This window comes from Athene cunicularia, assembly GCF_003259725.1.
Source record: "Athene cunicularia isolate RWA chromosome 9 unlocalized genomic scaffold, athCun1 chr9_part1, whole genome shotgun sequence".
NCBI lineage: Eukaryota > Metazoa > Chordata > Aves > Strigiformes > Strigidae > Athene > Athene cunicularia.
Window position 1 is genome coordinate 17,272,025 of NW_020799110.1, and position 66,405 is coordinate 17,338,429.

Here is a 66,405-nt window from a genome sequence, read left to right on the forward strand (position 1 = left end):
TTGGCATGAATCTTACCTTACTGGAATAAAAATAATTTAACATGTTTTATTTTAAAGACTAACTAATTTATACAGTTTCATTTTTAAATACTACCTAAATTCTTCTGGTGACCGACTTTAAAGAATGAACTTAGATGTGATTTAAAAGTTGAGACCAGGTGTCTCAGTGTTAACAACCAATGTGGATACAATTTCATCAGGTTTGAATAAATGTAAATTCTATCTATACTGTGTAGACTTTACATTTAATTCCATAGGTACAGTGTTGTATTATTAGCTTGCTGAAATGCCTTGAGATGTTGTGAGTGCTAGAAACTGCAGGGAATAATTTGTCTGCAGCTCAGATCGTCTTTGGTACCAAAGACAGGCAATTGGAGGAGACAGATCCATTCGAAAGGAGGCTTTATTGATTACACTGATCAATATTTGGCTTGTTGCCTAGTTGTGGTCTTGAAGAAACAAGATGTATGTATGTAGGTACAGATCCTGTCTGCCATAGTAATTATTTCTGTTTGTATAAGTCTTGTTCATATGAATAATACAGTAACATGGTAAAATTAGTAGAAAACAGTACTGTAATTACTTACATGTGTGAGGATCTTCTGATGACATCTCTTCTGTATATTTTGACTGCAACTTGCATCTGGTACAGAATTGTTAGTTTTTTCTTAGTACCATGCTTATTATGAATTTTGGGTGGCAATATCTGTTTTTTCAAGAGCTGTGTTTTTATTTGTGGTAATCGCTCTTTTCTTAAGAGAGCTGTGTTTTTTATTTCCAAATTTCATAGATCATAAGCACATCACAAAGATTGACCAATTCAGGGAGTGTTCTGATTGGGAGTGCATATAACCCAGCTCCAACAATGGTCACACAGACACACATAACAGAAGCTTCTGGCTGGGTCCCAGGGTAAGATTTTTGGTTTATTTAAAGATGTTTGAGGATCTGTTCTGATTTCTTCCTTTATTTATACTGCTGTGTCTATATGTTGGCTTTACAGCTTCTAGTTCTTGCATAACTAAGAGGAGTATACTCTTCCGATGTCTGAAGCATGTAAATGTAGACATACAAGCACTGGTCACTTCACTGCCTGTTTTAATTTTGGTTTATGTCAGTGTCTATTTCTTTGTGAAAATGGAGAGTCACAAATTCATGAGTCTTGTTAAAAGAAGCCTTTATTTTTTTCATAAGTTCATGGTATATCCAAGCAGCTTTGCTGTTGAGTGTATCAGCAGGAGCGAACAGGGAGGGAGACTGTCAAAAACACTTCAAGAGAAATTAAAGAATAAAGCTCTAAGAAAATTTTTAACAACAATGTTGTATTTTTATTACTATTTTACAGTAGCAACAAGTTTTCATGGGATTCTGAGGTCCTCCAGAGTAACAGAGTTATCTCTTCTAAGGAAATCTGGTTCTTTACAGTGTTTCACGATATTTTTTTATGTTAGTACCAGTACTGCTGAGCTTACTTGTCTCAAGACAGATGTAGTGCTTTGCCTCTGAAAGTTAAAAAGTAGTTTATTTCCATATCTGGGTTAATTTTTCTAAACAGGTGATGAATGTCAGTAGTACCTTTACAGCTTTAGAGGTGGGAAGATGGAGCATCTAGGAAACAGCAGAAATGAGAGTATAATGTTTGTACCTTGACTTTCTTCGTTCCATGCTGTAAGCAAGGACTGTCACAGGCTTGTACTTTCCAGTCATTGTATTCCCACCATAGAGTCAATAAACTCCATGGCCAGCTGAGCCAACTCAAATACCTTTTGAATCCACTTCGTTCTCATTTTATTTGAAAAAGGAGTTGTCAAAGATTGCTTTGTTTCTGCAAATTTTGTGAAATGTGGTGGTCAGGCAGAAATTCTTTTAGTACATAGAAGAGGGAAAAGCTATCGTGTCTGTTCACAGCTTGCTAAACCAGAGAATCAGTGCCCATGAGCTTTCTGAAGCCTCATCCAACCCAGGTGATGGAGATTCCCAGAGGTCAGCCTAGTTGCAGTGCATTAACCACCACTGCCAAGGAGAAGCACCATCCTTCTGTTTGTATACCATCAAAATCTAGACACAGTATTTCCAATGAGCCTAACTATTGTTTCACTGATAAAAAAGAGCAAGATGTTCTGATTGGACAGTCAATACTGATACATGCAGAAGTCCATACAACAGGTCATATTTTCATCTGCAGAACAAAGGTGAGGTCTGTGGTATTGCTGAACCTAGGCGGTGAGCCCTTGCTGAAGACAGTTCCTTAGGACTGCAATCCACACTCCTTGCTTTACCCACTGTTTACTCCTCCTTGCAGATTCCAAATTGTTCCCAAAATCAAATGAGACTAGAGCATATTGGTTCTCGGAGCTCTGTCCAGCTGCCGGCAGCCTGGCTCGCAGACCATGCGCAGCTCCCCACTCGGGGCGGCTCCAGGCTCAGCCCCGGGGTGCAGGTTGCGGGTCAGCACCATGGACAGCGGGTGCCCAAGCCGGCAGGCCCGCCCTGCTGCACAGGAAGGCTGGTGGGTTCTGGGTGGTGCAGCCTGACACATGCTGACTGCCTGGCACAGGTCTTCAAATCTGTCACTTTTGTTCAGCGCACTTCGTAACACTGTCAGGTTTTTAGCTGTGTAAGTATCTGCTGTGAGCCCTGGTTTTGAAACTTCAGGGTAACAACGCAAAGTAATTTATCGACAGGTCTCAAGAACGTGCATTGTGTCAGCTGCAAGAATAAAAGACAAATTAGAAATACAACTTCTGAAGTCTGCTTGCTGTAGCTAATAAACAGAACAAGAAGGAAACCAGTGATTGGTGACTGCTACTCCTGTGCAAAATTCACATCACCTGCTTCTTCAGAGTATCTCTCTTCAGCTCCATATGCATCAGCTCTAATACACGTTTAGTGTTTTACTTTTTTTGTTTGTTTGTTTAAAGATACCAAAACATTCAATGTCCTGAAAATATATGCACTGTTTAAAGGCATTTTTCTTCCACATGGAGGAATTCTAAATAGGAATTTTCCAAGGACTCCAGCTTCTCCTTTTTGATGGAATTTGGTTATCTAGCTCACATCAGCACTTCCTGTAGTTTCAGATTAAGTGATTTCCCTAAAATCATGTGGTCAAAGCATGATAAAACTAGGAATAGAACTTGTCTGTCAGTGAGCTCAGACACCCTCTGAAGTCCTAACCACCTCGTCTCAAATTTTGTCAAGTTGTGTGTGCATTATTTTCCCTTTTCAGTAAACATGTAACAACAAACATTAGTACCTAGCTAGGCCCCAAATACATTGGTCTAAATATATGTTATTTTCATCTAAGTTTGAATTGTCTTTTCTTAGGGACAGAAAACGGACTCGAGAATTTATCGAATCAGATTTTTCAGAAAGGTGAGTATTACTGAACATATATTTTATGTATATGGTCATATGTGTTTCACTTCTTCAGCTTTGCCCTTCAGAGAGATGGGTGTCCAGTTCCCACTTTCAGTGGTTTTCACTCCTCCATGTAAAAGGTATTTTGTATGTTATAATTAATTACTCTTTGCCTCATCATGCCTTATAAATACATTTGCTGTTACAGATTATACTGTATTTTCACATCTGTGAAAAACAAACACAATGCATCTTCAGAAACAGGATTGTTCTAGTTTTCAGTGTGACAAATACTTGTAAACAGATGATCTCTTCTTTTACTTCTGACACCTTGAATGCATTCAGAGTGGGTTTATTTGTTTACCTTTCAGGGGTTACTCAAGTTCTCAAGTTGAATAACGGCATAAATATTAGGAGTGTTGGGGTTTTTTTAATCTTCCAGTGTTCCTTTCCACTCTTTTCTTCTGCCCTTCTTTCCAATGTTCTCTTAAATACATTCAAAATTTTCAAAAGCACTCTTGTATTTTAATGTTTTCCTTAGCTTGTTACTGTTGACAGAACTAGGCCTTTTCCTGCAAAATAATAGATCTCCCTGAAACATATTATCAAACCAACTTGTAAAACTATAATTAAAAAACCCACAACACAGCTGAGCTTTTTAAAGGCTTCTGTTGAAATACACATCCAAATCTAGCTCGTGTGATAAAACCAATTGCTCCTGTTTGTTCTATTACCATTATCTAAGCTCTTGCTTTTCTGGAGGAAGAAAGTGTATGGAAAATAACCCTGACAGTTACCACTTGTTAATTTGGCACCATAAAAAACAGTGAACTTACTCTCCACAAGAGATTCTTGTATCTCAGTCTTAACTATGACAGCACAGATACTAAACTTGGCCATTCAGAGAATTAAGCTATCTTTTGCTGTACTGTAAATAGGAATGTCTGAGCATTTCTGTTTTAAGCACAAACATGAGAGTTCCCTGTATATCTGACTTCCAGGCACATAAACACCCTGTGAGGTTTTCCCCCTTTTTTTGGCTGTTCTTTTGTGAAACTACCTGGAGATGAATTACAAATCCATTTCTTTAAACATCTGCCCAGCAGCATGTGTTCAAATATTATTAGTGTAGAAATCACGGAGAAAGGGAAAAGGGCTCCCAGTGTTCTGTTTTTCATTTAGGCAGTACATAATATCATGAGTCCTGATGCCTGTTGCAAAAGCTAGACCTTTTGCTGTGTAACTAAGTAGCTTACTGACATTCCGTATATTAAAATAATTAACTTTCTTCTTCCAGTAAGCGAAGCAAAAAAGGAGATAAAAATGGGAAAGGTCTGAGGCATTTTTCAATGAAAGTATGTGAAAAAGTTCAACGTAAAGGAACTACTTCATACAACGAAGTTGCTGATGAGCTGGTATCAGAATTCACAAATTCTAACAGCCACCTAGCTACAGATTCGGTAAGCAAATATGTATTGAAATTTGTTATACCATTACGAAATTGTCTGGTTTATCATGGAATTCTGTTCCTTCTGTTTCTGCACTGTCCTGCCGTACTCCGTACTCTTCTTCACTTACGTAACTGCTTCCCAAATACAGAGATTTACCCTCTGATATTTAAAAATGGAGAATTAAAATGAAGAATTGAACTCCCTCTAAATTGTAAACAAAATAGAGAAGTCTGCCAAAAGAATTATCTTTTAAAAATGGCTACTGTTTTACTCACCATATGTGGTCTTGTCAGGCTTTTCAACTCAACAGACTTGCCATGATGGGAATTTGCTACACAGAGGCTTCAAGCAGGTCTGAAGCTTCCATTTGCAACCAAACACACTCCTGTGGTATTCAGGGAGTAGCACAGATGAAGGCATCATGTTTTAATACCACTCTGACTTGAACTGACATTTTGGCTTTTTATCTTCATATCTACAAAGGGTGTGTTCAGTCTTTATTTCCTTTTTGAATTTTTTTGTTGTAATTAATGCTGCATTGTTTTCTTAGCAGGCTTATGATCAGAAAAATATTAGACGGAGAGTTTATGATGCCCTTAATGTCCTGATGGCAATGAACATAATTTCAAAGGAGAAGAAGGAAATCAGATGGATCGGTCTTCCTACAAATTCAGCTCAGGAATGTCAGAATCTAGAGGTAAAGTGAAGTAGATGGGAAATTCTGTATAGCTCACAGGTTGTGATAATGGTGCTGCTTTACTTTAGAAGAGGGTTTTTTTTCTCAGCTTGAACTTTGGCTTTGATTCTTGCATGTTATGAAAATACAACTAATGATACTTGAATAAACTGAAAAGCTATGTTTATGTATGCTTACTTCAGTTTTACTTAGAATACCTGACATGAAGCTTAAAAAACCCCTCATTTACCTTACAAAAATGGACATTGATTAAATCAGGGATTACTTTTAAGATTAAAGTCTGTATTTGCCTGAATCACTAGAAGAAAGTAAAAAGAATTTATGGTGAAGTTATGCTTACAAGATGGTATACATTTGAAATGAGACCAGTTTTATATTAATGTTTGTACTTGGAAATGCTGTTCAAAGGAAATTAAATTGAAAAGTAATTCCTGCTAGGATGTCAAATACTAGTTATGAACTGCCAGGGAAGTTATACTTACTAGTTATTTCCATTATTTTTCCAGCAGGCTAAGAGTTACCATGTTTTTGCAGGGATGCCAGAATTTATAAGCACAAATGTTGCTTGTCCTTCAGGCCAAATGCTCTATAAATAAAAAGCAGAAGTTACTGGATTTACTGCAGGGTGCTTTAATGACTGACTGTAAATACATCTTAATATGTATTATATTTGTGATACTTGTGACATTAAATATCTTAAAAGGTGGGTGGGGTGCCTCTTTAGTACAGAGCAATGTTTTTGTGCAGGTTCATTTACATCAATTGTCTTTCTAGGTGTGGTAAGAAAAAAGCTTTCACCATCCTTGTCCATTACAGCAACTTGGAAAATATGTCCACTCAATGAGTATGCATATGCTCAATCATTATACTCCAGGCTTCTTTTTTTTAAAAAAATATGGATAAACCTACAATTTCAATGCATTAATGTGAAAGCATTATCTGCTGTATAGGTTATTGTTACAAATATGGAACTTGAATTTCATTGTGTCACCTACAATGATCATATTCTGTTCATTGTTTCAGGCTCTAATTACATATGCACAAAATGGAAGCCAGGCATATTTTCTTAAAATGTTGGTTCCTATGACATAATAGAAAAGAATAGAAAATAAAGCTGCATTTTCGTGGTGTGAAAATCAGAATTAATTTTGCTTTTAAAGCTGTATTACAGTGTAATTCCATAATAAGATTACCAGCACAAAAATGAGGAATCGGTACAAAAAAGCATGTTATGTAAAAACCATGTCTAAATTATATCTGTACTGTTCATGGGTTTTATGAGTTTATATTTGTCCCAGCAGTGAAAGTCATCTACTATGCTCTAAAGGAAGCATTTTAAACATTAAAGTGTGTGTGATCTGCAGTATCAGCAGGCACACAGTACTAGTGCAGAACCAAACACTACTCACTTGGGTTGAAGATTGCTTTGCCCCATGAACTGGCGTTAACAAAACTGTTGCAGGAAATGGATTCTGTGCTCATATAGAAAATGTTACCTCTACCCCCTTTTTGTTGCTGAAATCTTGTTAGTTTAATCAAGTCTCAAATGAGTAGTCTAAACAAAAAGCGGAGGTCACTGGAAAGATGAAGGTGATGATCCTGAGCCCCCCCTCCACACATTTCTGTATAGTAGTTTGCAGCTAGAGTGGTGGAAGAGATGTGCACGCTTCCAAGAGTGGAGGGCAGGAGAAAAAAAAAAAAAAAAACCCACAACCCAAAGCACCCACTTAAGCAAGTGTTTAATTTGGTGCTAACTGGCACTCAGTGCCCAATACAAAAGAGGAATGGATGGGGAAATAACAGTCTCTTGTAAGAATTGATTCTTTACTGAAGTTAAAATTGTTGACAAAGAAATAAATTAGTTTGTCCCATCTGTTTTATGGAGAAACTCCTGTGGCTATGAGATTAGTCTGTCTGAAAAAGAAGAAAAAATATGGCAAATGGGTAGGGCGGAGAAGACTTGTGTGATTTACTTACCATGTGATGGAATGCACCACCAGTTACAAAGAAAGTACGGATTTTTGTAATGGTGCTATGCTAGCACACTGATGTAGCTCTAAAGCCTATTCAGTTTGGCACAGTGGAACAGACAAGGTAACTAAGTAATTATCTTGATACATTACATTTATGTTTATATTTTAAGATAGAAAAACAGAAGCGAATTGAAAGGATAAAACAGAAGCGAGCCCAACTACAAGAATTGCTGCTGCAGGTATATTTAACTTTATTTTTTTCTCTAAATTAAATTATCAAGTTCAAATCTTTGTCAACATTACTAGGAATGGGAACAATCCTGAATCCCCTTTGTTGTCTCCAAGTCCCCCGAGAGTTACCTTCTCTGAGTAGTTCTTTCTGGAAAATGTCTTTGATTCTAAACTATGAGATTAACAACTGAACTTGTGTAAATATGTACAGAGTTGCTTTGGGAGAAATAGACATTTCTGGATCCTAAGAGTGGAAGGCTGGCAAATCCAGCTCTTACATTCTGACATGCACTCCAAGATGACTTGAGTTTTGGTTTTGATTGCAGAAATATATTTCAGATGCATCTTTGCTTATAAAGTAACATTTTATAAATACAGTTATGAGCATTCTTAAATCTTTTGGTCTGTGCAGACTTCCAGTAATTGAAATACAATCAAACTTTTTAGTGAGGTTACAGGCAATAAGGCTATATTTTTTTTCCTGATGCAACTATATTGATAAAATTTCCATGTCATTAGATATGCACTAAAACTTCTAAGTATCTGATACATCTCCTTTTGTCATCACCAAAAATTGTTTCTATGTTTGGGGCACAACTCTGATTCTGTCTGTCCAACCTAATAAATTAGCAGCTTCTCTAAGAATAACATGAAATTATCCTGGTGAAAACAAGGCAACTATTAGTCTGAACAGAGTTGCATTCCCTTACTATTTCCAACTGTCATTTTTTCCTTGACTGTGTTCATTGACAAATGGTTTACCAGTCCTTTGGGGTTCTGTCTGTCCATCTTCCCATTAAGTGGAATAAGTAGTGCCTCAAAGTGGGTAAGTACACTTGGCTTCCAATCCCACAAATAACATTTCCTAAAAACGCACATTTTCATACATATGCAGTCAGATATAAGATTCAGTAGAGAGCGAGTGGTGTCACAAACATCTGTTGTATAAAAACTTTCAGAGGAAAATTTCAAAACTAACTCTGGAGAGAGAAAAGAGGATGATGAATGAGAAGGGGAAGAGAATACGGATCATAGGAAGTGGGGGGATGCTGTAATTTCTGTTAACTTTTGTTTCAGTGTAACTAGTTCCTAGCCTGAGATGTAATTATGCATTATACAAATAACAGAGGAGACCTCTGACTCCAGTGCCTTTTTAAAAGGAACGGGGGGAACCATGGGAACCAGCAAGCTTTATTGCTCCTTTCTTGTTTCTTCTCCAGGGATTGTGAGGGGGCTGTAGCCATTAGGATATGTGTGAAAAATTAGTGTTTAACTTCTGTTCCTGGTGAGCTTCACTAGTGCTAAGAGGAAGTCAGGCCACAGCTTCCTTTTTGACAGAAAAATACTGGAGGTATTGAGAGTTTGTAAATTAGAGCTGTGAAGTTCCACTTCCTAGAAACACTGATCTTTTACTGTCAGTGATTGTTTTTTCTTTCTTTCTACAGCAAATAGCTTTCAAAAACTTGGTACAAAGAAATCAGCAAAACGAACAACAAAATCAAGGCCCTCCAGCTTTGAACTCAACTATACAGCTGCCTTTCCTAATAGTCAACACTAGCAAAAGAACAGTTATAGACTGCAGCATATCAAGTGATAAGTGAGTGTTTATGGAATCCATTTTTAGAATTTTATTTTCTTTGGACTGGAATTTTTCTTTGAACAAATGAGAGAAATTTCTCTAGTTTAGTAAAAGCAATTACGTATTTAAATTTTCTATTGTCCCTTCAGGGGGGTGTTTTGGTTTTGGCTTTTTTTAATATTTAATGCAACCACAGTAATAATAGGACTGACTTTATCAACATTGCTTTACTACCTCTAGTTAAAACAGGCTGACTTTCACTGTTGTAAAAGGCACTTCAGACTGGCATTTCAGAGCATTCACTGCACAGGAGAAATAACTGAGTGAAATTACATACTAGGGCAGAATTAGCCATGTGGTAGTGCTTCTGAATTCTTATTCCTAATATGCCATAAGTGTATATAGTCAGAAACACAAAGTGATCCATGTAACACAAAAGTAACATCCTAGAGGAGATAAAAACAACTTTGAAAGTGTCTTTTAATAGCAAAAAGGTTGCACCTAACTCTTTGAAGGAAAAAAGGAAGTAAATTACATAGACATTTGAAATGCTGTCTTTGTAAGCAAAAGGCTATAGTTGCACTCCTACATTAATCTGAAAATCTTCCACTTACTTCTGGGTGCTTATGCTCTTCATTCTGTGAAGATATGGCTGGAAGTATGAGGTACTATTACATTAGCTGTTAATCAGATCACAACTAGTTTATTAGCTGAAAATAGCTGGCTTTGCTTTAATACTGTAGATTACAGATTTCACCCTGTGGTATACAAATCCTGTATTGAACTTCCAAGTCAATTAATGTGCAGCAAAAATAGACCGTGTCTAGTAACTTAAGAACCAACATGCAAAAAAGCAACCCTATTAAAAGTTGAGGTTTTGGAGAAAATTAGACGGAATTCCAGTACATTCTGTGACAAAACTTTTGGAATACTCCCATCAGCACTGCAGTTCAGCAGTTGGGAATTTTAGGATCAATATTGATTTAGCTTAACTATACCCTTATTTTATAGGCATACTGTACAGTTCTTGCTGCACTTGCTGCTGTGCTCTACATTTAGGTTTGAAGTTTTTGGAAATTAAGCTGGCATTTGGGATCTAAGAAGTGTAACATGCTTCTACAATCTCAAACTGTAAGAAAACACTAGTACTAAAAATGAGCACACCAAAATTATTGAGGTTGATATTCCAGTTTATGTAACCCAGCTTCAATATTGCTGTCAACTGGAGATCATTAAGTGTACAACCCAAATTAAACAAGCTTTCCACTCTGGGTATTTGTGCAACTGATGAGCGGCAGCAGCAGTATGTAGATAAACAGTGTCAGAAACTACTAGTGTTTAAACCACTGTTACGCTGATCTGCTAAACAAGGCAATTGGAAAAAGTAGTCACTCAGTTTGGAGAATTCAAAATCTGTACTTTATTGGGGAGTATTTCTGCTGCCTAACCACATTACTGGTCAGCTTGGGTGCTTGTCCTTCAAGTGGTTTCAACCTTACTTAATAACCCTCTCTTGTAATGGGCTTCCATTTACCGTTCTTCTACCAAGTCACATTTATATAAAGCACTGGTTGGTTGGTATTTATGATACAACAGCAGGTGATGTTAGAAAGTCCAATGAACAGATAAGCTCACAGCATTAGCTACTCAAAATTCTCTTTACAGAGGATCTTCCAAAAGAAAATAATTGCTTGGAAAAGTGATACATGTAAGGGGGATTTAGCATCATGAGAAACATAGGCTTGTGTCTTCTAAGTTTTCTCCTATGCAAAAATAGCGTTTATCTAGCCAAAACAGATTGTAATTTCTCACATGTGTAAAAAAGATGTTATTGGGCAAGTTTTGTTTAGTTTGAGAAGGCAGTTGGGTGCCAAGCAGAATACTGGGAATGACGCTTCTGAAGTTGCTGTAAAGAAAGCAGAGTCTTCAGATAGAAGGGAAGAAGTTAAAAATTGTTTTGAAAAGATGAGGCACCTGAACAGGAAAAATATATTTGGTGTATATGATGCTTTTATATAAATGCTGTAGGTCTTAGGAAAAGGAGAAAAAAAGGAACCAAAATACCTAGTTTTAAACAAGCATTCAGACGCAACAGATGTATCAGAAACTTGGAAAATTAGAACATCTTTATTCTGATAGGAAATACAGCTGATTTTGCCACTGGAGATACAGTGCTATACATTAGAGAAAAGGTGTAGGAAGTAAGCTCTTGTACCCTTAGAGAGAGATTTGTCTGCAAGAGCAGAAAATCCAGATTAAATTCACTGTTGATCAAATTTGCACTAACCATGGGAAAGGGACAGGAATCGTACCCAAACTACGCATACACAGCACTGGCCTCTGGACCTAGTCTTTAGCACTGAATAGTATGATGGCAGCCCAGTAGATCATTCTATGAGAGCAAAAGTTTCTCAGTAAGAGATGCTGGTAATTATTAGGAAAAACAGTAAGAAATACAATATAAAACTGTGTATGTATAGTGCTTTTATATCTGGAATACTATATGCTGTCTTATTCTTGGAAAGAGTTTAGCATAACCAGGAGAGAGACACAGGAGGGCATCAGGAACGCCTGAAGCTATGAAAAGACTTTAAGAGAAGGAACAGATGGACTCTCTGGCCTAGAACAGAGAGGAGAGTGCATCCATGGGTGTCTACAAAATCATGGATGACATGAGGAATGTACATAGAGAACAACTGTACACGGTTGCTTCTTAAACATAAAACTATAACTATAAACATAGTTATGTGACTTGCACCAGCCTAGGTAGCAGGAATGTAATTGTGCCAATTAAAGGTATGGTGACACATACTTTTTTTCCCTTTTAAAGTGGTTATGTTTAAATAAATACAGCTGCATAAAGAATAGGTTTTACAAATAATACCATATGAATCACAACAAAAATTATGTCTGTAAGTGACAATTCCACCTAGTACAAAGCATGTAGATTTCTAGATGAAAATTTTGTGTATAGGCACAAAAGATGTAACTTTTCCAAACTTACTGGATCAGGTATAAGAAAAACTATTAAGAAAATCCACGTTACACAAACTTGGAGAGCTAATGGAAGACCTGCCACTGAGTTATCTTTTAAAAATCTTACCTCATGGATGGGTTGCTTTTCCAGGGATAAAGGTTTTGTCGGCAGAAAATGTGGTAGTGGGAACTAGCCTCATATTGTAACCCCTGGACCAGTGCTGTCCAAAGTTTTAATAGCCTGTGATCATAGCATAAAGTCAGCCTAGGTGCCTCTGCTTTTCTTTAAGCTATATTAAGTTTATATCACTATTTCCACTTTCATATGCAATGAAAAACATTTTGAGAGTCCTGCAGCAGAAATGGTAGGTTGTTAACATACAGGACTCTGAACAGACTGCTTTACTAACTGCATCCAAATGCATCCAACAAAGCAAAGTTATACCAAGGTAAATAGGTCAGTTCACAGGAGGAGTGTTGCACATTAGAACAGAAAGTGAAATGTAAAAGAAGCAAAATTTGGTGACAGGGCTGCAGGTGACCTTTAAAAGTACTGGATTCAGTGGAAGTGAAGGTTCATGTTTAGTAAGGCCTCCCTCTCCCCCTTTGAGTCTGTTTAATGAGGCAGAAAGTATTAGACTTTTTTCCTGCAGTGGTGAAGTTACTTGAATTGAGAAAGTGCCATTTTAAACCATGTAGGCATGCCAGTCACAGAAGCAGAAGAGAAAAAGCATTTGCTGCACTTTTTTTTCCTTAAGAACTCTTTACAGATAATGGAAGAATCTAGATACCTACCTCAGTGCATACCAAAAAAAAAAAAGGGGGGGGGGGAAGTAGGCTCTTTTCAAAACAGTCTCATTTTGACATTTTACGTGCAGATTCGAATACCTCTTTAATTTCGATAACACCTTTGAGATTCATGATGACAGTGAGGTGCTGAAGAGAATGGGAATGTCCTTTGGGCTTGAGGCAGGCAAATGCTCAGCTGAGGACCTAAGAACTGCAAAATCACTGGTGCCAAAAGCTTTAGAAGGCTACATCACAGGTAAGTTAGGTAAGACTTTTAAATATTGCTCCTGATCAAATTCATAACATTAGTTAACTGAAGCGAACTGAATTACATTAACCTACATAGCTATGTAACATTTGAAGTTGAAGTTATGTGGGAGGTCGTAGGGTTGCTACAGAATGAGCTGGTTTACAGTGAATTTTGTAAGGTTCATAGTCGTTCTGCAAACTTAATTCACACTGATTTATAACAACAAACTTCTGAGTGAGCTGTCTTGTGAAGAAATTGTTTCTTAAATAACTGAATTGACACAAAAAATGGGTTTTCATGGGTCAGTATTAATTTTGAATAACTCTCAATGTGTGGAGGAGCAAACTGGAAGAAGGCAGCTCTTCTCAGGTTGAGGAGGAAAAGGAAAGAAAAAGGGGCATCTTTAAGTAGTTGAGAGTAATCCATGTGTGACCCAGCTGCATTTGCACTTTACTTTCCTGAGGTAGGTAATCTCTGCTAAGAATTGTCCAGATCTCTGTCTGTGCAGAGATGTTCAGTGTACTCTCAATACACAGTAGGGTCTCCTGCGTCCACTTATTTAGATGCTTACTTAACATGTAAACCAGGGATACTTGAATAAAGCACATGGGCAGCAGGTACCATATGAGAACTGAGTGGCTCTAAATAAAGCAAGAGGCTGCAAGAGGCTCCCAAGAGTTCCCAGGACAGGTGTCCCATGCAGAGGCTTTTACCTCCTCTAGTTACTGTTTGAACAGGTCACACTTAAACAGACTCAAACCTAGATCTCCTTCAGTGTTGCATCTTTGGACTAGAGCTTCTAAAATTATTAATGGCTTCCTTTAGTTACTGTCAGACTACATTCTTCTTGATCTACCCAAAGTTAAACTTAGCCCAACATTTTCTCAAGTTTCTGGAGGGACTTCGTCTGTAGAGGAAGTGTTACCCCATAAAGTACTGTATACAGACCTTCATTTTTGAGGACAGAGGGAACAAAGCTGTTGCACTGACTCCTCCACTGAATGGGCTTTGGTCTTTTTTAAATTACAGTAGTATGAAACAGTGTCTGTCACACAGGGAGGTCAGAAACTTCAAACGTTTCACTTAGTTTTTTGAAAACTTTCCTGAAGTTGATTCCCTTCTGTTGACAACACACAGTCTTCATTTCAGGATCTTTTAAATGCAGGCTTTATATTAAAAATGCTATTTTGTTTTACTAAGAAAAATACATTTAAGTAGTCAGGAAGCTGAACATGTATTTTTGTAGTTGTGTTTTCACAATGCAAGAGTTAAGAATGAAACATTTTCTTAAAATTTGTGATGTCAAAATAGTGCCAGATATAAATTAGAATTCAGTTACATTCACTAAAATTGGTATATTTATATTACTTAACATTTCAAACTACATCAAATATGCTTATGTTTATCAACACTTGTTTTGTGTTTTTCTGCTCCCTTTGTCCTGTGGGTTTTAAAACCAAGATTTCATATTTTAATTTCAGTCAATTTTGAAATTACACACTGGTGCCAAAAAGAGAAGTTGAAAGAAATCTTGATTTGTACTTGCAGGTTCATTCAACTAAAAATTATTTCCCACATGATGTACTACCAACCAAAAAGGGGGAAAGGAGCAGAACCCACATGTTTTAATAGTCTTGCAGTCTGCAAGACTTAATTACTCCCATATATCGAGGAGCAAACTAAAATTTCCATTTCATTTTAAACCTGCATTAATTATGTTTAGAGAATAGGAGTTCTTTACATTTGCAAAAAAACCCTGTGTCATTACACTGTTTACCGAGTAAAACCAGCCTTTAAAGTTCAGCAATAGAACTACATGTCTAAACTGGTGATCAGTAGTTCAATTTAGTTTCTTTTGAAAAAAATTGAGTCACACCAGTGTACTGCTGGTGGGGTTTTTTATTGAAAGCATTAAAGGCAAAACAACCGTGATGTTCCTGTGCAAGTGAGAAACAAGTAGTACTCTGTTTCAAAGAATCTGAACAGGAAAAAAACATTCTAAGATTGTATATTCTTAAAGAATGTTGTGGTTAAGGTTTTTTCCTTAGTAGCAGATCAGCAAGCCAGAAACCTATCTAGAATTTTAATCGTAAGAAATGTATTGATTTTATTGTTTTACTCAGAATGCACTGGGGCAAGTAACGTGCTCTTCAGACACGGGTTCAGCTGCTTGAGCCTCTGAAAAAAATAGTCCAGAAGTGTTACTGAAGGATGTACATTTATTTTAAAGGTTTCTTCTATCTGTTGCTTGATACAATTACACAACAGAAATCTACAGTTGAGAGTATGAATTGCACAGTAGAGGTTTTTAATGGCAGTAACTGACAAGGAAAAAATTTAAATGTTTTGCACACTTGAAAAGCCAGCATTTGCCTGATGATGTAGTTTCGGTTAAGTTTAACTTCCCATTTTACCCTGAGCAGTCTCTAGACACTGTTTCTTACACTGCACCAGTAGTGAAATGGCAGGCTCATCACTGATTTTTAGAATTCATAGTTATTTCCACAGCTCTCATGATGGCACTTTTAAGTACGCTGGCCTAAATTACCACTATACAAGAAAAGTAAATCAAGGTCTCTTACTTATTCACTGTGTAAATTTATTACAAACAAGATTAAAGTTCTCCCACATTAGCGGACTCCATGAACTCAACTGCAGTAGAAACGAGTCCTGTTCTAATGTGTCTTAAGTAGGTAAGTCATTTCCTGTACAATGTTAGTTTGACCTTAACCTGGCCATTACTGACTTCCAAATACTAATGATAGTTGGTACTGTAATGCTTGCTAATAGGACTGGAGAAACAGCTGGAAGAATCCAAGCAATGAAAAAAATTCAAAATGGTCCAAAAACTTGGACCATCTCAGCTTTTAAAAAAAAAAAAAAAAAAAGTAACTTCTAATTGCATTAAATATGCCAAACAATTTTCTTGGAACTGCTCAACTGATGCTGTGTGCACCAAAACTGTATTAGTGTGTTTTCTTTGCAGGAGGCTCTTATGTTTTAGCTATTCTTCAAGGGCTCTAATTTGATAGAAGTAGTGTCTTCTAGTTTTCTATAGGTTTCATGATGTTTTGGCAAAAAAGTTTTGGGTTCTTTTAATACATATTTTAAGTACTGCATTGGCATGATCCTTGGGTGTCTGACTGCCACAGTAATCAGTAGAACCTAAGGCATATTAATGCCATAAAGAAAAATATTACATACATCTTAAATGATATTTGTAACACATTTTTTGTTGTTCAATTGTCATAATTGATGCATATTTCTAACACTGACATGATCTGACCTTACTTTTTCTTGTTTCCCAGGAGGGAGCAAGAGTAGAGTATACAGCAGCTTAACCATTACTTACACTAAAAGTTAACATTGAAGTGTTGCATTAACTAAATTAGTGATCCAGAAGTGGTGGACATACAACAGGCTGCACTGCAACCACAGCACTTGCCAGCTTCTTACTAGAGGAGGAGCAATGTTCTTTCTAATACAACACTTGCACCAGCTTAAGATGGCATCCTTGGGCCACAATCCTAATTACACATTGCTGCCCATTTTTTCATTTTGACACAATTATTTCTTCTGCCCTCTTCATGAGCTGGTTCGGGGTACTGAACTGCAGGCTCTTTATCTGGTAGAGGAGTTTCTGGCAATCTGTCGGGTAGAACTGCCTAGCTAAGGGTTCAAAGCAGAACAGTTCAAGTGTAAAGGAGGGAGTGAGACTGCTGGGTGAACAGCAACTCTTGTAGAACCACAGCCAGAGTAGCACCCTGTGCCTTTTAAGCCATGTGTATACTACAGGCCATTAATGCAAAACCAAGTGCTTCCTTTGTCAGTTGAGTCCTCACTCCTAGAAAGGAGAGTACAGATTAAAAAAAGCAGCAAATAAAGATTCTGAGGCACTGAGTTGTAATACTATCCCACTTCTATGTATCCCACTAAGGCAGCAGGGAGAGAAAGTGGTGCAGTTTAGGACCTCTAGATTAGACTTCTTTACTCTTCCCTGCATGAAGTGCTCTGCGATCTACCTACGTAACAAGCCTTGGCTGGAAAATGGGCTGGAGCTGGACCTGAGGAGATAAGAGTTACCCACTGAATGAATGAATGTCCAGCTACCATCCGTAATCCTGTGCAGCTCTTTGGCTTTTGCAGCAACCACTAAAGCCTATTGCAGGTATTCCTTTAGAGCCTCCTCATGGAAAGGACACATTTCTACCAAGTCTATCTCCTACAAGATATGCCTAGTTCATAATAAGGATGCCACTCGTAGATTGGACAGTACCACCTTGGGAAGTTTTTTCTAAGCTGCTTTCCCTGGTTCATAACTGTAGCTATTAGCATCTACTCTGCTAGAAGTGGTCAGTGTTCTCACTGTAGGCAGACTTCTATTTTGACAGTCCTTTCCAGACCAGAAATGGCTTCTTAAACTCCCCATCTTTCACAGATTACTTCTTTTCCTTGGCTCCTCAAAGCCCACTGAAAAACAGATTTAGAAATACAAGGCAATGAAAGTACAAGGCAGGGTATGCATCTGTGAACCTTTTTCTGCCTTACATGCAAAATCCATACTTTCCTTCACCTTGATCTTCAAAAAGAAAAGCTAACTAGCTATTATCCCAAAACATTAATAAAATGCAAGATTACTAGCAGTGACTTGTTATTCTTCTGGAATATTAAGCATGTACACACAGGTATAGCCCTTCAAAAGACCAGGAAACAACCGTGTGATATATCTCTAATCCACTTTATTAATCTAAATACAATGCAGTCATTCCAAATGGTTCGGCCACCTGAAAAGACAGGAGGAGACTGTCAGAACACGTTCGCTGTAAAAACAAACCTGCATTTAGGGCAGTCTTAATGAAAGCCATCCAGCTAAGTCCATATTCAACTATTCTCATCTACTCATAGCTCACCCCAAAGCTGCCACTTACTAATGTTCACCATCATGTTCCAAAGGCTGTGCTGGCAGGACATCAGCCTTGCTCACCTTGCTTTGTAACGTCATTTAAATACCGCACTGCTAACAAGTCTCCACAGCACAAAGCAGGGTAGCCTGCGGGTCCCAGTGCATGGGGAGCCAATTTAATATGGCTGTGACAACCTGCCGGGAACAATCCCTGTGGGAGGCACTGCAGTGGCGTATCTCAAGCAGCCAAAGCTTAACAAGAAAACAGGACAAATAAGAAAGGGTATGTAACAAACACACATTTAGTTATTCCTCCTGCTATTAGGGAGCGATTCTAGGTAAAATATGAATAGTACAGTCCCATTTTACTGCCATTGTGCTGTACAGGACAGAGGTTTGGTTAGGCATAGAAACCTGTAAGGACTGTAATTCCTGGTTTAATGCACACAGCTGGAACCATATGCAAGCGCCATGAAAAAGAACTAGATGGTCCTGATAACTTGACTTTAACTTTGTGTTGAGATGGAATTTGGGTGGGTCTATAGAAACACCTTATCTAACAAAAACACCCCTGGTCCCCAAATCCTGTAAGAGTAATTGGGTCAATTAATTTTCTTTGCTGATTTTCTTGGCAGAAATGTGCATAACTGGAAACAACTGACGAGCATCACTTGTTAGGGAATCTGAAACCAAGTACTGTCAGGGTTGTAAGTAACCCATTCCTGTCCCTCAGGGCTTTTAAGAAATTAACTCAAGGAATTCAGCATTATTGCAAGACCATTTTAATCCAAAAATTTCCTATCCCTAGGGAGGAGACTGACTTAACACATCACACATGCAGTGTATAGCAGGGTCTTTCCTGCATACTCTTTGCACAAGACCTTTGACATGGTCTGTTCCTGTCCACAGCTGATGGTTGCCATCTCTATTCAGTGTCAGAATGGGTTAGGAGGATGCGTTACAGCAGCTACGAGAGCACCAAGATGAAACTGCCTTTGGCCATCAGAACACACATGACTGAAAGGCATCCTGCCTCGGTGGCTTCACTGCAGTATCTCCAGTCCTGACAAGTACAGTTCATTTATACCTTCACCAAGTGCAGCAGCAAAAGCACTTAGAGCTGTTGGGGCATTTCATAGGATCAGTCTGTAGGAGGAAGTTTCTGTGAAGGATTCCAAAACTCTGTTTCAGGTACCTCTGATTGATACGGCTACTAGCTGGGGTCGTCTGCAGTGTGAATTCTCTTCAGACAGAGGGAAAACCTTCATAGAAATAACCAGAGTTCTGAGTGCAAGGGATTGCAAGGCTTGAGTGCATCCACAAACAATGGGGTATATGTATGTATAATTACATCTTGATTAAACAGGACACATCTACAGTATAAAATAAACTCGAGCTACTGGTACCTCCTCTTCTAAACTAAGGAATCCTAACTGCAAAGAGAATGCAAAGTTTAAGATTATAAAAGGCAGGGAAAAAATGTAAGTAACTAGCATAAATAAAATTACGCTTTCTTCTAGATATGTCTGCAGGATTTTCGTGGATAAACCAAGGGTTACTTTCAAGTTCAGCACAAGCAGTTTCACATTTAGAGGTAGCAGGAGGCGCTTCTGATGCTAAATCAAGGTAAATAAAATGGGTTTTTATTCAAGGATAGTGACATATGCTTATGGTACTTTCAGTAACCTCCCTATTTCATACCATTTATATTCAGGAAATGGGTCTGTTATGGTTGATTTTTGATTGTGGGAAAGTCTCTTAATTCTGTCATCCTGGATAATAACATTTGAAAGATTAAATCAGCATGCTTTGAATTTTGAACATACTAGCTATTTTGTATCTATGTTTCAAAAGAATAGAATCACTTCCAATCCCACTTACTATAAGGATAGAGATTTCCTGATTAACCTTAAATTCCTGCCTGGGCATGGACTACAAATAGGTAATTACATGTGGAAAAAAAGGCTGATAATACTTCTGAAGAATACAAAAGAATGTTTGGTGTCTAAATGCACTACTGCTTAAGCTCTCACGAAAGAAGTTTAGTCCACACAGTCTAATCATAATTTTAAATTAAAAACCAACAACTAAACAAAAAACAAAAATTACAAAAACACAATCCAAAAAACACCTCAACAACCATACTTTGCTTGGAGGTTACCTGTACCTTAAAAAATGGAAGGAGGGGTTATCCTAGAACAGGGTCTTCCTCGTGGCATTTAATAGCTTCATTTCATATTACAAACAGTTCTGTATGTTGACAAAACTGTGATGGATTTATTCTTCTTTAAGCTTTTTTAAGCTTGAGCAACTCTACTAGTTGGTTATGGAAAAAAAGCCACCCAATAATCTTTTTTATATGACTTTCCAATATTTTAGCAGTTTTCATAACTACTAGCTGTGTTAAAGGTAAAGCTTTGGGGTTTTTTTTGGTTAGTAGCATTTCTTTAACTAAAGGAAAGCAGAGGCCAAAAAGAAAGCTTCAAACTTCATGAGAAATCCTCTAAACTTCAACATTTCTGTTGTTTTGATAGTGAGAATCCAGGGTTGTGTTTGGATGCTGAAGTGGCTTTAGCAACTGGGCAGTTTCTTGCCCCTAGCAGTCAGCAGTCCAGCAGTGCAGCATCACGCTACTCCGAATCACGGGGAGAAACTCCATGCTCATTCAATGATGAAGATGAAGAGGATGAAGATGACGATTCTTCCTCCCCAGAATAAGGACAGTAGAAAATGGAATATACAAAGTGCTGCTCATAAATATTCTTAATTGGGAGCTCCTGTTCAGATTTTACTTTTCTTGCCTTGGTTTACACTGTGTTCAGTGAAGCAAAATGGAAGCTTCAAAACAAATTCATCCACAGCTGAAAACTTTTTGTAACTGAACATGGAGTGACATGCCGACACAGAGTGAAGTGGTTTTTATCAACTATAACCAAGGAAAAGAACAAAGTCCCTGGAGATTTAGCAAAGTAAACATCGAGTTCATATTTTCCATTTTGGGACGTTCTGTCTCAAGTCTCTGTCTTCGCCTTATCTTTACCAGATGGAGAAGAAAACAGAGTCAGTCAACAAATGCCAATTCTTGCATTGTCTTTTGGCTGAGCTACCTTTAGAAAATGGGGGAGAGAGAGCACGCACAAATGTGCTAAAACAGCTATTTAAAACTATCTTCTATGAAAATTGTTCTAGGGAAAAGGGACTGTTAGAATGTTTGCTTTTTTCTGTTCAACTTGCTGTATAGAAGATTCTTAAAGTAATATAAATTACAAGTGATTAAATGAATCTTGAAATAGTTTAAATTCATTTTAGATACTCTAAAAGTAACAATAGTATGTCTCCTTTGAAAGGTTCATATGTTCATTTATACTGCAGACCTAATTTATTATAAATAAGTGATTATTCTTAGCCATTATTAAACAGTCAGGATAAAAACAGCAGTATTCTCTGCACCAGCTTTTTTTCAAGGAAAAAAAGTTTTTAAATTGTATTTCTAGATTATAGTGTATCCAGGATAGCTTCTCCTTTACTGTTCTAACTTTATAATCCCTTTGATTTTATAGCAGGTGTTGGTTGTTTTTCAAAAAGGCCTCTAAGTTAAAGATCTCAGGCAGAATGTTTTCAAGACAGTATTTTCAAATTCAGGGTGGGCAGGTCACATAATGTTTAAAATCATAGGCTGAGGTTCTTAGGAAAAAAAGTACATTTCAACAATACATTATTTCATGTTCTGCATTCTAGTCAGCTTGGATTATGATAGACTTTCTTAGAATGAATTTCTGTTGCACTTACCTTGATGCGCCTTTGAAGAAGAGTAGTATTGAGCCACTTCTTAAATAACTTGTGGCTAAAATAACACAATGTGACTCCTATTTGAACTGTTAAATTAGACTTGCAACAGGAGGTTCTGTGTGCTATAGTTAACATCACATCCAATTATAAAGACCTTTTTTTAAAAAACCTTGAACAACAGAGCAGAATACACTGTAGATACACTCTTCCTGTGATGTTCTAACATCCAGTGTTTTAACTAGTCTCAAAGTTAACTATTTTTAATTAGATCAATCCAATTTAAAATGGTGTCCTTTTTAGTTTTTATACTGTATGTAAATAGTTAACTTGTTTCTTAGTACCAGTGTATTTAGCTGTCAGAGCTCAACCATGCTGGCTCTGTTAGTTATGAGATTGGGCAGCTTGTCAAACCGTTACTTGCTTGAGCAGTGGCAGCAAACTGCATCCCTTGACTGCTGTGGCCATTGCTCTGGCACTGTGTCGGGTATGTCCACAAGGTCTTTTAAGACAAACCTGCACTTAAGCCAGCAAGATCCAAAAGCACTAAACCTGAGCTAGTGAGATAAACTGAGGCTCCAGCTAAACAGCTGCCTGGCTGTTGTGCAGGAGTTAGCACGTGACTAGCTACATACAGGACAGGTCAGACTGCAAGGAGCATATAAGCACACCTGCATGCTTGTAATTAAAAATTTAAAAACTTTTCAGAAACAGTTGGAACTCCTGCATTTGAGGTACAGTTAGGGCAGCACCACTGTTTAAAGCATAGCTCTTGACTGAGCAAGTAGAGCTATCAAACAAATGAGTTGCAAGTGCACAAATGAAAAGAATTCTTACGTGTCTCCCATGTTATTCACCCTCTGGGCAAGACTGTTAACACTGTCCTGTGCTCATAGTTCACAGGCAACAGCAAGGCTGAGGGATTTACACCACCTCGCTTCAACCAAATCAGTAACACTACCTCTACAGGAAGAAAAGCTTTACAAATACAGAATAATACTCTTGCTGAGACAGTCAATGCACTTGACTGAAGTGGCTCACTTTTGAAACAAGAGAAGGTAACAGACACACCAGGCATATCACTATGGAATTGTCAGCCTCATGAATGACACTTCATTTAAATAGCTAATTGCTTTTATTCTTAAAAATCCATTGTTTTTTCAAAAACTATGCTGTCAGTTTTCGTTGGAGAGGTATCTTATCAAAGATACCTGATATATGCAGGATCCTAAGGAACTCTTTAAGAGGGGAACATTTTCTAAAGTTATTATCCCCCCCTCCCCGATACATTAGGGGCACATTTAACTTTAAACTTTTTTCACATTTCCCACTCAAGATCTATGTAAAAAAAAATAAAACCAGCAAAACAGTAAACAACTGCTGAAGAGGAGTGCTTTGAACTATAAGAATCTGGCAAAAAAAGGCTTCCTGCCCAGAAATGGAATGTATTTTATTAGCAGTCAGTGTGCTTTCTGCTTTACAGGAGGCAGATCTTCACTGATACTTTCCTTCCATTGATGTCCAGGTCCTTCAAAGGAGGACTGCAGACTGCACAACTACTTGCTTTCTGGCAAATTTCAAGCTACCAACTTAAAAAAAAAAAAAAAATAGGAACACCTAACATTTATTTAGATAGTTGAACAAAGACTTTAATAGTTGTTTTTCCTGAACTATTTGAATACAAATGTTAAAACAAGTTAGAACATTTAGAAGACACTTCAAAAGGAAATTCTTTCCTTGGGATTCTTTGCGCCAAGTTCCAGTCGAGGATGAAGTTCAGCTAAAGCACTGTGGTCTTGTGGTTATGCTGAAGTCTGGGAACTAGGAGAATTTTGGACCTTGTTCAGCCATAGTCACTCATGTCTGATCTCAGGCAAGTTTCTCAATCATTCTTGTTGATCTTGGCTGACGTATTTAAAAAAAAAAAAAAAAACACAAAACCCGAAACAAAACAGGTAAATGCAGGACCTCACAAAATGCAGCTGTTGCATCTGAACTGAGCGCTGAGCGATTATGAGTAACAAGGGAGATGGAGAATATTAAGCAACCGCACAGCTCCCCCTAAGCCAACGTCCATAGTTGTGCTCAGTTGCTTCAACATGCAGGCCCTCCCTCTGAGAGCCAACTGCAGATACTTTCCAGAATAAAATGGCCATTAGCAAGCCTGGTTTTCCCATTTTCTATTCAGTTACCATCATCCTCTCCTGTCTCATGCAATACCCTTGACATTCACTGGTATGAAACATGTAGCAACTGGTACTAGATGGTATCTCTTAGAAGACGAAGTTAACATTTAAATTTTCATGTGTGACATGTTTCTGTGTCTTGGAATTATTTCTTGGTTATACACTCAGAAAGCACTTAGCTGCAAGCAGTATAATGCTTTGTGTAAATGTTTTTTTATATATTGCAGTAAACAGCTTTATTTCTGGGCTTACTTTATATAGTGCCTGAAAAATCTAAATTTGGCTTAGAAAAACTTGTCAGCACCACAAACTACATGAAAAAATATGAGTGGAAGACAAAAATTTTCTGTTACATGGAAAGCTGACATAATGTTTGTGGATTTGGGGTTTTTTAAGTAATATTAAGGTGTGCCAGTCTTCTCATTTCAACACTGGAATTAACGGCAACAAGCCACCTAATCTAAGTGTGTGTATTTACATAAAGACTAAAGCAAACAATACGATTTTAACTGAAGGTATGATTTTTCACTAACTTCATTAAACCTAATACAAGCCACACTGTAGATATTTCCATTCTGGTTAAGGGTTTTGTTTAGTTTTTTTATACTATATCTTGCAAAGTTCACTAACCCTTTGAGCTGCTGGAAATTGCTGAGCACAGAAAATACCCACCGAAGGACTTGTGCTGATCAACTAAGTCAGCCTGAAGTAACATTATGTAAAAAAAAGGCTTAATAACCAAATTTTAATCCCTTTTTTTTTTTTTTTTGCTTTAAACAAAACCAAAACCCTCAAGTTCATACATAAAAATGATGCTTGAATTTAGAATTCCACAGTTAAGGTGTTAAATGTCAAGTGCTCTTCTGACCATATCCACCATTTTAATTCAAGGGCATGGCTGAAACTTAATCACATTTGAACACTAAGCAATACTAATTTTTATAATTAACTGGCTCTTTTCAGCTGACAATAATCCAAGCAGTTTATCAAGAATTTCCTTTTAGTGAGTTTAAGATGTTTGAGGTTTAGATTCATTTAAAAACAAAACTAGTAACTACAGGGTATAGTATATAGTAAACAAACCTGAAGAAGTTATTTTCTGACTGACCCACCTAACTTACAGCTTTTCATTACAAGAGTCTCTCAGGAACCTAAGTACTTTAAATAGCCAGATACAATGCAGCTGGGGAAAGACTGTATGAGCTTTTTTAATTTTTGATTTACAAAATTTTAGTAATAGTCATACTTTGAGGTGACCTCCTTCTACTTAATTAATTTTAAAGAAAGAAATGCTGCAGCTGAGTTACTCCAAAGCCTAGTATATTTTACAACTGAAGGTATCTCAGCCTTCAGCACTGGGAAATGGTTCCTCTTGCAGCATTACTGATGAAGAAGGAAAAGGCTAAGGACTGTCAATCTGTTTACTGAGTTTTTAGTTTTTAAAATATGCCATTTCTTGAACTCTGACCTGAATCTAGAAGTAATATGCCAATAAATCATTCATAATTCCTAGTTATCACATAACCAAATCCTGATAGCATGAAACTTCCTGAAACTCTCATTCCTTAGACTTAACCAAGTACCCAAATAAGACTATCATTTATCTTTTTAGCTGTTAGAATTTAGTCTGGTGAGTGTTTTTAAGAGGCTGTGAGCAACTGCTCTCCCCTGGACCCTCGTATCTTGCCAAAAAAATCCCTACAACCTACATTACTCCCAGCTGTCCATTCCCTCTGCTAAGTATTACCATCGTTTCAAGTCACTGTAGAGCTGCTCATACAAATACTTCCCAGCTTGTTCAATCTCATCACCTGAGCTGGCATGCAGGGATACCTAACAGCCCACTGGTACTGACAGGTAGGTGAGGACTGCACGTAAGAGCAGTCCAACAGCAACAACCGAAGGGGCTGTTTATTGCAGCTGTATAGAGAGTGCATATTCATTCTACATCTTTAATACTCCTACCTTGTCTGGCCTACCACAAAGATCAACCAAAACAAAAATGTTTTTTCTCTTACATCTTTTTGAATCCCATGAATCCTAACATTCAGGATAGCCACCAAGCCCGCAGGACCTCAAAATCGCTGAGATCTAACCATCCAAATCTAGGACAAAGCCTCCTGCTCAGGAATAGTATAGAGCAAATGAGTAACTGCATTTTTCCTTCTCCAATAAGAAAAGCAGGCTGACCTGGGTCAGATCAGTATTTGGAGTGGGGCCATAATAATTCCAAGCACATACAGGAACATCCCAGTAGCCCAGACTCGCATCTCTTTTGAGTATTGGCTAGAGTAAGTGGCAATCACTTAATCTTCTGACTTTTCTAAATGTTATTCTTAAATACTTAACACTCTCCAGGCATAGACACTTTAGCTATATTAACACCATGGGATAGCAGGCTACAGCTATGTAAAATTTAAATCCAGTTGTAGACGTAAATCAAACTCATCTATGCAGTATATAGGAAACTTTTTCCAAGCCAGAATAAATCTTTAACACTGGCTTGGTTTTAGCTTATTATCCAGGCTGAGTGAAACAGAGAAATTAATCTCTGGCACAGTCTGGTTCTTGTGCCTTCCATAAGGCAGCAGGTGGCACACCCGTCACACCAGGGCAGGCAAAGAGGAAAAAAAAAACACATATCCACAGCCCTTTCCATTGAAATTTTTAGGTCACATACAGTTATTCTGAGCAGCCACAGAAGTTAAAACATTGACCAGCAAAGGTTAAGTCCACAAAATCAGTCTCCAGGTTTTTTTGGTGGGTGTGTTAAATCTCTAATGTAACTTTAACAATTAGTAGATTTGGTTGCACTAGTGCAGGGATTAAGTGGGTTTCCCAGAACTTCCCTAGGAAAACACCAGCTGAATCACAACCCATCACACATTTCTGGCACATTCCTTTGTCTCTAAAGCCAGGCTATATATATGAAAAATACTTCAGAGAAGTATATGCAAATGTTATGCAACTGTATCTCACAAGCACCTACTGTGAAAAAATTCACCCTACTTTGAACAAACCTGTAAGAACCAGGATCCGAGTTCCTCAGGTCCTGACTGCAAACAAACCCCTGGGAGCGAGGCACCAACCCTTGTCTCTGCGCAGCCTACATCGTGTCAGGAGTAACTAGGCAGCAAGTACAGGCACAGTTTGTACAACAGTACATGTCTGTGGGCACTTGGATGATGTGGCAATAGCTCAGTCCCCAGGCAGCGAGTTAACGCTGACATACACCCCGACCAGTGTTGGGGAGCCGCTGCAACAAGCACTATGGGCTAAAAGGCAGGTCGTCCCCCCCTTACAGTCGCACTTTTAACATCTACTATATTCTACAGGGAAGTAAGTTGTAGAGACACTTCCTTGTTATGTTTAAAATGCAGAAACCACTTGAAAGGCCATTAACTTTTAAATAAGACTTTTTTTTTTTTCTTTTTAAGAACAAGGCCAGTCATGGACAAAGCTATTTTATACCTCTTTCAATGCTGAACTCAAGGGTTTGTAAACATGGTGGGTGGGAAGAAAACAAGCACTGACAAATCCAATTTATGAGGATGCTAACTATATGGGATTTGAAGTTTTAATTTGTTAATCCACCCATTTTACTCTCCCCCTCCCCCAGCATATGTATTGGCATAAAGTGTCACACACTTTAGCAGAAATATTTCTCTTTTCTTGTACTAAATTCATGTCTTCAGGAGAGTTCAAGTTGCCTATTCATCTTTTAAATAATTTGCTGCATATTTTTGAATTCTCCGTCAATTTCTTTCTTTCCAAATACCTTTAAATTATAAATTAAAGTTTTATTTTTTGCAGAAAGACTGCTATTAAGCTATGCTGATTTTTTTGTCCTGATCAAATTGTGTTAATTTCTACTACCACATTGTACGTGGCTAGGAGTAGTGTAAAAAAAGAATGTGGTAGTATTACATGTGCTTTAAACACTGACAAAGATATAAAGAAAAATGCATATACAAAGTTTTACTTTCCTAATAGGAACACTGGTATTAGCAAATAGTATATTTGAACCAATAGGAAATATTACTTTGTAGTAGCAAACACTTTGTAAATAAAAACTTGTTATTTTTTTAATGGAAATTTTATAGAAGCTATTTCTGTATACTCAGTTGATCCCATGTTTACTGAAAATGCTGCAAGTGGGAACTGTACATTGCAAAAGGGGGGTGGGGAGCAGACAGGTCTAAGTGAAAACTATGTTCACTTTGGAGATAAACATCCAGTTGTCTGTGAACAGGAACGTAAAGCTTAACTGTAGAAAAACTGAATAAAAGAATTTCAAGGCAACAGGATTGGGCTTGTTTTTGAGAAAAAAAATGTGGAAAAAAGTTGTTCAAGGCTAATGTTGACAATATGTAAAAAAAAAAAAAAAAAAAAAGAAAAAGAAACCTCCTACTTTACAATTTGATGTCCAGGAAATGTTGTATCCTTTGGTGTTTTGAAAATAAATCTAAAACTCTACCAATTGTGGCCTCACTGGTTAGTTTACCATTCGGATAAACTTAGTATGTCATTATCCAGGGAAAGATGCAGGACTTCTAGATTTTGTTACATTTTGACAAAGTAACTCACAAAAAGTTTAGGAATATTATTGTCCCTATCTCATCTAGACATGCACTCAATGTATACCTAAGAGAGGCCTCAAACAGCTCATCAATTTCCACATCAAATTGAATGCATGTTTCACACAGACTTTTTCATTCTGTTTTCTTACAAGTGTTAGGTTCTTCTACTTAATAGTCAAGTCTGCTAGGAGCTGCATTCACAGTGTTCTCCTCAGCACGCTGTATGCCAGTACTCTGTGTGCTACCCTTGTGTCTCATGCTAAAGCCCCTACCCTGTGGACACCCTTCAAACAGTTACAGGTTCTGAACACGCATCCTCCCAACCCCCTTCCCCCTAATTTGGTAGCAAGAATACAAATGATGAGAATTTCAGGAGCATTAAATACAGTCCCTCTTCATCATCTGTGTTGGCTTTCCAGCTCACCAAGTCATTTCACAGTGCTTGTTTTTCCCCATAGGCAGAGAAGACCCATGACCCAGTATTTTTAATAAACCAGCTGAAAGCACAGGTTAAAAGGCAATAGGAAGAAACTTCATTCTTGTGTAATAAATAAAAACTAGCACAGACCCCCTTTCACTGAAAATGCATTGGAGTATTTGGGAAGGCATTTTCAAGAATAGATTTGGCAGACTCCAGTTAGCCCCAAATAACTAGCTAAGAACTCTTGTTAAGTGGTTTTTATGGGCAAGAAACTGAAGAAATGAGAGGGTACAGTCTTCATCTCAGTAATACACTGTTTATTAAATAAATAAATCTGTACCTCTTTTTCTGTCAGTGCTACATAAGTTGCTACCAGAAGGATTCTGGAACATTAATGGTGAAGCTGATTAGAATAAATACTCTCCTCTAAGGACAGGGTTTTGTTGTAAGCTACTTTATTTCTTCATGCCACGTTTTCACCCTGGTGTCTCTCCCCCAAGAACCCAACATAAGAGACAGAAAATGTTAAAGCATAAAGCCCTTTGATTCCTCTAAGAAGTAATCAGCCTGGTTCTCCAAGAATAGAGAAATCTGCAAAGAGCTCTCTCAAATTACAGATGCTTTTGGTTTCAATTTCTTTGACTGTCCAATAAGATAGCATCATACAAACTGTTTTATATGCTTCTTCACATAAATGAATGTTTTCTAAAAAAAAGGAATCAAACAGTAGTAACTGCTGCAAGCATTAAGGTGCTCTGTGCTAACAATAACAACAGAAACATCAAGACAACAACTAATTTTTTCCTTGGTTTAAAAAAGTCTTTACAAATGTGTGTTGCTGAATTACACACATTCTGTTAGAAAGCCAAAAAAATCTAAAAACATTCAGGGAAACCAGGAAAAAAAAAAATGTGTAGGTTTATTATTCATTAAACTTTGTCTCAATCCCAAGTGTAGGATAGGAGATAAAGTTTAACAATACTTCATTGTGGACGTCCGCTGTCACGAGTAATGTCCCTGACTGCGTGTGACTCGTGTAGGTTGCTCCTGAACAGGGTTCAGCTTCACTGCAGTGCCCCTGTCCTTCATCGCCTGAAGAACAACCTAGCTTTGCTCCTGGGGTCCTACTTAATACCAATTCCCATTCCATTGCTCCTACTGTAGATAATTTAAAAGGCTCAAAAACCTAACGTCACTGGGATTGTCTCCTTGCTGAAACCTCTGTTGAAGGGTAACAAAACACAAGAAACTGTTCCTGTGTATTTCACAGGATACGCACTATTTCTGTCACAGTGAGTCTGTCATACTGAAAAAAACCCACACATTGTTGAAGGATTTGCATTCCTGCCTGTTGGTTCTTACAGCTGCCACCTAAACAACCAACTGTAGGCTTGATTTTGTTACATTTCATGAATCCCTCAGCAGTCACCCAGAGAACTCACAGATCCACGAGCCGTAACTGAAACCTGTTGTCCCAGGCATCACCGAGCAGGAAGTGACATCAAGGACTGCAACAATGAGATGACGACTTAGCCTCAGAACCAGAAGGCAAACCAAAGCCAAATCAACCTTTTTATAAACATTCTTGATTGTTTGGCTCCCTCACCGGGCGGGGCACAGACCCGCCGGGCGCCCCCCGGGCACGGGGCTCGGCCCAGGCCTCAGGCCTCCCTTAGGACTTACGTAGGACATTCCAGACTTGGAAGCACGCTGTGGGTCAGCAGTGCACTGGAACTGGAGAGTAGTATTTTTATTAAAAAATCATTAAGAAAAAGTCACCAAAATCCAGTAGTTCCGGATAGATGCTTTATTCTCCTGTTAGAGATTTCCACAGCAGTGCCTGGGACTTCTCCAACTGTTAGTCCTTGTTTGGACTCCCTGACAGGATTTATGAAATTCAGGGAGCCAGTTCCATGGCCTCTGACCAGGAGGAAGGAAGATTATTACTTCAAAATTCGGACCATACAAAGCAGACTAATACAGAATAATCATGACAGGGAGAATATATTCATCTGAAGTGTGTTAAATCTGTATGGTATTAATTGGAGAAAAAAAATGATTCAACTAAACACTTAGATCTAGTGGAGGGCAGATCTCTGAAGGGAAAATCCTTAGTTGTTTTAAATACATTGGAGAGTTAAAAAATACAAACAGCTTTGGAGAATCTGCAGACAAAAAGATGGAAAAAGATCCAGTACTTACTAAACACCCTTTAAGGGAGACCTCGTTTTAAATTTATTTTTAATTATCATCTTGACACTAAAATAACATTTCCACATTACCATGACAAAGTAATTAAGTATTTTTAATAATAAATTAACCAAAATGCAGAAGAAGCTGCGCTGTACCTATTGCTAGTAAGATAACTTTGTATGAGATGTAAATTCATACAGCTGTTGGCTGTTAGCAGTCAGGCAAGCCATTCTGATGCAAGCCCGAGATTTTTATTGTTATTACTTTTGAACCTTCTCACCTTTGATGTTGTCATCTCATTAGCATGACTAAAGTCAAGCTGGAAACATTCTAGGCTTACAAACTTGATAGGTTGGACGGGGCTTTGGGCAACCTGGTCTAGTGGAAGGCGTCCCTGCCCATGCCAGGGGGGTTGGAACTAGATGATCTTTAAGGTCCCTTCCAACCCAAACCATTCTAGGATTCCATGATTCATGTTCTGCCAAGCTCCTACCTACAGTTTTCCGACATCAGATATTAAGACTATTAAACTAAGATTGAATGTGATAGGTCTATTCTGTCTAGGGTTCATCACCAAATGACCCAGTTGACTATATCAGAGCATTTATCAGACCAGTATTTGTTGGCCCTTCAATAGCAAATGAGGGGCAGAAGCTTTTGCACTGGCAGAGACCTGATTAGGTTTGTACGTTAACTGAGGACCCTTCCAGCCCATGTAACTCTATGACTGTGCACGTTCCTGAGATGACTGGTACTGAGCCATCTATTTGTCTATTTAAATATAGGAAATGTGTGATTGGCATGGTAACAAACGGGTGTATCACCAGAAATGCAACAATTCTGGGAAATAAAGCAGTACTGGTTGCCAAAAAATTTTCATAAATAACTGCAGAGTCCAAAGAATTCTAGCCCGACTCAGACATAGGTCTCATTAATTCATTTCAGGGATGAGTACCCCTATTTCAAACCTTTGGATCCATCAAGTGGTATATTTTATGCCTAATAAACCATTCAGTTTAAACAAATATACTGCACTATAACTGCAGCCAAATATATCCTGCTCTGATTGCTAATGCATATAACCCTCAAACTTGGAGTTTTGTTTCTATTCATCTAGTTAAACTGGTGTTAGAAAAAGACAGTATGAAAATATCAGTAGCAAGAAGGGGAAAAAAAAAAAAAAAGTAACACTGCCCTTACCAGACTCTTAAAAGATGTAAAACCGTAAGGTAAGTGGCCTGTGCACTGTTGTCAATGCTGCCCAATGCAGTGAAGAAGCACAAGGGCACAGAAACAGTGGGCCAGCAGACATGGCTAAGCAGGCGAGAGCGGTTTTGTGCACACGGGATTCACACACACCAGGAAAGAATGCACACTGACAAGCTTTTGAAGGTGATACTGCCTATTGCCAGAATTCTTTTTTTCCTTCTCCATTTACACATTTTTGTAACTCTATAAAGAAGGTAAAATACCATCTACATTGGATACCCAGGCATGTATTTCCCCCTGTGCTGAAGCTATGAAACAGTGCTTCATAAGAGGAAGAACACAGCGAAGGCCAGCGCTGCTCGGTGCTCGCAGGCACACTGCTGTTAAGTGCACAGCAGTGGCTGCTCCTGCCTGCAGAAACTACAAAGGCTTTTGCACTTACCTCCACAAGCTCCCATCCGTCGTTAATAATCACAGCAACCGTGCAGTGAGTGGAAGAGCTAGTAAAGAATCTTAACTTTGCATGATTTTCACTGTACTAAGTATGTTCTTAAGAGGAGCTTGGTAAGCAGGAAAATACAGAATACATCTTTCGTGCTCCAGAACGAGTTAAGGAGCCTGGTGCCTGAGCTCCCTGCTGACAAGAACTATGTGAAACCTCTGACAAGGCAGGCAGGCTCTGGCCCAGCAGACAGCAGGAACATGAACTCAAGGAGCAAAGACATCTCACGATTCCAACAGCCATTCACGTCCTAGGGAGATGTCAGAGAGCTCCCCTGTCATGTTTTAAGTCATGGCTGCATTTCTGTTTGTCAGAGTGCATTTGCTAGTTGCACCGCTGAGTTTTTATATGCAAGTCAGCCTACAGCAGTTTCCAGTAATGGCATCTTATGCAATTTTTGACCTACTTTAACGCATCGGGGCACTTGGAAACACAAGATCCACTGCAGCTGCTTTCAGCTTGACTGTGTTACGCTGCAGCAGGAGGCAAGTCTTTAGACAAATACATCGATCCACCGAAATACAGGTGACCAAGAAAAACAGACTTAATTTTCAAGGTATTTGTCAAACCATTAGGAGCATGCAGATCAATCATCATACCTATTATTTTCAGCTAGAGACTGTACACATTATTTCAAAAAGATCAGATGGTCAAAAATCAGTTAGCTGTTGCTTACACACTGACCTGCAGGCTCTCTCTCAACCTGCCTAGGCTGCAGTTTCCTGAAGAACAATTCAAATCAGGGTTTGTGTGTGTTATGATAAAACACTACAACGTTAGCGATACAGAGATCTTCTCTTTGGCCCCACTAGACTGCTATGCTGAAGAAAGCTGTCTTCTTCTAGACATCCTCTTGAACTCTAGCAATAAATGGAAGATCTTTGAGGAACTAAAGGTCTTATCAAAGAGGATCTTTGATACTCTTGTATTTTCTATTCCACTACCAAATGTGAACAGCTGGGGAGCTAAACAAAACTGCTAAAGGAAAGACAGCAAATAGAAGCATTCCCACTATTAATTAGAACTGATCTTTGAACAGGAGGGGAAGTAGCAAGAAACAATGGGGATGACCATTCCTTTATCTTCCTTCTCCCACATGAGAAACAGGACTCTGATAGAGTGATTTTAAAAGTGACATGACACATTCCACAGTGTGTACATTTCAATCTGATTCAGGCGTCTGACCAGTTATTTGAGTGGGCCCACAGCCACTTGTCACTGTGAATTGTGTTCAAGATTTACAGAGCACTTTTTTTTTAAGACAATCCTGGAAAGGTTTGGTTTTTCTGTCCTGCCCCAGTTCTGTTATTAAGACACCAGGAGAATTTTAAGTGTGGCTGAAGCAAGAGTACACACCACCATCTGACTTGTACACCAGCATGTGTGTATTCTGTGCCAGTGCTCGCACTAACTCGCTATTCTGACCTGGTGGTTTTATCACCTCCTGTATCTTTTTTGGTCATTCTATACCCTGCATTAATGGAATAATGCTCTCTCATCTTAAAAATCTATAAAGACTTAAATAAGATTTTGATGATAAAATCTCATGTACTTGATACTGTAGAATCTTGATAACTGATTACTAATTTAACCCTAATAGCACTTCTCCCATGCCGAGAAAATAATTAAGTCCAAACAACATCCAGGATTACTCACTGACAGCTATTTTACCTCGTTTCTTTAATAGTTATCACTCTTGCCTGGCCATTCCAGTATAATTTGTACCTTACTACTACAGTAATGATCTCTTCTTTTACTACTTTGCTGAAATGCCTCAGCTTTAAGTGAGGATATTACTACTACAGGTAAACCCCTAAAACTACAAGCATTTTGGTATACTCTTGATTTGGGTCAGTTAATTCTCTGTCACATTAAAGGGGGTTTTATGTAACAAAGCTTGTTCTTTACTGTGTTCTGCTTTTGTATTCTTTAGGATAATTAATAAAATTAAGGGGCGTTTCAGACTTTACCTGTAGGTTTCTGCATCACCTCAAACCTTGATGCAAACCCTTCTGTGCCTATCAGCCTCACTCGTATTTTTCATTTGAAAACTGTTTTAAGTGTCAGAAGTCTAGATCTGTTCTGTTCTAGCTGGAATTTACACTGGGAAAATATATATTCTTTTTGTCCTGGAAGCTGTCTGCTATATTTATTAAAACTATATATATTAAACTACATATTAAAACTGTATTTATTAAAACTATATATAGTTTTTCTATACTTAATCTTTTTTTTAATATATCATTTTCTTAACTGTGTGGTATATTACACGGAAAGGCTACTAAAGGGGCTAAATATTTGTTCGTATAGCACTCAAAAAAAATCCCAAAAGCCAACAGATGTTTTACTTCATTAACTTTTCTCATACCCATAATGCTGTTGGTTTGCACATAATTTTCTTCAGACCTTCCTATCTCTTAACAGCTTCAAGAAGCTTCCTTATATCCAAGAAGGAAGCTACTATCCAATCCACAGAAGCATTACAATCCTTCCCTGTCCCGAGCCTGACACCCGCCCAGGTCCCAACCAGTCCATGTCACATCCTCCTTTTCTTAACAGCTGTCATGTTACCTTTGGGGAAAAAAGTCTCCTCAGTGCACAAGCATACAAAGCTATCAACCTAGACTGAGGGAACCACCTATAGGAACATTTCTCCTCTTCCAAAACTTACATCCTCCTGACACACAATTCCTTTCTCTTCCTCAGCACAAGGGTATTAAGCCTGAAGATGAGACTGCACTACCATGAACCTGCAAGTCGTGTCAATACGAGCGCAAACGCCTCCAGTTCAAGCTGTACAGCTGGCCTCAGGAGACAGTACTTGCTCTCGCCATGGAATGTGTATCCATGCCCCATCCACTGAAAAGACATATATATAAAACATCAAGTGAAGTAACCAAGACACTCCCAACCACCTTGGAGAAATTTAACCGAGTTCAGCTTTACTTTTTCTAAGGTGGATTTATCTTCTCATGTTTTCTTAGAAAGTCAAGAATTAAATTCAGATAAAGAATCTCATTTTACTTTCTTTAGCAGCTAAACTTCTCTGTACTTTATTGGCTCTCTGCTGGGCTTTAGTGACTTGAAATGCTGGGGGTGGGGGACCAGGGGAAAAGTCTCAGAAAGCTAACTTTACAGCTGTGGCTGAAATTGGCCTTAAGTGAAAAGCTCAATGAAGCACTGAGCAGTTTGCTTAAGGATTTAATAGGGGAACAAGAGAACAAAATAATGAGCTGCTACTCTACCTGCCACCTCAAAAGAAGGCAGAGCCATTCATACAGCTTTTAAAACTAGATTAAGATTAGTAACCTTATCTGTGGCTCTGTGTTAAACTAACATTTAAACCACAGGCTGAAATTTACTACTGCTTGTAAGTAATGTTTAAATTAAACAATTTATAAACCCAAACAAATTTAGAGAGGAACTTACAGAATTACACATGCTGTGCTAATTCTATCCTAACCTCTCCCTAGACTTAAAAGGCAAAAGAAGCAAAAAGAAGTCAGGAGTTAACCAAAAACTATTCCTTACACTAAAACTCACCCAAGCTCTGATGCATTATGCTTATTCACAAGAAAACTTAAAATGTTCAGACAACTTGGTAGTAAGCAATTGCCATTAAAATATTTAAAGTGTTAAGTAAATGCATCTTCCCTGTTAGGAGTGAAGTGGCAGTTTCTGAAGTTAGAATCTACAGCCACAACACGTTTAAGAGAGACCTTATTAGGGACAATAAACCCTGGAAGAAGTTAAACTGTAGGGCCTCTCTCGTGTCAGAAAAATATAAACAGCATTAATATGCTCACAAGTCACATAGTCTTTCATTACGTGGACACATTTTTATTCCATACCACTGTAAACCAAATTCAAAAGATTATAATCCCAACACATAATACACACAGCTAGGTATACTTTCTAAAATAAAAGACAGGATTACACTTTTTGTTTGAAATACACTGATACCTATCAGCCCTTTTAAAGAACTGTTGCCAATTCAGTTAATGCAAAAATCAAAATGCTTCCACAGCTACATGCAATACTCACTGTTCAGAGTTGCACCACATAAAAAGATTTAAGTACATGCTAGTGAACATAACTTTGAAATTTCCTTTATTGGCTTCCTTAGGTGCTTGCCTGAGATTTAAAGAGACAAAAAAAAAAAATCTTACTTTTAGTCATGAAATTATTAGCGGTATTCAATCCAAACAAACAACACAGTGACATGCAAACTTCTGAGAACCCTCATGTTGTGTTGCACTGATTTTACGTTAAGAATTAACGTAAAATTAAGACTTCAAACTGCAATAACCTGAATTTTTTGGCTTACCTATTCTGGGGTTTTTTCCCTCCCATTTAGATGGGAAGAAAAAAAAAACTGTAAAAGGTATCCTATGGAAGAACTCGCTCTGATTTTTTTGTATTAAAATCCTTCTGCTAACAAGACAATGACAATTACTGTATGTATTTTAACTGAAGGACAACTAAGACTACTGTAAAATCAAGCCTCTATGATGGCACATTTGTCTACAGCAACAGACTTCAGTCAGGTAACTGTTAAGGTAAAGAAGGAGTCACATTTTTTGTGTATAGCCCAACACCTGTAACCAAACAAGCATCAAGACAAAGATTCGTGATGTGAAGCAGCTGAGGTTAAAAGTCACTTCAACTATTTATCCCCCCAGCACCACTAACACAAGTAAAGCTTTCAATACAGAAGGGATATTCTTAAAAAGTAATCTGGAAGGAAACCCATGTATTCTTTTTTCTTACCTAAAAGATAAAAATAAGTAACAAATCAGAACTCCTCAGTACTGATGTAGAGGGTGGGGCGGAACTAAATAATTCTGTTCCCCCAGTGTACAGCATAGGTAGTACAGTGGTCTCAGACTTTCCAACAGCTTGTAGCAAAGGAAGACCAGTTCTGCCTGTGTAGGTGAAGTTTCTACTACTCTCAACAGGTAGAGAGATAGATCTGACCTACGGGTAAAACTGAATAGTTGTTTCTGAACACATTTATGCCTTGAACATTCTATTAATACAGTGCCAAAAAATAATCTGTTTTAAGGATTTTTCATGGTAGATGGTATTAACATAATTATTCTCCTGTAAGAGAAAAAGTACTAGTTTTCAGGTATACTGTCTACAAACATAGTAACATAAATTTATTTAAAGGTTTCAGTAATTTGACAGTAGATCTAGTATGAATGCTGATGTGTTTTAACAAAGTTTTAACTAGCAAGGAGATGAATGTTTTATTAGCAGGGAAGTCAAAGCCCTCAATAATTGCAAAAAGATTGAAGCTTCAAGCATTCTGACATTTGGAAATCCATACTTAGAGCTGCCCACATACTCTTAGTATCTAAATCTAGTATTTTTCAGGTAAGCCTTAAATTATGTATTTAAGACATTTTTCTCCACCAGAGATCCATCTCATTTTGTAAGACCAAAGTGTACACTCAATGTTTAAGTATGTCAAACTTCATGTTCAGCTTCAAGCTCTGACTCACATCGTTCAAAAGTTATGATGAATAAGCTTCACAGAGAGGTAGAAGAAATCCTGAAACAGGGACAAATCCATGTTCAATGCCAGGTTCCTGAGAACACTGCATTTAAGACACTGTAGGAAATCAGGCAGCAGGGCTTGGTGCAGAGAAATCTATTTTTCCTTTTGAAATCTCCTACAGAGAGGCAGGGTGCAGGGATTACGAAACCAAAAAACAACACACCCCCTCTTGTTTTTGTCTCTATCCTGATTCACAACTCCTTTAGTCTCCAACTCTTCCTTCTACTCTTCATTTGCATCCAGGTTTTTTTCTTTTTTTCTCTCCTGCTTGGGAACCACTAAAGGAGACATTTCCATACAAAAGGAAAGGGTTTCTTTGTTTTCATTACTAGTGTCCTAGAAGCAGCAGCATCCTCAGCAGTGCTAAATGTCATTTATTCTCAAGGGATCGAATCTTCAGCTCATTTTGTCTCTTAACAATCTCCTCCTTCAGCTTCCCTTTTAACCCTGCATGTGCGTGTTCAGTGTGGGGGGTGGCAGGGGAGCGGGGCATGGCAGAGAGGTGGTACCTCAACTGAACTGGACATAAGTAGGTTTTCATGGTGGTATGAAACAGCACCTGCAACAACTGGCAATTTCACAATGTTTAGAAGATCCAGACCAGAAGGCACTAAAAGTTACTCAGTAAGACAAATATTTATCAGTATAAAAGTTAAACATTTCAGGTTTCTGATAACAAGGTAGTAAATTTACATTTTTAATCATCATTTAAAGTTAAGTCCAAGGAACCTTTACTGTAAATTTCACATGAAGAAAATTTGTATAATGTCCTAGTAGTCCATACACCTGTTCAGAAATGAGAGATCATTTAGTTACTCAAATTCTTAAGACACAGAAATAGAGGAAGTAATTCAGTTTAATTAAATAGTTTAACACTAGATTCATTACCTACATACATTTTACATGCTGATTTGGATAGCTGAACCCTTTCAGAAGTTTTTTTTCTTTCTCCCCCTCCCCCCAACTGATAATTCTTATATGATTAAATTAGAAAAAAACTTAACAAAAACACTTCTACAAAATCTAGGGAGAACAGGAGTTTATTGAGTTCTACCCATCTGAAAAGTGCTGGTGAAGAGTTGCCATTTCATGCTTTGTCTATATAGGTAAGTTGAAAGAGAAATTGTTGCAAAAATCAGCTCATTTGAAAACTGAGTATTTCTTCAGAACTTCTTACCATTCCTAAATTAACACAAATGTGAAAATATTTTACATTGATCTAGTCCTTTTCATTCTTATATGCAACATCCACACTTCAGGTTCCCTCACGGCTAATAAAAATACTTTCAGGCAGTATTAATATACAGAGAAGCAATTAGTCACATCTTCAAGAACTCAGGTATCCCAGCTCTAAAAGTGCATGATTTAAAACATTAGTAATGGCATGTTTTGAAAGAACATTCTTATTCAGTATTAATGCATGCTATTATTACAAAAGTTACCCATTGCATATTGTAGGAACAACAATTTCGTAGACAACGAAAAAGCATGCTGAATGGTATCAGGTCAATATAAATCTATGTTTAATGTGGTTCCAGACACTGTTCAAGTCCCATTAAGAGCGGCTTCCTCCAAGTGTGCAGCAGGGTAAGCTTGCACAGGTGTTAAAAAAGTTTTTGCACTAATGTGGCTTAGACTGGCCTCTGACATTTTCAAAGAAGAGCATTAAGACTGGATCTTGAGTTTTAGTAATCATTCATTTAAATAAAATATTTAAAACCACTATAAGAATTAGCCATAAAAGCATGTTAAGTAACAAATTTAGGCCAAAGTAGCAGAACATACAGGTATTTACACAAATGCTCATTTGCTGTGGTCTTTAATGTTGAAAGCACAGAATGTCAACCATGTGCTCAAAAAAACAAGAGACCAAACTAAACAAAAAACCTGGAGTAACAGAAATTCCATGTCAGCACAACTACCGAAGTTATAACCCAATATAATGGGTCAACTGGGTTTAATGTGAGGAGCAGTCACAAGTAAACCAGTCTATTTGCAGTAATTTTAGCAACTGGATTAATAAAAATGTTTAAATTAAACTGCAAGTAATCCACACTAAGTTAATAGGAGATTTCTATAAAGCAGCTGATGGCACCAATTTTCTAAATGGATGATGAGGAAATACACAGAAAATCCCAGATGAAAGAGCAGACGAAGACGTGAAGCATGTTAAAATGATGCAACGAAACAAAGTATATAAATTAAACAGGAATGTTTAATCGACAATCCTTTGTTTTTTTTGGTTTTTTGGTTTTTTTTTTTTTTAAACAGAGGTTCTTCAGGAAATTTTTTAATTGGAAAATGAAAGCCTATTCCCACAATAGCGAGGCCATTTCTTTCAAGCAGCTCTGTTGTACAACTGTTACCAGGACCCTAAACAATTTTAATTGCTGTATATTGATATTTCTGAACTAAAAAGTTCTAAAATATTGTATAGATTTTATTTGTGCTCCACATATCGCAAGCAATTAACAACACAAAAAGATTCAATTCCTCAGCTAGAATACCAAACTCTATACCAAGTATTACATATACACAATACTTGCACAGTGACAAGCACAAGAAAGTACTAGTTGAGCACTTACTTTCAGAAATCCATACCAACTCTTAAAATCCATTTCTCCCACACCACCCAGTCTACAATTTAAGGCATCTCCACACAGCCAGCCATCCACCCACCCACTCCCATACACACAATTTACGTTGGAGGCATTTACTCTTACAAAAAAATCACTATGTCAATCAGGTACCATTTATTTATCCCTATAACTGTGTCAGCATTGAGATATGACAATTAAACCAGTGTTAAATCAATACAATATTTACATAGCACAGCACATTAAGCTTGAGACACTCACTGGGGGGATAAAACCACATTTTTAGAACAGAACAAAGGTCACCATTATTATGTGTTTGAAAACAGCTATTTACAGGTCCCTATGACATAACTATAGTCTGTACACTGTTTCAATGGGGCAGGCAGAAGCAGGATAGGCATTTATTTTGAGGGATTTTAAACATACGATTTGGAAGCATATTATTATGCTACCCTGAATGCCATAAACCACCTTAACATTCTCCAAGGTGGTCTCATATCCTAGAATGGCATGTCCAGCTGATACAAAACAGACAACACAATGTTTACTTTGTGGAGAGTTTTTTACTCCAGCTATTCAGTCATCTGAACTTTGAAGGCAATTCGTCCCAGAAACTTGTCACGGTCATCTTCATTTTTTAAATTAGGTGAGCCCAGGATCTTACACTCAATTGCTATTTCTTCTTTGGTACTGTTGGAGTTAATTGCTAGTTGAACAGCCACTAGAGGCTGTAAATAGTGAGCCTAGTAAACAGAAAGATGGGGAAAATATTTGAGATACCAGAGTAAGTTAGCATTTAAATTAACATTTAATCCATCAGAACAGTTAAAAAAAGCTAATTAAGAACCCAACTTTTCAAAGTCAAATGTGACTTGGGTAAGACTCTATTTTTCTAAGTTAAATAGTCAGGTATACATTCTTCATACCACTTCTTAATTAATACATTCAACATAGTTTAAGTCACAGACAGTATCTTCAAGAGGCACATGACTTCACCCCTTTCTATTATATTGGATCCAATTTTTCTAGAAACCTCTACCTGAAACAGCCTCTGAAATGATAGTCGTCCCTCCTAGCCATTCTACTGTCTCCTGTTTTGGGTTTGGGTTTTTTTAAATCTGTTACAGAACATAACTTTTCTAGCATAGTTTTAAGTGGGTTTTGCCAAAAGCATGATTTAACAAATACTAGTAAACTAGCTACCCTTCCACCCTATCCCATTTAGTTGTTCAGCAGCAATCCATTCTAAAATGTGTTATCTGTTTGATAGCTTTACACAGAAACCCTGGTCAATCATATTTGGTAGGACAATTACAATTGCTGACTTCATTCCCTATATTAAAAATTAAAGAATGAATGCAGAATATTTTTTTTCTGGTCAACTCAATATTATTTCTCAAGTCCCGTTAGGACAACTTGAATTCTCTTGTAGACTGCCTATGAGTTAAATAAGAGTTTATTTATTATACACTGTTAAAGCAGTATTTCATCCAACATTCATAAAGTATTTCCATAATTTATTTCTATTTTAGGTCAATATTGCAATACTGCTGACTGCTGATTAAGCAAAGTTATTTATTTTCTTGGTAAAAATTCGTATAAGCCAGTGGACTAAGTATGAAACTACAGTATTATAAAAATACAAGCCTTAAATCTTACTTGATCAAAATTTTGTGTTTGATCTCCCCCCCTTAACGTAAGAGACTTCTTAATACTCTTCTGTTATTTTTAGGCTATCTTCTTTACATCTCTACTAAAGAAAGCACTACAAGATACTCGAAGTTTCATTTACAAAGCATGATGGCATGGAAGCCGATGTGCTAAAATCTTTAATGTAAAGTACTAGTAAGAAGTAGATTGAAATAAATGCTTTCCTCAGATGGTCATTTTACTAGATCAGAAATTTTCCTGTGCTACTGTAAACTTCAAACTGAGAGGGAGAAATGCAGGTAGGCAAGTCACCCTCAAAATTCTCCGTTTGTAAGGGTGATACCACACTTGAGGTATTGAGTTTTCTAAAAATCAGAAATAAAATTCCTGTGTTTCCTCAGAGAAGCCTTCTCATCACCAAGATTTTTCAGATAGGTACACAAATTTCTATGATATTTTGAAGATAGATGATAACAGGATGGACTTTCACTCAGTATAAAATTTGGGGGGAGGAGGGAAGAGAATCAGCATCCTCATTAAGCACTACAGATGATCTAAAAAAGTTAACATTCCCTCAGGTGAGGGAGTTGGGCTCACTGTGCTGAGCAGCAAAAGGCAAAAAACCGTTCTGGACCACAAAACTGTAGATATTAGTACTTTGATGGCTCTTACCTTAGCACAAGAGCAGCAAGATTACATGAATCCTCTGAACTTCTTTACAGAATAAAGTAATTCAACAATTCCACACTGATAAAAATTCTGTTGCATAGCCAAGAGATCGATCCTATTTCTTGATACCTTGTCAAATACTTCAACCTCTCACAACTCATACTAATGATATGAGAATTGAGCCTCACATAAAGAAGAATCCCTCAAACCACAGCCCTTATCCCACATGATAAAGTGAACATGAAAGGACATTGAACAAAAACTATTAAAAAAATGTAATAAAAAAAAATTTAAAAGTAAGCTTTTTCCTAATCACCTAAGGTCAAGAAAGGAATAGCATTGAGCTTTGCCTGACTTTGTTAGTCTGCTTTCATAATCTTTCCTTTTCCATCAGTATAGCAGCAAGAAAGGAATTTTGTCAAGAAAGTTCTTCACCCTGTCTTTGGTACAAACTACCTTCTGACACCTCAAGGTCTACAGATGCTACATGTAGTGATTCTTAGGGAAGCAGTGCTCTCTTTCCTTCCTCTGTCATTCAAAGAAGGGGACAGAGTACACACTGACTCTGCCTGTTGGAAGCACAGGTTGGCATTCTTTCTCTAATCTTGTTATGTCTAAGAAAATGGATGGTTTACCAATTCAGGAAGTCTGGTAACAAAATGGAAAACACAGAACTACCCGTAAGTAACATGAAAGCCAGCCTTGAAGAAACACAAAATTCTTCTTCATTAGTAAAAGCCATGTGAGGATAAAAAAAAAGTTATGTGAACTCCTGCAAGTAAGCATAGAGTACACTTGAAAAATAACTGATAAAGGAATAATTTAGCACAAAAGTCACTTTTGAAAAATTATAAACAGCCACTGTGACAGAGTAAGGATTTAACAGATTTATGTTTAAAAAGTACTTTTATCTGCAGTGGTGAACAGTGAAGATGTTTATTAGACTAAATAACGTGGTCAATTAGAGGCAATATACTTTTCTATTTGACAGAGGTACAGATTTTACTGTATGGAGTTATCACAAGTTGATATGAGAAAAGAAAAAAAACCCTAAATTTAAGTTTGAAAATAAATTTGAGTTTTAACTCTTTGTATTCCATGTTCATAAAGTAGTAATCTTTGGGCTTTTTTAAAACATAAGTGTTCTTCAACTGGATAAATAAAATCTGTGTCAGAATACAATGAGGATAGATGGAGCAAGCAAAAAAAATACAAAGACTATTTTTTTAAATAAATAAATAAATCTAGATATCTACTGCCTTGAAGTGCTTCTTCAAAACAGAGCAAAATGAAAACATGACCACAAAGCCACAAAGAAATATAATCAACAACACCATAATGAATTATAAACTTAATATGATATACATAAATCCCAAGGATTATCTATTAGAAACTGTATTGTAATCCAATGAATCAGTTTACTTCTCCTGTCTTTCCCTGCATTCAAAAAGATTCCAAAAGGTATCAGTGATCAGAAACCAGCAGATGCCCTTATTACTGCTACTATACAGCCTCTTCTTCGTTAGGACAATGTCCAGTTTCCTATGTCTGCTAAAACAGATCTCTAATCTCATCAAGCACTGTGAAATTTCTGCATAGGTAATATTTCTTATGAGTACCTCATTACAGAGTTCAAACTTGCAGAATCAATCTGGAATTAGTAATTGTAAATGTAACAATATGAAACAAAACATACACAAAACGAAGACCATCATTAAGGCATACTTACATGTAAGCTTTTCCCATAGTATGGAAAGTACATTAAGTCAATCAAGCCTTCAGGAGGAAAATAATTTATCTCAACCATGCCTTCTTCCTATTATTAGAGAAAGCAACAAAAGTAAAAGTTAACATCTGCTTGCATAAAAATGAATACAAAATTAGAACTATAACCCAATGATCAAGTGCAAGATCACTAAGAAAAGGCAACTGAGCTACAAACTCTTAGAATAACTTCCAAAATAGATTTATTTTTGGCAAACAGTTACATGCTGCGCACATCTGCTATAGTAAGGATTATTAACAGTAGTATTTAAGTTAGTAATCAAGTCAAGACAGCTTGCCTTCATGTTTCCCTTATGAGTCAAAGAAAAGGGGAGGAGGGAAGAGGATATTAATTGCAATGAATAATTTAACAACAACCATAAAAACTCCATATATAAGCTAAAATCCCCAGTATACACAAGCAAGCCTGTATTTTGGTGAAGCAAAAGCACATCTGTATTTAAGGCGAACATTAATTTCTGTCTAAACTTCTGTCTAAAACCAGGTTTTTAAGCCTCTCATATTTGGAACAATGCAACCCTTCACCAAGAACTACCACCCCCTCCCTGCAATAGTGTACTACTATTCCTTACAGCTAGGCTTGGAATACAGACTATCTAAAAGGAACACAAGTTTAAAATGCTGATGTTACTAGGGTTTCTGTGTGTCATCACCACCTTAAAGGGATAATATACATATGCATGCCTTATCACTTGACTTTCCCCTATAATCCCAAATCTTGTAAAATAAGAAGCAGCTATCTATAAAGCTACTGCCTAATTTCTGACTAAGGAGTCACCCATCTATATGGTATACAAAATAGGTATACATGATTGAGCTGTCCCAGACACAGGCTATCAGTAGAAAAATACAAAAACACCTCCCTATACACAGTATTCCTCAGGATTGTGTATCCTGGCAGGATGTCAAACTCCTGCAAGCTCAAACCACTAGGAAATGTCCACATCTAATGTGACTTTCTATAAAAATGTAAACATATTACCATGATAAAGGGAAATGCCACTAAACCACACACCCCCCCCAAATTCTAAATGTATCTTCAGAACATCACTGCTTCTTCAGTCTAACTCAAAAATTCAAAGTGTATTACTAACTTTCATTGGTTTTTCTATTCTACCATATACAACAGTTGCAATTTTTAGAAGATACACTAAAAAGTTCAGAAGACAACTGTAGTAACAGAACTAAGCAAAAAACCAACAAAGATCAAAAAATAGTAAAGAATAAATCACAGCTCAAGAATACCTTCTCCTCACCTCCTCAAAAGAACATACAGTATGTTGTTTAGGATCTGGCCACATTCTTGCTCCTTTGCAGTCTAAATTATTGCCAATTCTTCAATATATGTTTATTAGGTATTGTGGATATTGAGCTAGCAAAAATAATTACTAAGTAGAAATATGTTGCTTTTCACCATTATTCTTTATTTTATGTAAAGCTCATGCAGCTGAAAATACCAATTTTTCAAATGTATTTCTGAAATAGGTAAAAAGTTTAGAATACAGCATAACACAAGGAAGAAATAGGAGTAGAGCTTTCTGGAGCAGCTAAACACAAGCACGCATGCAGTCATAAATATATATGCATTAGGCTATCAATGCAATAGCAGATTGGTTCTGGGACATGCAACTGCTTGTTTCATGCAACTGCGGTGGAGTTTGGGGGTTTCTGTAATACTTCGTTAATCCTAATTAATATCCCTACCCAATTTTAAAAAAACCCAACACCTAAACAAGCTTCATTTGCTGAAGAGCTTCAAGAATCAGTTCATTAGTGAGTGGCACTTTTTCTGCTTACCATTTACAATTTCCATGAGTTCCAGGCAGTCAGCCAATCTAAAAATCAGACCACTTAGCTGGATAGATAGACTTCCACCTCACTTACTGGATCTTTAATAAGACTGTGTCTTAGAATAATTTTGCAGATTTAAAAATAATGTACAAAGACCCAAGGAAAGAACTTGGGCAAGACTGGTCTGTAATCATTTGAGAAGAAACAGTATCATTACACAAGATAAAAAGCGGTATCCATTAGTAGAAACTGTAAAATATCTAAGATTTCTGTCAAAAAACAAGTAATTCAGATGCTGACTATGTTGACAATAGCAAGGCACAGTGTCATTCATATAGCCATTCTTCACTCTTGTGAACTAGAAAGTGATACCTAATACAACATCAAGATGGTCACTAAACAGCGGAAATAGGTATATTTTGGAATTAAGGTTATTTTGTTTTTCTGTAATTTAAAAAAAAAAAAAATCATGCATCAAATCTTCCAGTTTTCAGTAAAGATAGTTTTAACGTCAAAGAATACTGCTGCAAGATGTTCCAGCACACATGAAATTGTGTACCTCCAGCCCCAAACCAAAGACCTAAAATGCTGATCTTCAAACATCTTGGAAATGCAATCCTTTTTTGGTTTGTTTCCCTTTGTGGAGATCCTCAGGACAACAGCAGCTCAGTTCCTCCAGGGTGCAGGAGGAAGAACCAGCTGTAATTGATGTCTGACACTGCAAACACTTAATGTACAGAAATTACAGTCACGACAGCTACCACTATATGGGAGCAGAGGGAGAAGCATCCCCAACTATCAAGTGTGGTGACCCTGAAATCACAAATACATCTAAAATTTTCCTAGTTTAAAAAAAAAATCCACATGAAAAGTGCAGGGAGAAGAAAGAACTGCCTCACAGGAGAATGCTTTTAGAATGTAAATTTTAAAGTGAAAAACTTAAAATGACATTTCAGGTGGCAAAGACTGGCAGGATGTGCAGAAAGAGCTATTAACCTAATTTTGTATTTGAGAGACTTGTCTTCTTCATTAAAATAATTTTTTCTTCCATTTAAAAGATTATGTTAAATCCAGGCAGACACTTCCCCAAATGGCTCTCAATATATGTAAAACTAACTATAAAGAACAAGAAATATTCAAAAACACAGATGAAGGGGAAAGAAAAATTGGTTAAAAAAAAGTCGGCTCTATAATGAAGAGAACATCATAGTAGGATTTCCACTCCGCTCAATTAAATCATCTCTTAAGCAAAATCCATCTTCGTCACTCAGATGTTAAAGACTTCTGATATGATTTAAAATTACTAGTAAGTTGCATTGGTGCACAAATATGCTTCTATGAAGCTAATATCCAGCGCAGACTTTATTTTCAGAAACGCATGTCACCTGGATGAAATTTTGTGGTACACCCTGAATTCTTTTAATCCACATTTGCTGAAAGCATAAGGAACACCCCAACAGAACACATTAGTTAGGTAAAGACTAGGTAAACACCCCAAATAAGAGAAACAATAGACAAGTACAAATGACCACTACACTTCAATTTTTGTTATCAGCCAGTATTTAGGGAACACTCAAATACAGTGGCAGATGCAAGGCAATTATAAACTCATCTGCAAAATACACAAAAACCTATTGGCTATCCTTCTCCACCTTTCCAGCGTGCACACAAGAGGGTCACAGTGCACATCCTTGCAACAAGATCCAGAAGAGCCACAAGATATTATTTCCACGTAACTATTCACCTTATCCATTACAGAAGAGGAAGAAACCATTACACAGCTAGAGTCAAGGAAATAAAAATGGAATTGGAGACAAGGCTTCATAAGCTGATGTAAAGAACAGCATAATCCTTCAGTTTCAGTAAGCAAGGTGCATAACAGAAGGAAGGGTAAGTTCTGTAAAAATGAAGCATAGACAAAAGGAGAAAATGAAACTTGTTGATGCTTCTTTGTTGTCAACAGAGAAGGATGAATTGTGACCAATGCTTAAGCTTTCCTAAGCAGGTAAATCATGATGAGGTAGGGTGAGAATAAGCTAATTAAAGATAAAATAGATGCATTCAAAGCGACAAAGCCTGACAAATATTTTCCCTACAAGTCACCCAAGAACTAGTAAGACTGAAAATCTTAAAATTTAAAAACACCAGTTGAGTAGATCAGAGAAATTCTAACTGGATATGGTAAAAAGTAGTACTTTGTCCTTAAAGGGGATGCAAGAAAATCCATACCATACCATACAATTTATTTGTAAGTATCTTGAAGGGTAAAAAAAAGTAAGAAACCCCCACCATGATCAACCAAGTTGTTATCAAACTTATTTATTGCTAGTGAGATCACCTAAGAGGATAAAAAAAAGGCATTGTCTCGGTGATTTCCTTAGCACAGCTCTTACCACTGTCTCCATAGAGCATTCATGTAAGAAAGCTGAAGAAATACAGTCATCATAAAATAGGATTACCGTCAATAATTTTATAAATCACTTGAAATTATTTCTCAACACATCACAAGGCATTTCAGTTGGCAATGAAGATAACTGCCCTGCACCCTATTTAGTGTTTTTAATAGAGACTTGGGAGATGTAAAAGAAAGTTAATTCACTGATGGCACCAAGCCATAAGCAGTTCAAAATCTTCAGAGAACCTGATCCCATTAAAATCATCATGAAAAACTAGAGGTGGGGCCAAAAACGTGAATGAAATTCAAAGCTCTGACCATGAAGAAATCACATCTACAAATACAGACTGGGAAATAACCAAAAGAAAGATGTAAATACTGAAACAATTAAAGACTTAATGTATTACAAACAGCAGATTCACCTCAAGAGACATTATTACTTCCAATGTGATGACAGAGGGAAAAATTCTGTCATTAACAATACCTCAGCTAGAGGCAAACTTCTTGTTCAGGACACAACATTAAGAAAAAAATTATAAACTAGAGAAGTCAAAGAAGAAAGAATACTAGTAAAAGTAGAAGGAACTGATTTGGTTTATTCTAAAGAAGCAGAGAATTCCTCCGCAGAACATTTTTTAAGAATTCACACAAAGAAATCAGTCTCAAGTAAGAGAAGGAATCACCTTTACTTGCAACAGACTGTCATGAAGAGATCAAAACTTTCACAAAAATCAAGTATTAAAATCTATGCCTACCACAGGTACCTACGATGAAGGCAGGAACACTTACAGTATTCATCTCTAACTACTGAAATTTCCCAGCCTACATTTAATCAGTCACCTCAAGGTAAAAGCCATGACTCCAGCCCTTGCTCAAGCTACTAACTTACCAAAGCTTTCAACGCTCCCCAAGCAGTCTAGGAAAAATATGCACATGTCAAAGTAATTATTATAGCTGCCATAAAACATTCTGTGTAAATCCACTGGTACACAACAAATATGCATAGATAGCCATTATTATGAGTAGTTTATACTTGATTTGAAGGCAACTTTTTACTCGAACAGTAACATTAGTTTCCACACTGTGTCTTACCCATCATTTATAAAATTGTCTAAGGTGCACTTGCAGCATGGAGAAAAAATAAAAATATAAGTTATGAAATGGAAAAACAAAACACAACTCTAAATAAAATAAATAAATAAATAAATAAATAAATAAATAAATAAGCAAGCAAATAAATAAATAAATGCGTGTGACCACGAATAACATATATGCATTTCCCTTGACTCTAAATCAAAGTCAGGTAGCTCAAATACATCTAAAGACGAAAGAACAACAAAAAAGTATTTTTATAAAGTACACTGAAGAAAGTAAAGACACTAGAACTAAACTAGACATACAGTAAGATGAAAACAAGACAAAAAGTACAAAGTCTAACAAGAATGGAAGAGAGTAAAATAAATGTTCTGACACAGTATATTACTTCACTTTTCATCCTAATCACAGGAAAAATTAACTATGCACTTATTTCTTACATTCAGAACTGACCTTAGATGTACAGTGTATACGTGGTTCTCCTTCAGGCTTTAATCCAATTATCTAAAGGAGAGAAAGTTAAAATATTTGTAGCCTTTCTTTCCCTTTCCAGTTTTACAGACTGAATTTGAACTTTTCCCCCACTTAATATGACAGAGTTCATATAGGGAGCAAATCTATCTAGTGTCATTTTTATACGAATCACAATTTTAGACTAGGACTAAGATTTAAAGCATTGTTAAGTTAAAGTTCAAATAGTTACAGTGGCCACAAAAAGGACTACTTTCTTATTTTACATTCAGCATGCATCATTAATGGCTCAAACGAGTCAGCACTTCAAGTAATGTGTAACATCACTGAAAAGTCAAACACCTATTCACTCAGTGAAGTTTTCATCACCTTACATAGTTTAGGAGTTACAGAATGTATTACATTCTAACTACATTTCTAGAACACAGACATGAAGTAAAACACACTTTACCTGCACAGTGGTTTAGAATCTGTTACACAGAACAATAAGCAAAACCAAGTGCACTGTACTCCTTAAAACAGGGTTTTTAGATATTTTGATGCAAGGAATCAAAGCCAATACTTGTATTAGAATGCTGAAAAAGCTCACTTCCTTTTACTCTCTGGAACACATGAACTGCTAGACATTTCAGTAAATTGCACTATTCCAGAAATGAGAAGCAAAACTTGAAAAGCAAACTGAACATGTATTTCAGTGCTTTTCTACAATCATTTTTCATACGGTGGTAGTTGGGAGCACTTATGCTAATAATTAAAAAAATAAGTAGGCACTTACTCTGTTCATTTTCACAAGCACACAAGGAGTTCCTTTAGAATAGCCAAAGGTCTTATCTTCCTTTCCAGAGCACTGTCCAAGCTCAGAGAGGTTAAATCGACATGCCTTTTTAACAGCAACATCATTCTGATCAAAAATCCTTCCTGGTGTACAGTTTATGTTTTGGGATTGCTTTGAATCATCATATGCTATGAAACAAAAATATCTTGTAAATCAGTGGATAAAGCATACAAGTAGTCAAAAACTGCAGAAGCCTATATAAGCATCTGATTTATAATTGTTACTTGTCTAGGAGCTTTCTCAAAGGACTATTCTCAGAGCACTATGTCTCTTATATCCATCTTAACCCTTTTTCAAAGCCTATCAAGAAGTGTCACTTGAATGAAAGAATAAAAAGAGTATTACAAAAGAAATGCTGTCCTGCTTTTTTAATTATATCAATAATCACAACTTAATTCATGTCTGTACATAAAGTAATTCTAAACTAATTATGTGTTCTAAACTAATAATGTATTAAAATGTAAACAATCAAGTTTTTACTTGGAAACTAAACCAGTTTTCCCTTTGCATATGTTTCTTTTACAAAAGACACAGGAAAACTTCAAGTATTTCAATGACTAATATTAAATCACCTCTACATTTACATCAGGTAGTATAACTGATGTTATACTAACATCACAAGTTGTTTCTCACTTTTTTGTGTTTCAAAAGTACAGAGATCACATTGTCACAAACACTCATCTATTCACATTTAACACATTTTGTGGTTTTCTACGCCTCCCTTACACCCTGCCCCCAGCTAAGCATAAACAAAATTAAAAAATGGAAAGTTAATTCTCAATGCGAGAGTCAAGAATCCACTGAACTGCAGGAGAGGCAGGTAATCATGAAATGTAGCATTCCTCCCAGGAACCCTTGGCAGAGCTCTGAAAGAAAAGCCTACTCACAAAAGCTTTCATTAGGCATGAAAGCTGCGAATCTAGATGAAGTATAGCTTGTATAGCTAACAAAGTAACTCGTGCACACAGGTGAGATTTTACAGCACCTCCTCAATTCCAATTTACAACTTTTGAGGGGTTAAATTTATGAATATTTTAAATTGATTTCTGTATTACTAGATTAAGTGTACATACAGGCACATATATAAAATAATGTATGACTTAAAACTAGCAATTTTGCCATCCTTCACTCTTGTGTTGTATTACCTTTCCTCCATGTTCTAAATTCAATGTTTTAATATTTCTGCCCATAAATACTGTGTTATCAGGGTGAAAATGAATTAAGTCCTCATTTTTTAAAAAGGCAAACAAGTTCTTAAGACTAAAGGATTCTCAGTCAGTTTACCAAGCCATTTAGATGAAGACAGATCAGTTAAGTCCTGGTAAACTTTGCCTCCAAATATATGAACTACGTAATTTTACACTGAATTCTTTTGGCAGATGTAATTTCTACAACTTGAAGTATTTAAACAACCATGTCACCAAATCACAGCACTAGGACTCAAACCTCTCTGCTACTCCTCATGCTCAGGCTCCCTGTCCAATGTAGGTATTGATACTTACCTTTTTCTGTAAAAATCTATACTTTAATAACACATATGTCTAGAGTAAGCTGAACTTGTATCAGTCTTCATTAGTAATTGGTAACTACAAGCAAAAAAGGAAACTAAGGTACTCAACACTAAGACTCCTGAATTACTTGGGCAGTTGTGAGTAACTTACTTACATTCAAGGAATTTTCTAAGTGTAGAAACATATTCTGCATATGACTGGGCATCACTCTTGTTAAAGTAAAATTCCAATGCAGTGTCTGGCTTTGGTGAAATCATAAGTCCTTAAAAAGAAAAAATGCAAGTAAAGAACTAAACAATTTCCCTTTCCTACACCACTCTAATCTACTCAAAAATCATAACCATAAATTGGAAAATACCTATCTGTAAAGAAACATCAGTGTTACCCCTGTACTCCATAGTACTGGAAGGTAGTTTGTGTTCAAAGCCAGTTATCAAAATCAACATTACATGAATTAATACTTAAATTCAATCCAATGTGTAACTGCAATTCACAAACCAAACCCAACTGATTAGGAATAGCAAAATCATCAATCACTTCCAATCAAAGAATTTTACTGATTAACTTCCCACTTTCAGTATTCAGCAAATTAAACTTTAAAAATGGAAAAAATACCCAAAACCACACCCAGAAAACCTCCAGTTAAAGCCATGCTTCAAAGCTTTAGGCTATATAGAGCGAAGCTATGATTGTATTAATCTCATAGAAATCCACAAGAAACAAAGTATTTTATAGAACTTTATAATGAATAAAGATGGCTTGAAAGATTTCCCAATCAAAACAGACAAGCCAAGTTAGTTGTTAGTCTTTTCCTCAAACAGAAAGTTTAGATGTCATCTGTTTCATAGAGAATCCAAGAAACTTTATTAAACCACTGCACACGTGTCACTTGGAAGGGGCATGCCTCAGTCAGGCTGCGGTAACTACCAAGGCTGGTGAGGTGCCTGCCAGGCTGCCAGCACAGACACTGCAGCAGTCGGGGTTCCCTGTCCGCTGCAGGGGGGGCCTACGGCTGCCTTCAGTCAGCTGCTGCCCGCGGGTGCTGGAACAGGAACAATGGACAGCCAGGGAGCCAGGACCGGCGGAACACACAGGGACACGGATTACCAAATGCTGAAGTCCAGCTTTGTGTTGGAAGGATGAAAAAGGCAGACACTGACATGGAGTTCGGGCCCTTGATAGAGCTGAACTGTCCTTCCCAGGATATGGGTAAAGAAAGGTACAGAGTTAAATCTTACGGATTTTTTTGTAGCAGGTGAAAGCAAAAGGCACACTCCACTGTCTGCTAATACCTACAGCCCTGTACCATCAGTTGTCACTAATACAGATACCTGATGTTACTATTACCCATCACAGCTTCAATAGCGAATTAAATAGCCCCACACCACCAGATATAGCAGAGAGATTAAATCTGTTCAGAAAAGGGCATATGACTGATTGCTTTATTATTCACACTACCTTAAGATAACTCTTATTTAATATAAATAATTAGAACAGATAAAAACCCTGCAGTTGTGATTAACAGATGAGTGTCCATGCATCTGTCTCTTCAAGTATAGCTGAGAACTGACATTGCAGTACCACAAAAGAAAACAGAAAAAACAAAAAACACAACAAAAATCCACCTAACCTCTTTTTTATCAGATTTGTTTTCTTCTAAATTAGAATGTTAAAATGGTGTGATCAACATCAAATTTGGCATAAGTCAAGAAGTTGCAGTTATGGTAGCAACTAATTGTATCAGCTTAGAATGCCATGTAGTCTCCTATCCTCTGGCAAAACCAAATAAAACTAGATTTCCAAATGAATACAATTTAAGGCAGAAAACACAACTCATCTACCAGAATTTAAAAAAAAAAAAAAAAAAAAAAAAAAGGAAGAGGCCTTCTTTATACAAAATAAACTACAGTGGGAAGATAAAAGTTGGATTAGTTGTCTTAATGTTGTATTCTTAATACATTACTGTAGTTGATCACAGTAAGCTTCTGGAGAGCATATAAAAAGTGCAATAAAGCAGCCTGGGTCTATTAAGGATTCACCTATAGAAATGACCAAGCTTCTCATCTGAAAGCAGAAACTACTACAAATACTTTAAACTGGTAAATAATAAAGGTATATACTAGAACTTATTACAGACAAGCATATTTCAGATTCTAAAAATATATAAATAAATAATTTAATGCTTTTTTACCCTACCTTTTTTGTAGGATTTCCAATAAATTATAAATTCTCCTTTCTGTGTTAGCAGTAGTTAAGTTATTTCCAGGCAAGCCACAACTAAATTCCTTACTGACTGACAGTCTATATAAAACTACAAATACCATTTTTGGCTGCATATTATTTTACACCATTACAGTCATCATCCACCCTGAACTGGGATTCAACAAAATACAAGATAATTAGTAACAGGGCTGATACTGAAGGGTTTTACACACTAAGGGGTTTTGAGGTAGAAGAGATTGTTATTATCTATAGAATTATACTGTAAATGAAAGTCTTAGATGCTGTTTTTCAACTGTAACTAAACTAGTAATCAGTGGATAAAACCATAATTTGAAGAGATTTATTGCTTATGGGGAACTTCAAAAACATCCTAAAATGAAGAGACTGCTCCAACTCCAGTGGATCACAGTCTGACTAAAGACTATGGTGTAAATTCTACAGAAAAAGCTTTTTGAAGGACTGATGCATAGACTGTAAGAGACACAGGATTTTGGCTCTTCTAGAGGAACAGAATTAGCAGCCTCAACACAGGATCACATCTAGGATTGTAACAGAGATTACATTATTCTATAGTTCCAAGAGGGATTTAAAAATAAAGGTTTTTAAATAATCTGGATTTGATTGATACTATTATATGCCAGTGTACAATGCAAGCCAAATAACAATTACAAAATAAATCAACTGTGAGATTTCCAAGTATGTTTAACACAAAAGTAAAACCTTTGACCTACGCCATCCAGGTTTTGTGTGTAGAATTTTTTTTATAATTTAAAGTTTTACAGCCAGGAACATGACATGTTTCACTGCAAGTGAAAAATGACAGAGTTAAAGAGAAACATTAAAACAGAAATAAGCAATTTTACTAACTTCTATGTATGAGTAATTAAAGACATTGTTAATACAAAAATTTAATTCAGAAATGTTATAGGAATCTTAAATTAAAAATTAATTGTGGCATATATACTTTTTTAAACAATCACCCCCATGACTTACTTCAAACCAAAGGAAAATTAATTCCCTGAACTGGAAGAGGCACAAGAGAAAAACTCACACTCAAGTCCGGTATTAAGTCACAGCTACCCACAGCTCCATCCACTACCAAGGTTCTGACTACCACAAAGGAAACAGGGAAAAATGGTCAACTAACCCACCTCCTTTTTTTCCTTCTTTTTTCCACCTTTTTTTTAAATTAAGCAGGTCTTTTAAATAATTATTATTATTTCCAGCATTTAGCCCATTATTAGCTTGAAAAAACAGCACAAATCCTCAAGAATCCCTTATAAAAGGACATTGTATCAGAACAAATTCTGTGCAGAATGCAAATATTTATCAGGTTGGCCCAACTGCAACTTGCTCACACAAAGATTACTGTTATCATCTGAAGTGCCAATGCAGCTGCAAGATGCTGATTAAGAGTTCAGAGTTCAAAAAAGGGAAAAATTTTTAAAAATAATTTCATCTAACTTCCAACAAAATATTAATATTGCATAGCCATTTAGTTTTGTTGTGTTTTAAACATAAATTTCGTCCCTAAGCCAAGTTATTATAAAATTTGAAATATTTTATCAAATTTTCAGGTGGCCCAATCATTTAAGTTGCATATACAAATCAAATACTTAGACATTAGATACAGAAATAAGAAAACACTAATCTCTTTGGTATAAAGTATGTACAAGCATGTTTTAAATCTTTCAGAGAGAAAATCCTTAATTTTTTTCCAGTATGGAGATACATCAGAATAGAGCCTATGATGACAGATTTTTGTGATATATTTAAAACAATCTTTAAAAGTAAAAAAAGGGAAAATATAAAGAAAAAAAAGAAGGAATACAACCACCTTATCATTAATTTTTATTTGTGCAGGGGTTTTTTTCTGTCACATACAGCTCCTTGGACCAGCCAACAGTGGGACTTGGATAGGCATGTACACAAATGTAGTAGTTGTTCCAGGAAGACACCACTTTCAGTGGCAGCTACATGTTACGTGGACTTAGTTTTATCATAAAATGGGACTCTCCCTCTTCAGAGGAACCCTACATAATAGGTCAACAGCCCCTGGAATCCAGACAGTCCATGTTAGTTGAAAGCTAATACTATAATGAAAACTCTGGAAATGCCTTCATAGCACAGTCCTCACACGCTCTTAAGCAAATTACCCCCGTAGTACAGACTTCCTGTACTTTCTTCAAAGTATCAAATACTAATCACAGGTAGCCTTTCATATGATCCAAAAGAACTGGTTTATAGTATCTTTAAAGCAGTCTGATTAAATGATAAACTCACTTCTACAGCATGGTCGATGTTCAGGTAAAACTGCTGTCTACTTACATGACAAATTCAACTGAAAAGAGCTTAGAGAAAACAAAAGTTAGCACATACAAACAAAAAGCTACTGATTGATTTTGTGCTATAAATATAACTTGCTTCACACCAAGTTTTACCTTTGAAGCCTCTAAGTAACTAATAATCACAGTTTCCCATCGGCAGTCCGAGCTTCAACTCGGTCTCAAATGAAACTTAGCTGTTAAACCAGACAGAGGTTTATGAAAAAATAAATACACTGTTACCTGGACTAGAAATCCGGTCACGATATTTTGGTATATCACTGCTCAGTGTCTGAAGCATAACCCACATTGTGAATGTGAAGAGTGCTGCTAGGAAGCCATAAAATACCAGATAGAATAGTAAAATCAAACCTGTAAAGAAAAAGCTAAAATTACTATTTTTGTTTCAGCTAATTCCATGACTATTTTGAAAAACAAAATGGGAAAGAAGCAACACAACATTTAGTTTTGGCCTCTAGCATGCATGTGTACTGCAAAGGGCAGAATAAGGCATGCAAAAACGTTTTCTTCATACTTTCAGGATCTTAAAGCTTACAAGGCATTCTGACATGTCTATTTTTAAGAGAGAAGCATTAAAAACCAACCCTTGGGCTATACAGGAAAGCTGGCAAAGATGATTAAGCAGTCCGTTGGAAAAAGAACAGTTTCACTTGTTTGAGGGATTTATAGTTTTTCATCCGGAAAGGAAGGGGTTGTAGAGAAGACAAAAGAACTGAGTGAAAACATAAAATTATTACACTGGATCCAGAACAGGTAGGAAGAGATTGGTGCTTTAATAACATAGTTGATACTTGAGAGAACTCCACACAGAGTATTCATTCACACGTACGTCCTGTTACAAGGGATTTGCCAAGGTGAAAATGCTTTCTGCTGCTTATTTTTAAAAACAAACCAAGGCTTCTAATCACTTATCAAGTCTTGGCCTAACACATCCACCTGCTTTACCTATCTACCTCAGTAACCCGGCAGTGTTCCTGGAATTCACCAATGACACAAATATTACTAGCTTCAACTTGACAGTTGCTTAAGGAAGAGGTCCTCAAAATCTGAAGAAACATCCTCAAGGAAATAGCCTAGTATGATGCTGTACCTCTCCATCACTTAGCTACAACAAATCACTGAGAAACCTACATAGGGAAACAGCTTGAAAACTTAATGAGACAAAGTGATTCTGTTTTATTCCCTGTTGTTTTTCCCCATTTTTTTGTCGTGCATGCAGAGACATGTACTCTGGATATACAGATCAGTTGTTTACAGAAAAGACAAGGTAACAGACAGGCCAAAGTTAAAATCTTGCTTTAGAGAAGACAGGGACTCAGCTACAGAGATCTTCAAAAGAACTTTCTGCTCTTTTTCTCTTAAGTATAACCCTTATTTAAAACCATTTAAAATTTGAGACAGCTCAGTTATTTTTGTTACTAAGTTTTCAAACAAGATTTTGTACTCTTGCATTATTTGGTTTTTGACTTTGACGGACCCATGGTATTATATCTCACTAAAGCAAAAAAAATAATAGCATACTGTTGGCAACATCTCCTTGGTTTTGTTTTCAGAAGTTCTGAGAATATTTATTGATGATTACTACTATTAGCTTACCTTTTAAAATTTTCATTTACCTGGAGTCAGCTCTCAACTAAACGTGAAGTATATATAGTATACGGATGGAAGACATTCAAGATTCAACAGAAATTGTTTTATTAACCAACTATACAATACTAACCTAAAAAAAGAGCATGTGAGTCTGTTTTAAGACTGAACATCTGAGACTTAAGGACACATGCACAGACACGGTCAAAAGGAATGGGAGCTATACAAGTATTAAGGAATTCATATGCTTGCACAGAGAGTCATCTTCAAAACTTTCATAAACCTAACCAAACGATGACGCAAATTCAATTTTTATAAAATATTCTAGCTATAAGGCTGCTATCAGGAAGCCAGAGAGATAAAATTCAGGTCAAGAAAAGCACATCAAAACTATTATGCAACATTCTACCACTGACACGATTTATGAGAGAATCAAGCACAGCATTTTTCACCCTTTCATAGAAAAAGCAAAAATGACTGTACCTGAGCTATGTGTACTGTCCACTGGAAGATGACAGAAGGAAGCCTAACCCCGGGCTCCTGACCCAGAAACTATACTTGCGTTTTGCACTGAAATGTCTTCTAGTGTACCACAGCCCCCAGTAATCCCTGACCACTAAAAATGGAAGTACCTGTATTACTTCTCCTCAAAGAATTCAGTGTACATTTTTTAAAATGATTAGGTGGTTCCCAAACTATCTTCGCCGTAGGGAAGTTCTCTGCAGCAACTAGCTGAATGTTACTGGATTTTGCTTTGGTTTTAGTTTTCAATTTCATGTGTCCCACCAGTCTGCAATAACCTGAAAGTGATCAGCTATTTAAAATACATTCGGGAGCCACTGAGATGCAAGATACAACACAGTAAGTAGAAGTTAAGAAGCAAAAGTATGCAAACACAAGACCGAGTGTACTGTATAATGAACAAGACAGCTGGATATCTATTATGAACTATTTCTAAGGCTATTTAGAACTGAAAAGAGCATATAAAAACAAATAGTAGAAAACCTCATCAACAAACGCCATTTTGGCAGTTGCATCTGTATTTGGCATGCCTGCAATTTGCTTTACCTGTAAGCTTACAATTACTTTAACTGGATCCAAAACAGAACAGTGATCTTCTGATTAACACCTAATGTATTTTGGGTATCACAAAACAAACAAAAAAGCTCCCTTCAAAAACTTTGGTCAGCTCTCATTTTGATCCATGCACATTAATCAATTATTCAATACACTTTCATCAATCTGCCTAAGAAGTACACTTTCCATCAAGTGACCAAGACTTTCATCAATTAGTTCCAATGGAACAGAAAAAGTCTGGCATTTAAGACAAGATAAGCACCTCCTGGGCCAACTAGCATAAAATCAAGAAAGTTCGGGAAATCTTTTTCACTGAGCTATTTCAGAATACATCTGTACTTTAATTTCCCAAAGATGATACCTAACTTCACTGTGTAAAAAATTTTAAAAATCCCTGCCCACTTGTTTATTACTGATGGGCATAAGTGCACCACAATGGTGCACTTCTAAGCAGACATGGCCCATACTGCTCTGAGCCTGTACTACTGTTCCATCTGCAATACTGGCCTTGGACCTCATTTTGAAGTACCCTGAAGAGCTGACCCACGCCTGCTGCAGCTCTCTTCCTTTGCTCCCTCTGTCGAGGCAACTGTACCTACACAGCCTCTACTCCAGCGGGGAAGGGGGCTGCCGGGGTCCCCTGCCAAGAGCTGCGGCGGGGGACAATTGCCACGTGTAGGCAGTGCCTGGGGAGCCCTCCTGCCCACAGAGGGAGCACCAATACTGGGAAAACACGAGGGACCCCAGTGCCTAAAACACAGCGATCCACTGCACAGTGGAGACTGCAGTGTGAAGAGCCCCTTACGGAGTCCCTGTTACTCCCAGCAACACCATATCCGCCGGGGCTACAGCAGTAACAAGGCTAGAAAGATTTTCTAGTCACAGCCACGAAACAACACTAACCTCCCAGAGTCCAGCAAAGCGCGAGTGCGCGCACACACACACACACAGATTATTTTTAATCTTTATTTTAATACAGCTTGTAAATGCACTGCAGAACACTGACCACGAGACTAAACTACTCGGTTTATGCTACTTTTCCACATTAAAAAGAGGGAGAAAAAACCCCAACAAAAAACCCTCTGCAATTTCCAACAGCCTCAAACTGAGTAAGCTGCTCTTTGTGAGCCTATTAGTATTAATTATCCTAAGCTAATCACAGTGAACAAGCCATAACCTGTCAAGAAGCTCTGCCAAAATAACTTTGCATAACACTGGATTTCTTGTCAGGAAAAAAGATGTACCCAAGTAACAGTAGAAAGCTATCTTCTACATTCACTCCAAGGAAAGTACAGCTACCACATCTAACATGCAACTCAACTCAGTTGCTGCAGAACATCTTGCTACACCAAACCCTTTGAGTCTCTTGGTCTTTGACACTATAAAAATATCACACAAGCAAAACTGTCAAAACCAAAATTCTGCATTACAATTTACCTAGTTGGGGGTTTTTTGTTTGTTTGTTTGTGTTTTTTTGCAAGGCATCACAGTACCAAAAACCCTTCACATCCTAACCACATGGATAGGTAACAGTCAGACCTGGAAAACTGCTATTTCTGAACCAATGTATTGGTGCCATGATTAGCTGGAGTCCATTTGCAGGGATCACAACACTTCTCTACCATGAAAATTAAAAATTCGAATTTCTGACTCTGGTGAGTGCAAGATACCATGTACCTGGCCCTCATTTCCATGATGAATACAAACTTTCCAATCTTATTGCACACTGGTCTGGCAGAAAACAGATTGGCAGATCTACCTATATGTAGAAATATACAGGTATCAATATAAACACTCTCACAACAGAAGTGGAAGCAACTACGTTCAACAATGAAAATTAAATGCTGCCTTCATGGTTTGTTGGATTCCACTCTGCACTGATCCTACCACCTGCAATGATGATTCTTCAGTATCTTTAACTAGTGGGATTTAAATATCTAAGTAATGGTACTAGTGACTACCACCAACGCCAGCAACATCAAAAAGGTTTTTGGTCCACCTGGAGATCAATTTCCTTGGCTTAAACTAACAGATAAGCACTAATCATGTTTCAAATCTATTCCCTAGACACGCTATAGAAATATTCTTTTCCAAATCTGGGGGATGTTAGGGTGAAGAAGAAAGATGGAGGGAAGACTTCAGGAAGAAATAAAACTTCTGTCATGTGCAGTTTATTTCATATTAAGCCAGGGCTCCACATACGACTTGGCTAAATGCTTCAGGAGACAATAAAAACTGTCAAGTGCAACACTTGTAAATAATCACAAAAGACTGTGCTTAAGGTAATCATTAAGCATTTACAACACAAAAAAACCCCGAACAACCCTCACTGTCCCACCAGAGCTTACTGATACCTGCAAGAACAGAAAGCAAGCTACCTTTTTTTCAGTGATCTGTGTCATGGAAAACAAAATATTCTACCGATTTCTCAAATATTAATTTATTATGATAGGCAGTATCATGGAAAAGTTTAGTAAGATTTTGACTGCAGTCATATTCCTGGCTGTGCAGGAATTTTTACATGAACTGTCCATCTGCCACAATATAAAAAAAGAACACTGTGTCTCTCCAGTTCCCAGCTTGGATGTGTGTTTCTACTGCAACAGTAGTGATGCCAGAATGTTTAATATTACACTACCTGTGAAGAAAGCTAAATCACGACAAATCCCTGCTCAAAACACTGATAGAGAACACAGAAGAATCAAGTCAAAAAAGCAGTTAAAACTTTGACAGCATTATATACTAGCAAGAATTCAGTGAAGATGAAGTAGAATCAAAACTGGATCTTTTGTTATGGTGATTTAAAAAACTGTATATCCATTGACATGGTTGAAAGCTTTCCTAGAAGTTGGTGGGGGTTTTGTTTGCTTGGTTTTTTTTAATTTCAAGCACATATCTGTGCACTGAAGGACACAGCTAAGCATTCAAAATACAGGTCCGAATTTCTATGCACTTCAAGACAATGCCACCTCTACCTTGAACACCTTAACACAACTAGCTTCACAGAAGGGCTTAAACAGGCTTAACATCACACCTAATGTGACGATAAATGACATATTGCTACTTTTTTTTGGCACAAATTATTTTTCTGTAACCTTGTGTAAAATAAGTCTATATTGTAAGATTATGCACCCATCTGAGTGTGTAGTGAGCATCCCATTATTTTCACGATGATCTCACTCTGTTCTTGCTGTAATTCTAGGGCAGGCACAGTCAGATGCTAATCTTCTGTAAGTAGAAACTTACAGGAAGGCCGCACATGGCAGCCTTCCAAGTTGTTCTTTTTTTGCCCTGCCTGATCACACCCCCTGTGGAACCCCCGGACCCATCCTCCTTTCCATCACCACCGAGAGGACTATCAGTGCCCCTTATGCCGTGTTGCTGAAAACACCACCAAGTCAAGTCATCAAAAGGGTTTTTTTTCCAGCATTTTCTGTTTCTTTAACACAGCAAACGATTATGACAGATAATTAAAAACGTAAAGGTTTTGGTGGGTATTATTTTGTTAAGATTTGAATACCGAATTGTGATTCAAATTGAACCATCCCCGAAGTCTGCAAAAAGTAAAGTAAAAATCTCTAATTTTTTACAGCAAGAGAAAACTTAGTACAGGGGTTTCACCAAACTGTAAAAGGCAACTCTATGAAACTCTAAAAGGCAACATACCTCTGTTACATGACAAATGAGTGCAGGAGCTGCTTGTGTTTGATCTTTTCACAAATCCTGGTGTAGAAATGGCAGATAAAGAGGGGTACTCCAGTGCCACAGTACTCAGATTCACAGAGAATCACTGCCTTGCAGTTACAATTTACATAAACCCCCAGGACTGCCTCAGACTAAGGCAAAACATGCACATACTGTGAATAACTATCATTTAACAGTTTCTCCATTGTTTTTGTCTCATTTCTGTGAGGAAGCCGTCTTGACACAAGAGAAATACGCATGGAAGAATCAGAGCCAACTGAATTCTTATCATGCTGCCCCTGGAGACAGCACAGCCCAGCAGGCTGGCAACCAGGGCTCTCCTCTCGCATCTCCCTGCCTTCAGAGGGGAGACCAGCAACAGAAAACGAACAATAGTCAGGGAGACTGCTCTAAGTTCATCACATCAGTACTGCAAGGGCAGAAGTGAGACCAAACCCTGCCTATTTTTCTGTGCCGAGACGCTCAATTAGTATTCTGCAATTAAAAAATAAAAACCAAACAGAAAGCCACACACCACCACCCCCCCAAAACAGAGACTATAATTTACTTTATATAATTAAATTTAAAAGCACAATATATTAAATCACAAAACACCAGGACGAATAAATATTGACAAAAAAATACACTGAGAATTCATAGTGTTGCTGAACAGTCACCTCTTAATGTCCATGCTAAGGAAAAAGTATATAGCACCAACCACATAGCAATCACCTAAACCACTTAAGAAAACTTGCTAACGAAGTAAAATGATTCAAACTGCTATCTAAGCCTATACATACTTTCTCAATATGGAAAAATATCTTTTATCAAGGGAGCTGGATTTAGAAAATTACCAACTAAGTCGGATCAATTTCAAGTGTTATCTATTGGCCTTGGACTAGCACAGACTAGTGACATTTTAAGTGACTTCTCCTCCTAGATAGGTTTAAACGAGGTGGTTGGGTTTTTTTTAAAAAAATGACAACCTATTTCTAACGTGCCCACCACAGTCTTTGCGCTCGTCATATTCATGACACAGGCTTTTGCAATCCATACACCCATTCATCCAGCCCACGCACTTGAGGAAACCTGCCTGTACAGAAAGACAGACAACAGCATAGTGGAAATTTCCTCTCCTTTGCTATTCAACTGGCAGAGTAGCTCACAAGCTCTTATTTCCATCTGAATGGAGGAGAACTCATGTCAGAGCTAGGGCTGTCTCTTGATAGACAGGAGACACTGGCACCGAAAAGAAAGCGCACCCCATGCCTAGTCTGCTTTAAGGCTCCTCCTCACTATTTCAACATTAGTATTCATTGAGATTGTGTCAAGGCCAAGGATGTATTGGCCTGTTCCTTTACGCCACGCTGAGATTCTTGTTGGTTTTGTAAGCACAACTATTAAATATCCCAACTACATCCAAGTTTTGGGAGGGGACGCAGCATTTTCTGAAGTCAGTAAATATGTCCCATGAGGACTGAAGAAACATCCTAATATTAAGCATTTATACAACTGTTTAATATGAGAAAACATACTCCGAAAATCCAAATATTTTTATTGGAAGCAACTAGATTATGATAACATGCTTTCCAGCTCAGAGGAAAGCAATGGGAAGACTACCTGAAAATAGGAAAACAAACACAGCCTTCTCAAGCTTTACTGGAGAACCTTCATTTAAAAGCTTCATTTCAGAAAAATAAAAGGCCCCGAAGCTCTACGTTGGAACATATTTAGCACAGTCACGCACAATGACACAAAACGATCACTCTTTAGTAGACTACGCGCAATTTGGGCTCAAACTTTTTGGGGTGGTGGTGGGTTGTTGGTTTTTTTTTTGCTTTCCCCCTGTGATCCGCAGCTCCCGTCTGGAAGTACAAAGGCGATTCGCGCTCATTCATTCCTGGTTTCCTGCGATGCTGGAGCGCGGGGGGGGCGGCGAGCAGTGCACGAAGAGCAGGGCGCGGATACACACGCAGGCTGCCGTCAGCTGGGCAAGATATGCGCGGGGCGGGAGCCGGCCCCGCACCTCCGCGGCGGAAGC

The 66,405-nt window shown here is 37.2% G+C and overlaps 2 protein-coding genes and 1 long non-coding RNA gene across 6 annotated transcripts in view; 1 reads left to right on the forward strand and 2 right to left on the reverse strand.

Moving 5' to 3' along the window:
- Window positions 1–19,720, reverse strand: part of LOC113483499 — a 23,956-nt gene extending 4,236 nt beyond the window's left edge. Inside the window, exons 1-2 of one of the 2 annotated variants that reach the window (XR_003399028.1) lie at window positions 18,291–19,720; window positions 17,036–17,776 (exon numbers count right to left, since the gene is read on the reverse strand). This is a non-coding gene — a long non-coding RNA (uncharacterized LOC113483499). Of the gene's footprint in view, window positions 1–17,035; window positions 18,022–18,290 lie in introns of those variants that run through there. The other variant, XR_003399027.1, reaches the window with a different exon arrangement.
- TFDP2 (transcription factor Dp-2) overlaps window positions 1–23,674 on the forward strand; it is a 56,642-nt gene extending 32,968 nt beyond the window's left edge. The window contains exons 5-13 of one of the 2 annotated variants that reach the window (XM_026855080.1): window positions 791–912; window positions 3,328–3,375; window positions 4,658–4,820; window positions 5,362–5,508; window positions 7,652–7,720; window positions 9,158–9,309; window positions 13,146–13,312; window positions 19,730–19,835; window positions 20,744–23,674. In XM_026855080.1, the coding sequence (XP_026710881.1) occupies window positions 791–912; window positions 3,328–3,375; window positions 4,658–4,820; window positions 5,362–5,508; window positions 7,652–7,720; window positions 9,158–9,309; window positions 13,146–13,312; window positions 19,730–19,835; window positions 20,744–20,927 (1,158 nt within the window). In that variant the 3' untranslated portion in view covers window positions 20,928–23,674. The remainder of the gene's footprint in view (window positions 1–790; window positions 913–3,327; window positions 3,376–4,657; window positions 4,821–5,361; window positions 5,509–7,651; window positions 7,721–9,157; window positions 9,310–13,145; window positions 13,313–19,729; window positions 19,836–20,743) is intronic. The other variant, XM_026855081.1, reaches the window with a different exon arrangement.
- Window positions 23,675–39,671: 15,997 nt separating this feature from the next.
- Window positions 39,672–58,398, reverse strand: ATP1B3 (ATPase Na+/K+ transporting subunit beta 3). 2 transcript variants are annotated; one of them, XM_026855126.1, is made up of 7 exons: window positions 58,239–58,398; window positions 53,603–53,710; window positions 51,878–52,065; window positions 51,085–51,135; window positions 50,426–50,452; window positions 45,295–45,381; window positions 39,672–41,989 (listed from the first exon to the last, which is right to left on the reverse strand). In XM_026855126.1, exons 1-7 carry the CDS (start codon window positions 58,303–58,305, stop codon window positions 41,819–41,821), a joined length of 699 nt encoding a protein of 232 aa, XP_026710927.1. In that variant the 5' UTR covers window positions 58,306–58,398; the 3' UTR covers window positions 39,672–41,818. The 2 variants fall into 2 exon arrangements, with proteins under 2 accessions (XP_026710927.1, XP_026710928.1); XM_026855127.1 differs by lacking the exon at window positions 50,426–50,452.
- Between the last annotated feature and the right edge of the window lie 8,007 nt (window positions 58,399–66,405).

Excerpts from the sequence above, each read along its gene's own strand:
- ATP1B3 (XM_026855126.1), bottom strand. The coding sequence starts at position 58,305 with ATGTGGGTTATGCTTCAGACACTGAGCAGTGATATACCAAAATATCGT. Across the intron at positions 53,711-58,238 it reads TGACCGGATTTCTAGTCCAG|GACTTATGATTTCACCAAAG; the intron begins GTAACAGTGTAT and ends TTTCTTTTTAAG. Across the intron at positions 45,382-50,425 it reads GGGGAGCGTTGAAAGCTTTG|GAAGAAGGCATGGTTGAGAT; the intron begins GTAAGTTAGTAG and ends CTCTAATAATAG.